The sequence below is a fragment of the Mauremys mutica genome, chromosome 1 (assembly GCF_020497125.1).
Source record: "Mauremys mutica isolate MM-2020 ecotype Southern chromosome 1, ASM2049712v1, whole genome shotgun sequence".
Lineage (NCBI taxonomy): Eukaryota > Metazoa > Chordata > Testudines > Geoemydidae > Mauremys > Mauremys mutica.
Window position 1 is genome coordinate 269,344,166 of NC_059072.1, and position 65,064 is coordinate 269,409,229.

General features: G+C 46.9%; 1 protein-coding gene across 2 annotated transcripts; it reads left to right on the forward strand.

The window, feature by feature from the left end:
• The first annotated feature begins 556 nt into the window (after positions 1–556).
• On the forward strand, positions 557–35,549 carry DCT (dopachrome tautomerase). 2 transcript variants are annotated; one of them, XM_044979816.1, is made up of 8 exons: positions 557–869; positions 12,555–12,854; positions 19,077–19,177; positions 19,884–20,050; positions 23,703–23,882; positions 23,999–24,134; positions 32,772–32,973; positions 34,158–35,549. In XM_044979816.1, the coding sequence occupies exons 1-8, from the start codon at positions 557–559 to the stop codon at positions 34,337–34,339; spliced, it is 1,581 nt and encodes a 526-aa protein (XP_044835751.1). In that variant the 3' UTR covers positions 34,340–35,549. The 2 variants fall into 2 exon arrangements, with proteins under 2 accessions (XP_044835751.1, XP_044835760.1); XM_044979825.1 differs by lacking the exons at positions 557–869; positions 12,555–12,854; positions 19,077–19,177; positions 19,884–20,050 and adding an exon at positions 22,343–22,582.
• The last annotated feature ends 29,515 nt before the right edge of the window (positions 35,550–65,064 follow it).

Here is a 65,064-nt window from a genome sequence, read left to right on the forward strand (position 1 = left end):
CTAATATGTTTAAAAGGCTTTGATTTAAAAAGCAATGGACAAACAAAAAAGCCCTGTATCCCCAACCACCCCAGTCACAATCTGAGGTCAGCAGTTTGGCAAAGCACGTGAGACAGACAAGACATAGAGAAGTAAATCCAAGAATGTGCCTCCTTCACAGAGTTCCAAAGCCTCTAAGGACTTCCCCCCGCCCCACTCTCAGCCTCTTTTCACCCTTAAAGTCATGTGCTAAACACGAGGATTTAGGCAGTGCTAATCCTCCTAATGAGGGCTTCTCCCACCCTTTATATAAATACTTCAAATCTTGGCAAGCACCACAGAGCAAAGGCCTTTTGAACCACATTCATGGCAGTTAGAATTAAGGATTAAACAAACACCCCAAATGCCAACATCATAAGCAGCGAGGGAAATTATCTCAGTCAGTCAGTCAGAGCCCAGTCTGCTGAGAATCTGGGAAAAAGTGCAGTCCTCCTCTTGTCCAGAGGCTGTCCATGAAACACCCTCACTTCTGTCATTGATTGCTGGAAGCCAAAGCCAGAGCATGGTCCCTGCAGCAATGACCTCCAAGCTGCAGTGGGTGAGATGGCTCTGCTCTGCTCTCCTGGGCTACCTGAGCTGCTGCTGCGCTCCGCAGGCTGAGGCGCAGTTCCCCCGTGTCTGCATGACAGTAGAGATGCTGCTGGCCAAGCGCTGCTGCCCAGCCTTGGGGCAAGAGCCAGGCAATGTGTGTGGCTCCCAGCAGGGCAGGGGATCGTGCAGGGAGGTGCAGGTGGACGCCAGGCCATGGAGCGGCCCATACACCCTCCGCAACGTGGATGACCGGGAACGATGGCCCCTGAAGTTCTTCAGTCAGAGCTGCCAGTGCACAGGTGAGAGGAGGAGGAAAGGGATGGACTAACTCTGCTCCAGAGAAGAGCAAATCCCTGATTCTGAAAAGGGATCAGGAAGGGTGATCCCTCCCAGCTGCACTACAAATATGGCCAAGCTGTACTCTACCAGTGAGAGAGGAACATGAGCTGGCCTAGACACCAAACAGGGTTAGAGCATGGCTCCCTCTCATGCTTGAATTTAGTTTTTTCCCTCTGTACTCACAGGTCAGGAACTCCCCGCCATTATTACATGGTTTGGCCATAAGGCTGTTCCATCTCCTCTCTCCCCATATTTAAATCTGTTTTGTTAGGTAGGATAGACAGGGTTTGTGACTGTAGAAATGTGTATGGATGAAGCTGTACACCTGTATCAGCACAGGTTGAGTTGGGATTAATTACTGCCAGAGTAATATTTTGCCCTGTCTGCCCTGAAAATGTCATGGATGTCAGGGATCCCAACTGGTAAACTTAGTCCTGCTTTGCAGTGCTGACAGGACCTAATGTTAAGAATTGTGCTAAAGCCAACAGGACTTAGTTGTGCTTTAATAATAGTGCTAAAATCTGGACACATGCCGGGATTTAGTACAATGCTTACAAGATAACTGAGTCCCGTCAGCATTGCAAAATAGAACAGTGGTTTAACTTTGTGGAGAGAAAAACTGCACTGTAGCAGCCTCCAATGCAGTCGAATTTGCAGTGCAGACAGAACCTTAGATAAGCAGTCCCATTGACTTCAAGTCCTGAGTATGCTATATGAACATCAAGCCCTCAATATCCTATAGCACACTGACTTCAACGGAACGATTCACCTGACTAACGACTGCAGAATTAAGCCTTAATCCTGCAAACACATATGCATGTGCCTAACCAACTGTATGTGCATGCATAAGCTTTTAGAAGACTGGGGCATTTGATGATGAACTCTTATCTTTTTTCCATGCTATTATATAGAACTATGTGTAAAAGATAATGTTAACAGAACACTATTAAGGTTGAAAAGTCAGACACTCGAAAGTTAGGAAAATGCCAGAATTAAGTTTGCCTGTGCAAACTTAATTTGACCCCTCTTGTGTGTATGCTTTATGATATAGTCTTTAATTACATGATCACATACTAATTTTTCCACAGGACCCCTGCATCATTCAGTGCACAGGATAGACAGTGCTCACTGAATGAGCAGATAGTCAATATGTTGGTATATCTTTGTTGTTCAATGTGTGGTCTTAGACCTTATTTACTATACATCATTCAAACCCGTCACTGAAGACAGAATTATTACTTTCCTCATGGGCCTGTCTATGGCACTCATCACTGTAGTATCTGAGTGCTTCAGAAACATTAATTAAAGTTTCTCCCTAACACCCCTGTGAGGTGTGGGGGTGGTATTATCCCTGTTTTACAGATGGGCAACTGAGGCCCAGATCCAAAAAGGTACTTAGACACCTATGTCTGACTTTTAGGCTTTGCCGTGATCCACAAAACCCTTGCTCATTTGTCGACTAAATTTCTACTGTTGAAGTTCCTTAGGTGCCTAAGTTTGTGCCGCTGAGCACATGCACTGCTGCCTCACTTGTATGTGGATGCCTATTTCCCACCTAAGCCGTAGTGAAGTCCACAAACTGGGGGAAGATAAGCAGAGGAGCGTGTATCTCACCTGTGGGGCTCAATGTGGTAGGTATGCTCAGAGGCTGCCTATTTGACTGTGTTCCATTCAAAATCCAGCCAGTGGAGGGGGTGCCCCCCGTAACTTTTAGCTCACTGGTTAGACTGTTTGCCCAGGATGTGTGAGACCCAGGTTCAATTCCCCCTGTGGCTGATGAGGAGAAAAGTTTTGAAGAGGGGTAACCCACCTCTCAGGAGAGTACTTTAACCACTAAACTATGGGAGATTCTGATGTTTGGGTCTCTCATTATCTCCTGGTGAAGTTGTTCCACTGTAGAAAAATGATTAACAAGTTATTGGAGCAGGGAGATTGGCCCTAGGTCTCCCTCCTCTTAGGTGAGTACCCTGACCACCAGGCTACAGAGTCATTCCTTCTCTGGCTCCTTTGTTGAGCCAGGCCAGAGAGATTTAGGTTAAAAGTATCCACTAAGTCTGGGTGCCCAGGTTGAGATAATTGAGACCTGATTATTCAGAGTATTTGCATTATGTAGCACTTTATATTTTCAAAGCATAGCTCCCACTGACTTCAGTTGGAGCTGCCAGTGCTCTGTGCTCCTGCAAATCACACATCCAGAAAATAGAACACACAGTTAGTTACCACCTGTGAACTGTCTGGTTTCTGACTTGCCCAGCATTATCCAGGAACTCTGTGACAGAGACAGAGATAGACTCCAGTTCTCCAGGACAGCATTCAACTGCCTTAGCCATGAACCTGTCCTTTCTCTTTTTTTGGTTCCCTGCCTCATTCACTGCACACCTTCCACAACAAATGAGACAGAGGTCCTACAAACAACAGCCTCCTTAACTACACAACCCTGCTCCTTCCCCAGAGCCGGTCCATCCTGAACACTGAATCAGGCAGGGGTACTATGGAAAAAATAGTGTGTGATCATGTTTATAAAGTCTGTATCATAATATACATGCACAGGCAACCTTAACTCTGGCATTTCCTAACTTTTCTAGGTATTTAAAAAAAAAACCCAGCAATTCCATCATGTGGAAACCCACATGGGCCACCAGCAGGAGTAGAACCTTTAGATCCACTGCTCAGCCTCTGCTATTTGAGCTAGCAGAGTAATTTATAGCAGTTGTAGCACGTCATCCTCTATGAGGGCAGCACTAGTGGTGATGAGAAGCTCACTAGGCCAGTGGGTTTCACAGATATTTGCTGACAGCAGAGGAATGGTGAGACTCTGGAATCTTGGGTTCCACTCTAGGCTGTATAGGAGAGTGTTCTTTAGTGGGCACAGACACTTCCACCTGTTCCCCCCAAGCTTGACTCCTGCTGCCCAGTCTCCTTGCCCAGCTAGTCCCAGTTCTTCCCTCATAGCTCCTCATCCAACCTCTCTCTCGCTCTCCACTCCAAACTGGTTCCCAGTCTCAGTCACGCTCTGGACTTCTCATCCATTCTCACTGTTCACCCCACTTCTTGCTTGAGTCTCTTTGTCCAAGTTCACCCACTACACCATAACTCTTTCACAAATCTGTCTTGTCTCCTCTCTGCGCAACCCCATTCATATTGGAGAATTGATCTGAAACTCACAAGATGAAATTCCATAAAGACAAGTGCAAAGTACTACATTGAGAAAGAAAAAATCAAATGCACAACTACAAAATGTGTGTGACCTGCTAGGTGGTAGTACTGGTGGAAAGGATCTGGAGTTATAGTGGATCACAAATGGAACATGAACCCAACAATATGATGCAGTTACAAAAAACGCTACTATCATTCTGGGGTGTATTAACAGGAGTGTTGCATGTAAGACATGGGAGATAATTGTCCTGCTCTACTTGGACTGATGAGGCCTCAGCTTGAGTACAGTATCCAGTTCTGGCTGTCACACTTTAGGAAAGGCACATCCATGACATAAAGGCCATTCCCCTGCCAAATTTCAGGTCCCTGCTCCAAAGCATGGGGGTGCTAGAGCTATCCAAAAAAAAAAGGATGGCAGAATTTTTTAACATGAGAAATACAACATTTTTCCCTAGCCTACCCTCATTCTCATTCAAGGCTGAAGCATTTTGTCTGAATATTTTTAAAAAAAAATCATCCTGAGGCAAACATCTGGCATGGAAAATTTGAGTCCAAACAGTTGAAATTTCACAAAGTTATAAGCAACTGAAAACAGGGTCTTGTAATGGGAAGTGTTGAGCAAACTTAATAATTGGTGGCGCTACCAGCCCTGTCTAAAATAATAGAAGGCTTATCAGTATAAATCAGTTTTTGTCTCTTGGTCTTTGGCTAGACTGATAATATTAATCCAAGTATCGGGGGCAGCTGTGTTAGTCTGTATCCACAAAAACAACAAGGAGTCTGGTGGCACCTTAAAGACTAACAGATTTATTTGGGCATAAGCTTTTGTGGGTAAAAAACCTCACTTCTTCAGATGCATATTAATCCAGCATTTCATATTTTCAAAACACTTTACAATAATAATAAATTACATTACTATCTCTCTTTTTATTTTGAGAGAGCCCCAGAAGCTTAGCAAACTAAATGTTGGTGTCATAGATAGTCATCTGGATCGTGATTCAGGCAAGCACTTGGGCATGTGTTTGAGTTTAAGCAAGTGCTTAAATACTTTTCTGTACAGGCAGGCTTTCCTGGATCAGGGCCCTGGTGCACAGCATGCTTAATTATATTCAATGTGGGGGATGCACATGGGGAAATGTGAGAGATTGTCTGTGTGTGTGTATGTGTGTGTGTGTGAGAGAGAGAGAGAGAGAGAGAGAATTCTGGCCAAGAATAGCTTTACCAATCTGACTCTTACTGCAAATACCATGGGACTTTAAATGTGCTTGTAGAAAAGAGAGGATCTTGTTTTCTAAGATCTCATGCAAATTATATAATGATTTATCTGCTCTGGTTAGGAGCTTTGTCTTATATAAGCAATTACCGTATTTTTCCGTGTATAAGACTATACTTTTTCCTAAAATCCTTAGACTAAAAATTGAGGGTAGTCTTATACACGGAAGTAAGCCCCCTGTTCCCTGCCTTCTGACCCCCCCAACCCCTATCCACCCCCCACCCCTGAACTCCCCTGCCCTCTCTCCAACACCCCCTCCCTGCCCCCTTACCGCGCTGCCTGCACGTGGCTGGATCCGGCGAAGCGGGACCGGGGAAGCGGGGCCCGGCGGCCGTGGACGGGGACCGGAGCCGGGCAGCCAAAGAAGCGGGGACGGGTAAGCGGGGCCAGGCGCCCAGGGAAGCGGGACCGGGTAAGCGGGGTGGGCGGCCGGCAAAGCGGGGCCGGGTAAGCGGGGCCGGGCGGCCGGCAAAGCGGGGACGGGTAAGCGGGGCCGGGCGGCCGGCAAAGCGGGGACGGGTAAGCGGGGCCGGGCGGCCGGCAAAGCGGGGACGGGTAAGCGGGGCCGGGCGGCCGGCAAAGCGGGGCCGGGCGGCCGGTGAAGCGGGACCGGGGACGCGGGGAGCCGGGCGGCCGGGGACGCGGGGAGCCGGGCGGCTGGGGAACCGCAGGGTTGGGGATGCGGGGCTGGGGAGCCGGGGAGCGGGCGGCTGGGGACACGGGGAGCCGGGGACGCAGGGAGCCGGGCGGCTAGGGACACAGGGAGCCGGGCGGCTAGGGACGCAGGGAGCCGGGCGGCTGGGGAACCGGGCGGCTGGGGACCGGGCGGGGAGCCGGGCGGCCAGGGACGCGGGGAGCCGGGCGGCCGGGGATGCGGGGAGCCGGGCGGCCGGGGACGCGGGGCCAGGGCAGGAGTCGCGCGGCCGGGGAGGGATGCGGCAGGAGCCGGGCAGGGCCGCCGCCGGAGACCAGCCGGGGCGCATGGCCCTCCTCGGCCCCTCTACCCCTACCTCCGCGTTCTCTTCCTGTGCCTGAGCGGCAAAGTCGGGGGGGGGGGGGACAGCTGAACCGCGGCTGGAGCGGCAAAGAAAACAAAACAAAACAAAAAACCTGAATTTGGGGTTAGAAAAGTTGGGGGCGTCTTATACATGGGGGCGTCTTATATACGGAAAAATACGGGATATCCCCCTGAAAAAAAACTCCCGATTGTTCACACTTGCTGTTTGGTCACCCTAGCTGTGATAGAATATCTAAGTTGACTGAAACCTTTAATTCTAAAGAATTTAAGTATTCAAAACCTGATGCTTTAAAGTTTAAGGAATCAAGTCCCCAGTCCTACTCATATGCTTAACATTACTTGTATGAGAAGCCCCATTGAAGTCAAATCCAGTTGATGTTGGACTACTTATGGAAGTAGGGTTACCAGATAGCAGCTGTGAAAAAACGGAACACGAGGGGTTTGGGGTGGTGGTGGTAATAGGTGCCTATATAAGAAAAAGTCCCCAAAAATGGGACTGTCCCTTTAAAAACGGGACTTGTGGTCACCCTATATGGAAGTAAAGTTAAGCATTGAGTAAGTGTTTGCAGGTTTGCGTCCTAAGCTAGCTGACTTGAACTTGGCATCGTTTAATCCTTTGTTCTTTCTTTGGAGCAGTCATTTTCCTCACATCTTTACATCCAGCTTTTCTCTTTGCCTTCATTACTGCACTATTTTTCCTCTTTTATCTTAGGTTCCTTTATACTCCTCCTCTTTACAGTTTCCATTCTGTAAATACAGCAGTGATCAAACACAAAAACAGGAGCAACATTTGTTACTCAAGAGATGACTTTAAGAGAAGTCGTCTGGACTCTATTTAGATTCAACCAGTTTGATACTGAATGCAGCGGCTCTTCCAAGGGAATGTTAAAAGGTCTGTGCTGACTCAGGAGTCGGATTGGTTTTAATAGTTTCCACATAGTGATTGTTGGTTGCTGTGTGCATGCTTTTCTTTCATTCTGCAAATTGGTCCAGTTGCTGAGTGTCGAAGTTTGAAAATTTTTGGCGGGCAACATTTTGTGTTGTCTTCATTAAGTCTCTTAGGCAGCTAGGGTGTAACTCCACTTGCTATGTATGTATGATTGTATTGGGCTAGAATATGCCCGTTAGGCACAGCACATCATTAGTGGCAATTTGTAAGCAACACTGAAGAAGGATTCTCTAAGAAGCCGTGGCCAAGATTTTCAATGTCCATAAAAAGGTCTTGTCTTTAATACACGCTAGAGGGGTGTAAATTGTAGAGCTCTCTAAAGTATTGTGCTCTAACTGCTCTGTGTAGACCCTGCTTCTGACACAGTAAAAGAATCCTAGTATGCAGTAATGTAGTACTGTTTCAAACGGAACTACAGCAATATGCACTAGATACCTTTTAGAGTGCATCTGCAAGATCTACGCTGGGCAATTAGAGTGCAGCACGTTAGACCACTGTGCAGTTTACTCCCTCTGGTGTGCTTTTCTTCACAGTGTAGACAAGCCCTTATGTATCCAGATAAATTGCTTGATTTTACTAATTGCTGAGTACCGAATGGCTCCCACTGTGTTCACTTTTGGAAATTTGGCCACATCTTTTAGTTGCCTATTGGGGAGTTGAACTCTTTTGAAAGTACACTCTACCTCAATATAATGCTGACCTCGGGAGCCAAAAAATCTTACCGCATTATAGGTGAAACCGTGTTATATCGATCTTGCTTTGACCCCTGGAGCACTGCTTTACCGTGTTGTATCCGAGTTTGTGTTATATTGGGTTGTGTTATTTGGGGGTAGGGGTGTATAACAGTTTTGAGTGCTGAGCACTTTTGAGAAACACTAGTCATTGGTTTTGAGAGGCCCAGGATAAGTAATCTAATAGTCTTCTGAAGTGTGATTGAATTTTTTTGTTGAATGCACTTTACTTAATCATATTTTTCTTTCCTCGTTTTAATTCTAAGCATATATAATGCTCTAGTTCTACTTTGTTTAATGTGATACTAAACTGTGATCAGTGAAACCCAATGCCTTTCCCCCTTCTTTCCAAAGAGAATTGTGGTCAAAGAACCTATTGAAAAGCTGCTTTCACAATCTTGCTTTCTGTAAAGGATTGACTTAATATGCTGGTAGATGCAAAAATATCAACTCTTTAAAATGGATGTCAAGTACATTTTGGCATAAGTCTAACTGAAAGATAACATACAAACATTAGTTATTTTCAGATGTAAACTTTGAATCAGTTGCATACTTTTTCCAGTTAATTTAAGTGCACCTACTGTACCTAACTTTCACCTCAGCTTTTGCAAATTCTTAAAATGGAAAGGAGTGATTGCAATTCTTGAGACAGTTCCTCCACCAGAGCGGGGAAAGAAGCTCATTCCTATTTGAATAGGCTGTGTGTTTTGAGTGTGTTAGACAAAGCACTTTGCAAGCATGATTTATGAATGGACGTGTTAGTATGTAGCCCCTGTAAATGGCAATTGACACTAATTACACTTACACTTCAATTCAAATTAGAAGGGTTTTGTATTTGGGCTAGATTCTGATCTCAGCTACACAAGTGTAAAGCTGAAGTAATTGACAGCAGAATCTGGTATATGATTGTTTACCTGCTACAAGGAATTATTGGTAAGCGATCACAGCAATTTCTGGCACAGATCTTGATAGTGATTGGATAAGGAAGTACTTCAGAATCACTGAAAAGCTATAAGGAGTTATCAGCATTCATTTCTCTTGCCTCTTTTTTAGTTTTCTAAGTTAAATTTCTGTATTTTGAATAGTATCAGAGGGGTAGCCGTGTTAGTCTGGATCTGTAAAAGCAGCAAAGAGTCCTGTGGCACCTTATAGACCAGGGGTCAGCAACCTATGGCACGCGTGCCAAAGACGGCACGCGAGCCAATTTTTAATGGCACGCTGGAGCCTGCCGGGACTCCAGCATGCCATTAAAAATCCTGCCCAGCCCGGACTGCTCTCCTCTGCCCTCTGCTCCCCACGCGGGGGCAGGGAGCAGAAGCATAGCCGTGCGCACAGGGGGGGCAAATGGCCCCACTCTCCCGGCGTGGCAAGCCGCGGGGTCGGGTGCTCCCGGGCCGGAGCACCAGGCCGAGCGCAGCAAGCTGCCGGCCCCTCCCCCGCATTCTCCCCTCCCCTCCCCTGGAGCCCTGTCGCCGCATACGCAGTGCTCTGGGGGTCGCGGCTGTGCGCTCCCGTGGGGCAGCGTTTGGCTCCGTGGGGAGGGAAAGATGCTCCCCGCTCAACCGGAGCTCGGCCGCCGCGCGCACAGCGCTTTTAGAGGCGGGGCTGTGTGCTCCCGTGGGGCAGTGTGTCTGGCTCTGCGTGGCGCCTCATGGTAAGGGGTCCAGGGCCGGGGGGGGGTTGGATAAGGGGTGGGGGCAGTCAGGGGATGGGGAGCAGGGTGGGTTGGATGGGGGGGTGGGATCTCAGGGTGGTGGTGGTTAGGGGCGGGGTCTCTGGAGGGGGCAGTCAGGGAGCAGGGGGGGTTGGATGGGCCATGGGAGTCCCGGAGTCTGTCAGGGGGCGGGGGTGGATAGGAGTCGGGCAGTCAGGGGACCGGGAGCAAGGAAGGTCCTGGGGGGGGAGCAGTTGGGGGGGGTCTCTGGAGGGGGTGGTCAGGGGACAAGGAGCTGGGGGCGGTTGTATGAGTTGGGAGTTCTGGGGGTCCTGTTTAGGAGGCAGGGGTGTGGAGAGGGGTTGGGGCAGGCAGGGAGCGGGGTGCGGGGTTGGATGGGTAAGGAGTTCTGGGGGTCCTGTCAGGGGGCGGGGAGTGGTTGGATGGGCATGGGAGTCCCGGGGGTCTGGCTGGGGGCGGGGGTGTGGATAAGGGTCGGGGCAGTCAGGGGACAGGTAGGGGGTAGGGTCCAGTAAGGGGACAAGGAACAGGGAGGCTTAGATAGGGGGTGAGGTCCTGGGGGGCAGTCGGGGGCAGGGGTCCCAGGAGGGGGTAGTCAGGGGACAAGGAGCAGGGGGGTTGGGAGTTCTTAGGGGGGCAGTCACCCAGCCCTGAGCCCTGACCCCCCCCACAGCCCTTTGCCCTGAGCCCCGCACCCCCGCACACCCCCCAGACCCCTGCCCTGAGCCCTGTACCTCCCTCATACACACCCAGCCCTCTACTTGACTCCTTCATCCCCCCCCACAACCCTAGCCCTGACTCTGGCACACCCACCCATACCCAGCCCCCCCCCCACTGCCCTGACACCTGCACGCCCCCACATCCCCAGATCCCCCACACCCCATGCACCCGCCACATCCCCATCCCCACCCGGAGCACCAAACGGGAGCTCCTGCACCACTCGCATCAAATGGGAGCTGCCCAGGTAAGTGCCCCACACCTGAACCTCCTGCCCCAACCCTGATCCCCCTCTCTCATTTTAGCTCCTGGCCCAATCCTTCACCCCCAGCCCTGTGCTCAGTGCACTCCCACCCTCAGCTCAGTGCAGAAAGAGGAAGAGAATGGCCAGAACCAGGGAGAAAATAGGTACCCACTGTATGTGGGGAGGGCCGGGACCCCAGACCAGCAGCGGGCTGAGCGGATCCGGCAGCCGGGATCCCAGCTGGCAGGAGCAGGTGGATGGAACCCCTGAGTGGCAGTGGGCTGAGCCGCTCAGTCCACTGCTGGTCTGGGGTCCCAGCAGCCGGCCCTGCACAGCCTGCTGCTGGTCTGGGGTTCTGGCTGTCGGATCCTTGCCAGCCGGGGTCCCGGCCGCAGGCCTCGTTCAGCTCTCTGCTGGCCTAAGTGAACAGAACCCCAGACCAGCAGCAGGCTGAGCAGGCCGGCGGCGTAAGATCAACATTTTAATTTCATTTTAAATGAAGCTTCTTAAACATTTTGAAAACCTTGTTTATTTTGCAATACAACACTAGTTTAGTTATATAATATATAGACTTATAGAGAGAGACCTTCTAAAAAACATTAAAATGTGTTACCGGCACGCGAGACCTTAAATTAGAGTGAATAAATGAAGACTTGCCACACCACTTCTGAAAGGTTGCTGACCCCTGTTATAGACTAACAGACATATAGGAGCATGAGCTTTTGTGGGTAAATACCCACTTCATCGGATGCATGTCACATATTTGTATTCACCCACGAAAGCTCATGCTCCTATATGCCTGTTAGTCTATAAGGTGCCACAGGACTCTTTGCTGTATTTTGAATGTGTGCTGAACTTCTACCCCCGAGTACAATATGGTAAAGTTCTATCCAGGGCTCAAATTAATCACATTATTTTACCATTACAGTTTTCAAAGAAAAGTGGATGGGTTAGTTCATTTGGTGGAAAGAATAATTTTGACATTAACCTGTGGAAGTACAATTGATAATCAGGCTGGGAAAACAGACCAAGATTTAAATCACATTATTTAAGTAATTCTAAAACTATCTAATAAAAGCTTAGTAATTTATAGGATTGCCCAGTGGCAATCCTAAAAGCCTTTATGAAGTGGTTGTAGAATAAATTTGCACTTTGTTGTTATAAGGTTATTTGGCTCTAGATTATGTGGCAGTGCTAAAACTGAGCCATATGGGATTATTGTGCTTCCCTATACCATGTATTCCAGAGCTCTTCATAATACTGTAAAAACCTGAATAGACAGCACAGAAAGTACTTGTCAACAGAGGGATGCCTGCCTGCTTTAGAAATAAGGCAATGGGGTGAGAAAAGACCTTTACACATAGTACAATACAGTTTTTCATACTTTTACATAGTATCAGTGTGCCACCAGCAGCAGCCATGCGGTTTGTTATTTTAAAAATACTTTTAAAGAGCAGGAGTCTTTGTCAGACATCCTGTCTTTGGGCTTGGTCCTGTATGTTGCTGAGTACTTTGGGCCCAGTCTAGCAAAGCACTTTATTATCTGCTTAACCTAGGCAGGTGAGTAGTCCCATACTTTGCTGGATCAGAGCCAGAGTTCTTAGGACCTTTCAGGATCAAGCCCTTTATCTGGCACTTTATCTTGATAACCAGCCTTCTATGAATCTTGGCCCTGCTGCGTTTCTGGGAAATGAGCCATCATTTTAGTTAAGCAATTGACAAAGCTGCCAGTATTCTCAGCTGCTGAACCTTTCCAGAATAGAAATCTCTAGGGAAAAGACAAACTAGCAAACTCAATTCCTTTGCATTTCAGTCTCAATTTCTTTTGTGTATTGATTAATATAGACACATTTTCTTAACCCCAAACTCTCTCTTAACATAGGAAACTTTGCTGGCTATAATTGTGGTGACTGCAAGTTTGGCTGGACTGGCCCCAGCTGCGATGAAAGAAAGCCACTTCTTGTCCGGAAAAATGTCCATGCCTTGACTGCAGCGGAGAGAGAGCAGTTCTTAGATGCTTTAGACCGTGCAAAGAATACCACTCATCCAGACTATGTGATTACTACACAGCACTGGCTGAGTCTCCTTGGGCCCAATGGAACTGAACCACAAGTTACAAACTGCAGTATTTATAACTACTTTGTGTGGCTTCATTACTACTCAGTCAGGGACACCCTATTAGGTTGGTACTTTTCTTTACTAAGGCATTTGGAATGTAAAGAAGGTGGTAAAAATGCAATCATTGAACAAAGGTAAGTAAGTTGAAAAGTGATCAAGTCATGCTGAAAGGAAGGATGGTCCAGTGGTTAGGGTGCTAGGGCTTATCTACACTGGCAAGTTTTGTCACAAAAAACTAGCTTTTGGCGACAAAACAGCGAAAGCGTACACACTGCAAGGTCACTTTTTTCAGGGAAAAAAACAACCTCCTAGTTTTGGTGACAAAAAACTTCCACCCCTGCGAGAGGCTTTTGTCTTTCCCCCTCCCTTTATTGTTGACAAATAGCCAGGGCTTGTTTTTTTAAATTTTATTGGCCTCCAGAAAGTATCCCACAATTCCCATGCTGCCGCTCTGGTCAGCGGTTTGAACTCTGCTGCCCTGCAGCCAAACCGCCCCTCCCTCTTGCAAGCCCTGGGAATTTTAAATCTCATTTCTTGGTTGCTGGCTTCCCAGAGGAGCTTCCCAGGTGGCCTCCCAGGTGAGTATGGCGGGCTATCACACCAAACGTGCTTCTGCTTGGACCACCGCTGAGTCGTTGGATCTGATCAGTATATGGGGAGAGGAGTCTGTTCAGTCGCAGCTGCGAGTGACCCGTAGGGATTGGGACACATATGGGCAAATTTCTCGAGGCTTGTGCGAAAAGGGCTATGACACGCAACAGTGCAGAGCAAAGATAAAGGAGCTGAGGCAGGTGTACCATAAGGTGTGGGAGGCGAACCATCAATCCAGTGGCGCACCTAAGACCTGCCGATTCTATAAGGAGCTGAATGCTATCCTCAGTGGTGACCCCGCCTCCATCGCCGATTGCCCCGTGGATACTTCACATGCAGCAGAAAGAAGGGGGAACATGGAGGCTGAAATTGTGGATGAAGAAGTTGAGCTAGAAGAAGATATGGTGCTCCCAGTGGGGTCGCCCGGTGGGGCAGGCAGCCAGGAACTTTTCTCCACTCCAGAAGTGCTCAATGAGGAGCAGGAAGCAGATGCGACTCTGGGTAAGTTGCTGTGGCTTGTGTAGAGAATCAAAAAGTGGAAGGCAGGTAGTGTTTTCTGTGAGCTAGACATTGCCCTGTGTAGCTAATCTGCATGGCCAAGCAGGGTGTCGATGGACATCGAGACCTGCAGGGAATCCTCCAGAGAGAGGCTCTGGAAAGTTTCCAAGAGGTACTTGTTAATCCTCTGCCGCAGATTCCAAGGGATTGCAGCCTTGTTAGTTCCCCCATTGTAGGAAACTGTACCGTGCCATTTAGCAATCACTGGAGCTGGGACCAAAGCGGCACATAGCTGAGCTGCATATAGACCGGGGTGGAAGCCGCAACCATTTGGCAGCTGAGACCTGGTTTCTCTGGTCACCCGCAGCAGCGAGATGTAAGCCAGCAAGTTGGCCACCTATGAAAAAGTGTGGGATAATTTTAGAATGAGTTCCCTGCAAAGCTGCCCTGCAAGCCATGACTTTTTGTCAATACAGACAACCGCCTTCCCCCCACTCCCGAAACTCACCATTATTGGGGTGCTCGCGGAGCTGTGTACCTGCTTAGAATCTCAGAGAGAAAGTGATTTCTACTAGCAAAATGCCCTTTTTACTAAAATGTTTCAATCGTTTGCTGGAATGTAACAATCCCTCTTCTGTTCAGCACAGACCTTGAAGAACACATCATGCACCCCCGCGGACTGGCTGCGGCAGATAAGAAAAAAACCTCAGTACAGCAAAGAAGACATGTTCTGCAAGGTGCTGCAGCACGATGAGAGACAGACCAGGGAATGGAAAGAGTGCTGGGAAGCCAAAAGGCAGGACAGAAAAGAGAGTGCTGCTTTTGCTAGGCAAGCGACAGAGCGGATGATAAAAGTTATGGAGGATCAGACAGAGATGCTCAAGTCCTTGATACAGCTGCAGACTGAGCAGATCCGAGTTTGAGCGCCACCACAGCAGATGCACAATTCTTTGCCAACCCCACCCCCCTCTATGCCCACACGTTCCTTTTCATTTCACAGTACTCCTGAGTTTCCCTATCACTCCACCCCCTCTCACAGCTTGCACAATGATAGCTGGAGCTACACACAGTTGTGAGGTTTTACCCTTTTTAACAATAAATAAAGGCTAAGGTATTTGATGGCATAGCATTTTTATTTTGTTTTCTACAAAAGTGTATAGCAATCAATTCACTCTCAGGAACAGGCTTCTAAAGCATTGTGTGGCACGGATCTTGGGCCCCAAAATTGTACGTGGAAGCAACAGAGAAGCAACTCCAAAGCAGACGTGTTACTGCCCCTCATTGTTAAAGTGGTTTCTCAAAGCCTCTCTGATGTTAATAGCAGCCCTCTGGGCTCCTCTGACAGCCCTAGCATCTGGCTGTTCAAACTGTGGAGCCAAGCGCTATGCCTCAGGGCTCCAGATCTGAGCAAAATTTCACCCTTAGATTCACACAGATTATGCAAAGTGCAGCACACGGCTATGATCATGGTAATATTATCCTCTGTAAGGTCTAGTCTGCCATTTAAACACCTCCAGCGAGCTTTCAAATGGCCAAAGGCCCATTCGACTACCATGCGGCACCTGCTTAGCCTGTTGTTAAAATGCTCCTTGCTGCTGTCCAGGTGCCCTGTGTAAGGTTTCATGAGCCAGGGCTGTACAGGGTAAGCCGGGTCTCCCAAGATTACTATGGGCATTTCCACATCCCCCACTGTGAACTTGTGACCTGGAAAGAGAGTCCCTGCCTGCAGCTTTCTGTACAGGCCACAGTACCTGAAGATGTGTGCATCATGCACCTTTTCAGATCAGCCTGCACTGATATCCATGAAACACCCCCGGTGATCCACAAGCGCCTCCAACACCATGGAGAAGTATCCCTTTCTATTGATGTGTTCAGAGGCAAGGTGGTCTGGTGCTAAAATTGGAATGTGGGTGCCATCCATCGCCCTACCACAGTTAGAGAAACCCATCTCTGCAAAGCCATCCACTATTTCATGCACATTACCCAGAGTCATGATCCTATGCAGCAGGATGCGATTTATTGCCCTGCACACTTGGAGTAATACAACCCCAACAGTGAACTTTCCTACTCCAAATTGATTTGCGACTGACCGGTAGCAGTCTGGATTCGCCAGCTTCCACACAGTGATTGCAACACACTTCTCTACCGGAAGGGCAGCTCTCAATCTGGTGTCCTTGCGCCACAGGTTGGGGGCCAGCACAGCACATAGCTCCATGAAGGTTGCTTTACGCATCCTAAAGTTCTGTACCCACTGGTCATCATCCCACACCTGCATGACAATGCGATCCCACCAATCAGTGCTTGTTTCCCTAGCCCAAAAGCGATGGTCTACCGTAAGCAGCTGCTTTGTGAATGCACAAAGCACTGCTAAGTTGCTGCCATCCTTACCATACTCGGGTACCTGTGATTCATCCTCTAACTTTGCGAGTAACTCTGAAAGTAACTGTGCTGCCATGCGCGATGTCCTCACGACAGCTAACAGCGCATGGGAGAGAAGTGCGGGATCCATCCTCTCTCACTGCAGATGCTGGCGTGCACTACAAAAGAATGACAGTTGGGAAAATGGCGCAAAAGGAAGCCAGAGACCTTTAGAGGGGTGGGACACAAAGCGGTGCATGACGGTACATTTTGCACATCCCAGGATGTACCGCTCTCCGTTTCCGCATTCCCACAACACCTAGCAGTGGATGGTGTCGCCAGGCACTGTGGGATACATACTGTAAGAGTCCGGTGCGGGGGCTCGGCCCTCTCAGGTGCGGCCGGGAGCCAGGCCGCCTCACTACACGGCAGCAATCAGCAGTCAGTCTCTGAAGGTCCAGGGGTTCCGCCCCTCAGGCAGGGGCTGAACAAAAGGCACACAGTCAATAAAGCCCAGCCCCTCAGTCAGGGCGGGCAGCAAACAGCAGTTCTAGGCTCAGGCCCTCAGGCAGGGGCTGAGCACACAGAGTCAGTAGATTAAGCCTAGGCCCGCAGTCAGGGTGGGCAGCAAATAGCAGTTCTGAGCTCAGACCTTACAGCAGGAGCTGAGCACACAGAGTCAATAAGGTACACCCAGGCCCTCAGTCAGGGCGGGGCAGCGAACAGCGCACCCAGAGTCAATAAGGTAAGCCCAGGCCCTCAGTCAGGGCGGGGCAGCGAACAGCAGTTCTAGTCTCAGGTCCTTACAGCAGGAGCTGAGCCCACAGAGTCAATAAGGTAAGCCCAGGCCCTCAGTCAGGGCGGGGCAGCACAACAGCAGTTCTAGGCTCAGATCCTTACAGCAGGAGCTGAGCAACACCAATAGTCAGTAAGCCCAAGCCCTAGGTCAGGGCGGGGCAACAACCAATAGTTCAAGGGGCTCAGGTCCTTGTCCCAGGAGCTGAGCAACAACAAAAGTTCAAGGGGCTCAGGTCCTTGTCCCAGGAGCTGAGCAACAACAAAAGTTCAGGGGCTCAGGTCCTTGTCCCAGGAGCTTAGCAACAATCAGGCAAGTGTAGGCTTCTGTGCCTGCGCGCTGGTGTGAGGGGGAGACTGCCACCTGTGAGTGGGGTGGCAGGGGGGACACAGGCCCACCCACTCCACTGTGTCCCAGCCCGGGGCCCTATTAGCGGCTATCACTGCTGCTGGTCAGTGTAGTCCTGACCGCAACACACTGACATGGGCACCTCGGTGCCTACAGCCTGACAGGGGTCGGCTACCCCCGGGCTACACTCCATCTCCCCCTCTATGGGTACCTGCTCGTCTCTGGGGTTGGGCGCGGGGTCCCACACCATGGGCTCCCCGACGTGCGGAGGGCTGGCTGGCTCGGGCTGCTCCTCAGGACTTGGGTCGGGGTAGCGCTCGAACGGCTCCTTGGGGTACCGGGCTCGGGGCAGGCTCGGCCAGTCCTCCTCAGGGTACCGGGCTCGGGGCAGGCTCGGCCAGTCCTCCTCCGGATACCTGGCTCGGGGAAGGCTCGGTCCAGCGGGAGCTCGGTCAGGAGCGTCTATCCTCTCCGGCCGCCGGGCAACAACTGAGCGTTGGGGCCGGGCCTTTATACTTCCTGTCCCGCCCCTTGACTTCCGGGGGGCGGGGACAGGCGGCGGTGGCTCCGCCCACTGAGGTGGCTGTTCTGGTTCCTCCCTCTCAGGTGCGGCCGGGAGCCAGGCCGCCTCACTACATGTACCCACAGTCCATTGCTCTCCCTGTTGACAAAGGTGCCCCAAATGTGGACATGATCTGTCGACACAGGGAGAAAATGTAGACACACTTTGGTGACTTTGCTTTTGTCAATTTTTCCTTGGCGACATTAGTTTCATCGAAAAAACTCGCCATTGTAGACAAGCCCCTAGTCTGATATCTGGATTCAAGTCCTTGCTCTGCCATAGATTTCCTCTGTGACCTTGTGTAAGTCGCTTAGTTCCAGATCCTCATAGGTATTTAGGCATCTAACTCCCATTGGCTTAATTAATTTCAGAGGGAGTTAGGCACCTAAACATTTTGGAGGCTCTAGGCCTGTGGTGGGCAACCTGCAGCCCAGGGGCTGCTTGTAGCCCATCAGGGTAATCCTCTGGTGGGCTGCCAGACAGTTTGTTTGCATTTGTACATGAGACAATAACTATGATTTATGACACAATGAAGATTAATGAAGGGATTCCTCTCAAATTATAGCTGGTCAAACATGGGAAAAATGTGCAAAATGTTGTCTAACTGCCTCCCTTTTTTGGAATGTGACATTTTGGTGAACATTTTAATCAATTTCAAAATTTAAAAAAATTCCCACCAACCCTTTAAAAATGTTTATATTTCTGATGGATACCATTCTAGCATGAACTCCATTTAATGGAGCTTTAAACTCATAAAGCCAGTAATGTTAAGTACTCTTTGGCCTGGTCTACACTAGGGTGGGGGGTCGAACTAAGGTACGCGACTTCAGCTACGCGAATAGCATAGCTGAAGTCGAACTACCTTAGTTCGAACGTCTTACCTGTCCAGACGCTGCGGGATCGAAGTCCGCGGCTCCCCCGTCGACTCTGCTACCGCCGTTCATGGTGGTGGAGTTCCGGAGTCGACGGGAGTGCGTTCGGAGTTCGAACTATCGCGTCTAGATTAGACGTGATAGTTCGAACTCCGAGAAGTCGAACGCTACCCGTCGACCTGGCCGTAAGTATGGACGTACCCTTTGTCTATTAAACATTAATTGGATGCTGTAGTTCTTACTGTGCCTTCCTTTTTGTAGGACCTGGTCGCCCATTCACGGCTATAGATTTCTCCCACCAAGGACCTGCCTTTGTTACTTGGCATAGGTACCATTTGCTGCTGCTGGAAAGAGATCTCCAGGTTAGCAACATGTTCTATCTTGGCACATTCAAAGATGCTTGGATGACTCTTACTATTGTGATTTTCCCATATTACATTGAATCTCTATTATGTCAACACAGAGTTCCCAGGCATAACTGAATGTCTGGGCTACATTCCCTAGACAATGAAATTTCAGGAATGGTCATTCACGAACTCTGTTTTAAAAGTTAATTTAGTGCTCAGGAGGTGCTGATTGGTTTGAAGACTCCGGTCTTCTATCCCCTGTCTCCACACCCCCTTTAAAAGAAAAGAACAGGTATTACAAAAGCAGGTGCAATATAATTTTTTTACATAGCCAGCATGCCTCAGAGTTCATCAGAAGGTGGTTCAGCCTCTACATTTATTCAGGTTATTTCTGTCGTCATGCTGGGCCACTCTGTGCCCTTGGTCTCTTTGCTGACTCCCAAGAATGTCAGAATCATGACTTTTTGGGCCATCAGCACTTCCAGTAGGAATCAGAACAAGGAACCACTTAACATACGAGGCCATCAGATGGTACAGTGTTTAGTTGAGGTACTGATTTGAATCAGTGACCTAATAGTCTGAAGGAAATTGAAACGGTATTCTGAAAAAACTGCAGCGTGGTTTCAAATATTAAAATATAGATGAGCCAGGTATGAGTAACCTCTCTCTCTTTCTCTTTTTAAAGAATGATTTCTTGCTAATAAGTTTCTTTTCATTATAGAGACTGATTGGCAATGAATCCTTTGCATTGCCCTATTGGAATTTTGCCACAGGTAGAAATGAGTGCGATGTGTGTACAGATCAGCTTTTTGGAGCATCAAGACCAGAAGATCCAAGCCTAATAAGTCAGAATTCAAGGTTCTCACGCTGGGCAATAGTGTGCAATAGGTAATAGAATGTGTAGGGGAAACCAGCATTCTAACTAACGCTTTTTTTCATTAGCCACTAACAGCATGAACTGCTCTTTCAGCTTGCACGAACTGCAAGAAAAAGAACCTAGATTTCCTTGAAAAATTGTGAAACTTAGTGGATGGGCTAAAGGTGGGTGTCATTCAAGATTTTCTCAGATATAGTCTGCATTTTTATACTGTTTTTTTTTAATTTGATACAGGACTTTACTTAAAGACAGTAATGTTAAGACTGGCTAAGGTGTTAGAAGTGTTTGCCATACTAGAGACTAATTATTTAGAGGAGCAATACTAGTATGTTAGCTCACTTTGCCAACCAAGAACTCTTGAAAATTCTGTCAATAGGAATTTTTCTGTGTATTTAATAGTGAGCTCATATTAGACTGAAAAATCTGTGCCTCTTCAATTGGACAGGAAAATACCAGACATGAGATTCTAGCCCTATTGCAATCAGTGGGAATTTTTGCATTAACTTCAATGCGGCCAGGATGTCACCTCAGATTTAGAAATAGTTTTTAAAAATGAGATTGAACTTTTTTTTGCAAAATAAGGCTGTGATCTTGCAAATGACTATAGTTAGGCATTTCCTATTTGGAGTCAATGGGGCTTTGTGTGAGTGCAGGGACTCGACTGTGGATTCACATGCAGGATTGGGACCTTAAGATGTATAAGTGGACATTGAGTAAGACAGCAAAATATAATACCCGTGTAGCACTTTTCATCCAAGCTTGGAGCAGCATGAAGGCCTTGGGAGCTGCTCAGCACAGGGGTGAGAGATTCTCCCTAAAAGTGCGGTTGCCACGAGGCCCCACCCTGTCTGTGGCCCTACCCCGTCCCCCTTCTCTGGTCCATGAAGCCCTGCCCCATGGCCAAGTTGGAAGCTGGAGCTAGACTGGGGAGCCCGGGCCCCTCCCCCTGCCCACAACTGCCCGCATGGCTCTTACTCGACTCTGGCTTCTGGCCTGGCCAGGAGGCAGGGCCTTGGAGGCTGAAGAGTCACCTGGACAACTGTGAGGAGCTGTGTACCCTCCATCTGCCCTAGGCAGCAGGCTTGGGGTGGGGCGGGGACATGGGCCAGGGACTGATCTCAGGCCCCCCCTCCCAGGCAGGTGGACGATCCACAGCTCCCCACAGCTGCCTGGGCTCCCTGGACCACTCTTATCCAGGCCGGGCTTCAGCTTCCGGCCTGGCCAGGGAGCGGGGCTTTAGGGGGAAGAGGAGGGGCAGGGAGCCAGGCCCATGGCAAAAAGTGGAAGGGCTATGGTCCCTTGGCACGCCCTGTTCCGACACCCTGGGTTCAGCATTTTTAGAAATCAGGCCACTTATATGAGTACCTAAATATCTACTCTGAAGCCTAACTTTAGGCACTGATTTTTTGAAAATCTTGGCCTTTTCATACAGCTGCTGCCTCATCTTGTCAGTAACATGAAGAATGGTATGGGGTTTTTCCTTGAATACTGAAATTTCTAAACTCTTCCTTCACCAGTGTTACAGGAGAACAATTTTTACTCTTTTATTTCAGTAGTCTGTGAATATGCATTTTAATTTAAAATTAAATAGAATCTTCTGGATTCTTTGCAACTGTCATATGAGACTTGTGCTTCACTTCACATCTCCCATGGGGCACGGGTCACTTGCAGGTTTAAACTAGTGTAAATGGTGAATTCTCTGTAACTTGAAGTCTTTAAACCATGATTTTAGGACTTCAGTAACTCAACCAGAGGTTAGGGGTCTATTGCAGGTTCTGTGGCCTGCAATGTGGAGGAGATCAGACTAGATGATCACAATGGTCCCTTCTGACCCTAAAGTCTCTTCACCTCTTCTATCCCTGGTGTTACAGGACTCCTCACACTAATTGATATATAAACAACACGTGATGCTAGCGGATAACAGCATGCCTGATAAAATAGGATGCAATGCTGTTCATATTCCATCTCTCTCCCCCTAAAAAGGGTGAAGTCTGGAACACCGAATAAATGTTTACCTATCAGCCAGTTCCTGCATTTCCACAGCCCACCACCATCCTTACTGCATTGCTCTGGGCCAAGGGTGCCAAGTGAGACCGTGTCTACTTTAAGGAAATTTGTGCCAGTGTAAAGATGTAGTTACACTGGTGCAACCCCCTGATGTTTACATGCTGCACCCGTGCAAAGCAGAGCTTATATCAGTGCATTACCAGCATCAGCATAACCCTCACTTTGCACAGTGCAGTACTTCTGCATTAGGGGTTTGCACTAGTGTAACTACAGTCTACACAGTTAGGCTGCCGTGATAGTTCAGCCCAAATGATAAAATTTGCAGACGTATCTTAGCAACTGAAAATCAACCATAATGGAAGCCCTGCTGTAACTTCAACTGCCATATAGCAGGTGGAAGACAGAGCTTCCTCAGGGCAAGTCTGTGAACTCTGCAAGAGGGGAGAGCCTTGTAAGCTCATCTACTGGAACTTAAAAATGCTGGATTTTCCTTTTAACTTCTTGGGAAGACAACAAGAAAATCAAAATACAAAAACGTATGTGCACTTAATGGTAAAGCTATACACTGAAACCTCAAATGACAGGAAATGAGAAAGCTAAGGTTGAATGTGTGACCATAATACTGCCCTTTAATAACATGATCATACATGTGTCAAAGAATACAATATCATAGACCGTCCTCTAAATCTTAACCACATCCATGTGGCAGCTGGTAATATAGTTCTCATTTCTTATGTATATAGACAATTCTTTTGTCATATATTAGCAAAAGACCCAATCCTGCATCTGACTTCATGTGGACAGACACCTGCCCCTGCCTGGAGTACAGTGCAGTTTTATATTAAGTGTTTGGGGCTTTGTGAAGGTGCAGGTATCAACACACATGGAATCCCGTTGCATTTGAAATGAATGGGAGTTTTGCCATTGACTTCAATGGGAGAAGAATATTCCCATATCCAATGGCCTGTTGATGGGGCCACCAGCTGGGGTACAGTGTGGAAGAAACAAGCACAAATACTGTCCCAAGCTTGGGCTGAACAGTGAACAAAGAAAGAAGTGGTGCATAATTTCCTTCCCAACTCAAAGTGCTGGGCAGCAGCAGTAAAGACTCTGGCTTATGCTACAATAACTCTCTCCGTCCCTGCCAAATAGCAGGTGGGGAAGTGTAGGAGGGGCTGCTATGACATGGGCCAGCAGTAATTGTTTTTGGTTGGGCAGCTATGCTACATGTCAGCTAAGGAAGCATAATTGCTAGTAAATTAGTGGAACCACTGACATTTAATTAGCCACATTATCCTGTTGAAAGATGTGGCACCCACTTGCTAACATCCATATCAATCTCCTTCATGAGATTTTTAAAGGCGGAAATGTGAAAGTTGGAGCCAGTTCAAAGATGATTCATTTACAAGCAGACTTACGATTCCAGCTCAGATTAGCGGTATGGCCATTTGCTTTTCTGGTACAAAACTTCTCTAGCCATCTGAGGTTCTGATCCTGCAAACACTTGCATGTGTGTTTAACATCAGGGTCGTGAGCTGTCCCAGAGGTTTTCATGGGGGACTGAGTGTACAGCGTCTATTGACTCTGTCAGAGTGAACCCCCTCCCCTCCAACATCCTATTCTAATTGTTCCATGCAACTTTGATTTTAATCTAAGCTTGGATGATTACAACCGTCTGGTTACACTGTGTAATGGGACTAATGAAGGGATTCTACGGAGGAACCCACCAGGGAAGTCTGGCAAGCAGCTGTCAACCATGGAAGATATCCAGAACTGCCTGTCACTTCAAGAGTTTGATAATCCTCCTTTTTTCCGGAATTCTAATTTCAGCTTCAGGTTTGTGCCTCAACTCCTATAACTTGCTCAGCCCAACGATAGCCTTTTATACATACATTTGGAAGTAGTGCTGGTCAATAAGAGGTTACTTAACTCTTGTCTTATCACACACACAGGAATGCCCTGGAAGGGTTTGGTAAACCAGATGGAACTTTTGTCTCCCCGGTGGTGAGCCTGCATAACTTGGTTCACGCTTTCCTGAATGGAACCAGCGCTTCCCCTCATGCTGCAGCCAATGATCCAATTTTTGTGGTATGTCATTTTCCTAATGTAATTGCAACTGAATATACCTCTGCTGTGTTAATTTAGATGGACTATATGGGCCAATGGTGTTCAAATAACCCAGTCACTGTCCAACATTAAACAGTCTTAAACAAGGCCTGGGGTTTGGCATACAGAGATCCCAATATACTTTGGCCCATGGCAAATAAACCATTAAAATCCTTCTAACCTTTTATTAAAGATACAGAAAAGAAGGAAAACAGTGATAGCCTTTGAAATGTTAAGTATTAAGTAAACCTCTAATTTTAAAAGCAGCAAAGAGTCCTGTGGCACCTTATAGACTAACAGACGTATTGGAGCATGAGCTTTCGTGGGTGAATACCCACTTGGTCGGATGCATGTCATCCAATGAAGTGGGTATTCACCCACAAAAGCTCATGCTCCAACACGTCAGTTAGTCTATAAGGTGCCACAAGACTCTTTGCTGCTTTTACAGATCCAGACTAACACGGCTATCCCTCTGATACTCTAATTTTAACAATGTCCCTTGTTCCTTTGCACTGTTAGCTGGAGTGAGTTTTCAGAAGGAAACCCCACCCGTGCCTGTTAGATGTTATCAAAGACGGTAATAATGGTCTTTTTGGGGAAAAGAGAAGAAGTTAGTTGAAATGGGCTAGAGATGTTGTGTTGCTGCTGTTGCTAAAGTCTGATCCAGTTTCATCCCAGATGGTTTTGGGATTCAGCTGGAGCCATAGAGGTGGTAGTGTCATCTGGATCCCCCTCTCTGGCCTGGACATCTCTGAGGATTAGGAGGATGAAGGCTAAGTGCCCCAGAGATGGTGGGGGTGGCAGCCATGATGATGAAGCTTTGCTCCAATAGCCAATTTTTCTCCCTAAAGTCTATTTCTTTAAGGACCTATCAAGAGAATGGTGGGTAGAATAGCTCATCCCCTCATTACTATGTCCACCAATTAGGTCTAATTTATGACACACCAATGTTGGTTCATTGATTTTTGGTCCCACACTTTACCTGTTTGCCAAGCATGATCTTAACACCACCCTTGATTAGATCAGTAGGTCATTTTGTTTTGACTAATCCAGTCTTTCTGTCACACTTTTGCATCTTGTCCCATCAACATTTATTGTTACAGGTTATGGTGCCATCTTATGAACTTATACTCACTTTTTACAGCTGAACTCACAATTAGGGTAAATTTGAAGGCCCAATTGTCACAACACCTCTAAGGCAGTTTTCTCACCAAGAATTTGGAGGATAGAAGTGAAGGCTAAAAATGACTACTTCAAATACAAAATAAAAGTTTCTCCTCTTGTATTTTATATTGCCACCTCTACTAGTAGTTAAATAAAGTGGGAAGAATTATCAAGACAGTTAGTGCAATCCAAAGTCATAGAATCATAGAAGTTTAGGGTTGGAAGAGACCTCAAGAGGTTATCTAGTCCAATCCCCTGCTCAAAGCAGGACTAACACAACTAAATCATCCCAGCCAGGGCTTTGTCAAGCCAGGCCTTAAAAACCTCTAAGGATGGAGATTCTACCACCTCCCTAGGTAACCCATTCCAGTGCTTCACCACACTCCTAGTGAAATAGTGTTTCCTAATATCCAACCTAGACCTCCCACACTGCAACTTGAGACCATTGCTTCTTGTTCTGTCATCTGCCACCACTGAGAACAGCCAAGCTCCATCCTCTTCGGAAAACCCCTTCAGGTAGTTGAAGGCTGCTATCAAATTCCCCCTCACTCTTCTCTTCTGCAGACTAAATAACCCCAGTTCCCTCAGCCTCTCCTTGTGAGTCATGTGCCCCAACCCCCTAATCATTTTTGTTGTCCTCTGCTGGACTCTCTCCAATTTGCCTACATCCTTTCTGTAGTGGGGGGACCAAAACTGGACACAATATTCCAGGTGTGGCCTCACCAGTGCCGAATAGAGGGGAATAATCACTTCCCTTGACCTGCTGACAGTGCTCCTACTAATACAGCCCAATATGCCTTTGGCCTTCTTGGCAACAAGGGCACACTGCTGACTCATATCCAGCTTCTGTCCACTGTTATCCCCAGCTCCTTTTCTGCAGGTCTGCTAAGTCATCTTTTAGGGAAGAACAGCAGCCATTCAAAGTGGAAGAGCGACTGGTCTGACACAGCTTGAATTTTAATTTTACATTTAGCTCATCTTATTCCTGCCAATATCTCAGCAGAAGGAGATTTTGAGCGTAGGACTGTATATTTTAGGATATGAAGCCCAGATCCTCAGAGGTAGTTACACACCTAACTTTCACTGAAATCAGATTTAGCCTGGCTTTGTGTCAGTAGTTTATTTGTTTATTTAAAACTCAGCTCACTGGGATAGGCTGAGGAGCTACATCTCATTTTTGGAGTGTTCTGGGGGATAAGCAGCAAAGAATCCTGTGGCACCTTATAGACTAACAGACGTTTTGCAGCATGAGCTTTCGTGGGTGAATACCCACTTCTTCAGATGCAAGACCAAATCCAGGGGTGCTGTGGCATGGTGTAAATGGTCTGTTATCAGGTGGATGGAAAGGAGTTTAATTGGGTGTGGTATGTTGTACACAGTAAGGGGAGTGGAAGAGAATGGTTTATATACAAGAGTTAGACCCTGATCCTGCAATCTCAGGGTGACCTCAGAGGAGCCTCATGTGAGCAAAAGGACCTGGGGGATAAAAATCATATAATTTTACTGGTACTTCAGTACAACACAGAACTCTAAAAACGAAGCAGACAGCAGTGAGCAAATGTAATTTCAGTAGCGGAGCCTGTTACACATTTCGGTCTTCACACAGCTACTTGCCAAATTAACTGAAAAGCTTTTTAACATTACATGTTTCTAGAGCTGGCTGCCTTTGGTAGATGAAGTCATAATTATTGTGTGTAGGTATTAGCCCAAATGACCATGTAGTAGCTCTCCAATTTATTTCCTTCAGAGTTTTTATATCCCTCAGTGACATTCACGTCTTACTCCTAAGCCTCTTTTTGAAAACACATTTAGATTTTTAATGCACAAGGGTCAGCAGTGAGCTGTGATTGCTAGTTCAGATACCAGCTGAAATGAGATGCCTGCTGGGTAGCTGTGTTTTAAAATAAAAGAAACACAATTTTAAAAAATTGAAACAGGAAAAATCTTTATTTCATGATATCATTATTTTATACAGTGGCTTACTTTTCATCAGGTGGTTTGTGGCTCAAAGTTTTCTAGTGTGGATATTGAAGACAATAGTTACACCAGTAATGAATTTGGCCCCCTGTCTTGGTACTGGATAGTTGTCCGAAATGGACTTAGCTACAACTTTTTCTAGCAGGTGCTTTGTAGTACGAACAGCACAATTCTGGAAAACTCTGGACCAAATCCAGGGGTGCTGTGGCATGGTGTAAATGGTCTGTTATCAGGTGGATGGAAAGGAGTTTAATTGGGTGCGGTATGTTGTACACAGTAAGGGGAGTGGAAGAGAATGGTTTATATACAAGAGTTAGACCCTCATCCTGCAATCTCAGGGTGACCTCAGAGGAGCCTCATGTGAGCAAAAGGACCTGCCCTCTCCAATCCACTTGCGAGATCAGAATCTTAAATTCATGAGGAGAGGCAAAATGGAGGGGGAGAGGGGCTCCATCCTATTTTATATGGTATATGACTTAAATAGTGATGAGGGATATTTGTACAAAAATGGTGAACCTTATTATGGTATTTGGATGCTATCTGCACCCTTACGCTGCTTGTAACATTGTAAAGACTAAAGAGCAGCAAGGATATTCTTTTCAGCAGGGATTGTGCTCCTCTCTGTTTGGAAAGCACCGAGTACCTTTTGGGCCTTATCACAGGCCAAAAAATATTTTTCTTCAATGTTGTTTTTAAAATTGTCGCACCATCCCAACCCTCTGGCCACTTTTTTCAGATATTGAAAATATATAGGTGCCGATTCCCTGGGTACTCTGGGGCTGGAGCAGCGACTGCTCAGCACCCACTGTTAGTGCCATGGGTCAGAGCCTCCCCCTCCCACCCAGCCCTCCCGCCCACAGTGGATCAGCTGTTCTGCGGCATGGAGGAGGTGCTGGGGGGGAGGGGAAGAGCAGGGGCAGGAAGAGGCAGGGGAGGGAGCAGAAAGAGGTGGGCAGGGGCAAGGGCAGGAGCAGGGGGCTGGAAGAGGTGGGGTGGGGGCAGGGGTGGGGGATTGAAGGAAGGGGTGGAGTGGGGGCCAGGCCTGGGCGGAGTGGGGGTTGAGCTTCTCCTGGCGACTCAGTAAATTGGCGCCTGTGACAAAATCAATGAACTCCTTCCCACCCCATGTTGCTTAACCCAACCCACCACAGAAGCCTACGATAGTAGATGAGGCTTGCAGGTTCTTTTGGACCAACAAGAGGAATGAGTTCCAGAATCAAAGAGCTTATTGGAAAATGTGCTGCCATTCCCTGTCCTTCTAATCTAAACTGTGGCAGAGGGGATAGAGACTGCATCTCACCCATTTTGGTCCTAAACCACTTAGGGCTTTATAAACCAAACCCAACATCTTACACATCACTGGACAATGGCAAAGAAGCACTAGTGCAACATTCTCTCAGCATGAAGCACGGCTCAGCGAGTGGGGAATCGCATTCTGAACTAGTTTAAGGTTTTGAATGATAAAGGGTAACCCCATACAGATCACAGTACAATAGTTTAACCTTGAGAAGACACAAGCGTGGAAAACTGTAGCAAGGTCTTCAACTGTAAGAGAAGGTTACACTCTTCTCACCAGAGGCTCGATTCACACAGAAACTTAGGAGTGGTGACACTTAGGTGCCTAGAAAATCACTGGGATTCACAAAGCCTGAGTTTGGCATCGAGGCTCCCTATACAATGAATGGAGTTCACAACAGCCAGCATGCTAAGTGGCTCCTCACGTAAGCTAGCCACTGGGCGATGGGTGTGTGCGCTAAGCCCTGCCCTCTCTCAGAGATAGGTGCCCAAGTCTGGGGTGCAGGAAGGCAGCTCCCTCTGCTTAGCATTCTCAGCTGCAAATCCTCTCTTGGCATTAGGTGACTACACCATTTTAGCAAGAAGCAGGGGTGGGAGGAGGAGCAGGAGCTCCCTCATAACTTTCAACCCAGTGGTGAGGGTACTCACCTAGGATGTGGGACACCCCTCCCCCCAGTTAAAGTCTCCTCTCCATGTGAGGGGAGAAGGCATTTCAACAAGGATCTGTTACCTCACAGGTGAGTGCACTAGCCACTGGGCTGTGGGATATTCTGATGTGAGGCTCCCCAAGTCTCTCCTGTTGATGCTTTGGATAACTAATTTTAAAAAGTTACTACAGCAGGGGGCTGGAACCTGGGCCTCCCAGGTGAATGTGCTAATCACCAGCCTACGGAGTCATTCTCCCACTTGCTCTTTCTGTCCTAATGTTGAAGCTGTTCCACTGTGGATAAATAATGGAAGAATCACGGGGCCAGCAAGTGAGAGAGAGCGAGCAAGTGTGAGAAGGACTCTGTTGCCAATTGGCTATAACACTCACCTGGGAGACCCAGGATCCAGGCCCCCTGCTCCCATTGCTCTTTCATGATTTAGCCAAAGTAGAGCAGCTTCAAAAGGAGAAGGCTGAGGGAGATTCCCATCAGAATATCCCATCGCTCAGTAGTTACAGCACTACCTGAGAGGAGGCAGAGGCAAGGTCAAATCCCTGTTCCCCTCAGGCGAAGTGGGGACACCCCAGATTAATACCCTAACCACTGGGCTAAAAGTTAAGAGGGAAGGTGTCCTCCTCCACAGGGCCCTGGTCTAATAGGTGAGCTCTGAGCATGCTTACTTGCATGGGCTCTGCAGGCAAAATAGGTGGATGAATTAATCTGCCCCAGTTACTGCACCATCTGGGGCTTAGGCAGGCCTTCTCAGAGGTCCAGAGAGGCCCGGGCCACTTCCAGCTTTGAGGCCCCTAGCCACAAAAAAAATAAAAAATGACCACACATGAAAACAAAATAAGGCACCAAAAAAGAGTGAGACATAATTTGAATACTTTTTTATTTAACAAATGCTTTTCTGGTCCAATAGAGATGCACATAAAAACGAGTTGTCAAACTTATCAAATGCCAAACAATTAACAAGTGTCTAAATCTGAGGCCCCCTTTGAGCTTGAGGCCCAGGCCAAATGGCCTTCCTGCTCTCTCCCGATTGGCCCTGGGCTTAGGCATGTACTAGTGTGGGGTTGCAGTGCATGTGCTCAGAGCCAGAACCATGGTGTTTAAGGAACTTTAATTACAAAAATAGGGGTGCTTGCAGACTTTGGGGGCAGCCGAGTCAGGCCTTTGTGAATTCCAGTGAGGCCTAATTCTGGGACACCTAAGTCCTGTCTTGCATCTGAAGAAGTGGGTATTCACCCACGAAAGCTCATGCTGCAAAACGTCTGTTAGTCTATAAGGTGCCACAGGATTCTTTGCTGCTACCCCTCTGATACCTAAGTCCTTTTGTGAATCTAGTCCAAAGAGTCTTGCTACCGTTGCTATCTGAGCAGCCGGAACAGCCAAGGATGAAGTACTTCTCTATAGCTAGCTCGGCTTAAGGAACATGAGAATTGTCATTATGTTGAAAAGGACTGGATGTTGTAAACGTTTCTATAAACTTTGTTCTAAACCCCTCTTCCTCCCTGCTATACGTCCATTTTGAGAGTCTCTCTTTCTCTGGAGTGTATGGGCTCCCTCTGGTGGCAAACCAAAAACTTACTCTCTGAAGAAATACTTGCATTTGAAAGGCTGAGCTCAGCCCGTTTTAACCCAAAGTCATAAATTCCTAGGCCAAGCTTTGCAAAAGTGAGTGTCTAGATTTAAGGTTTTTTAGGCACCTAAATAAGTGGTCTGATTTTCAAATGTGCTGAGCACCCAGAGAGAAAATTAGTGAGGAGGGAAAACAGGAAAAGCGAATGGAAAACTATGTATTTCAAAAATTGCAGTGTAGAGAAAATAGCTCACATTAAACAATACTGGAAAACGCTTTTCTTCTCTGTAAGCTCCTAAATCTTTTGTACCATAGCTGAAGTGTTTTGAACTTGGCATTATCGATTTGACAGACCACTTTCCAGATCTTCTTCTTGCCCACATACAGAGATTACCTTAGCTCTTTTCCAGGTCATTGGGACCTTCTGTTTCCAGAGAATTTTTTTTAAAGTGCAGAACAATTTGTTTTTGTTTTTTTTTAAAGTGCAGAAGGTCATCGGGAGCTTCTGTTTCCAGAGAATTTTTTTTAAAGTGCAGAACAATTTGTTTTTGTGTCTTTGCTGCTTTGGAGTTCTGGGAGGGTTAGTAATGCTAATTGGAAGACTGTTTCCTGAAGACTAAAGCCAAAAGAGTGAGGACTCCTATGGCCAAATTCAGAAGCGAGTTTAAGTTGAGAAAGAGAATAAGTTGATGTAGTTGACACCCTCACTGGCCCCTAAAACGTGTATGTTACAGCCACTTAGATTTCATAGAGACTCTCCTAGACTTGGTTTTTAACTCATATCCATTTACCAAGGTGTAACTGGCACCCTCCACCCTTTACACATCGCCTCAGAATTTGGTCCACTTAGTATGAGTCTCCGCAAGCCTAGGAGTACGTCTACATTTGAGCTGAAAGGTGCGATTCCCAGCTTGTGGAGACGTATCCATGCTAGCGCTACTTGAGCTAGTGCCTAGAAGTAGCAGCGTGGCTGCCATAACACAGCTGGCAGCTCAGGGTATCTGCCTGACTATGTACGCAGGGGGCCGGGTGGGATTATACTTGGAGTGGCCAGGCTGAGCCGCCACCTGTGCCACTGCGGATACATTTTGAAATGCAGAGCTAGCTCGGATATGTCGGCATGAGCTGGGAATCACACCTTCCAGACGCACCCTAAGAAAGTCCAGTTTGGTGTAACGCAGACTTCCAGGGTCAGAGGGAACAGTGTAGCAAGAAACACACCTGAGTAGAATAAAACGGCCCCCATTCTACTTCAATTGACATCTTGGTAACACCTTTTACTGGCTCCATGGCATGTAAACTAGACCAACGTAGCTTCCCTGCCCTTACCAGTGAAAGGCTGATCCAATGGGCTGGAAAGTCTGGCCCTCATTTCTCTTAATTCTTTGTCTTAGATTAGGGCTCAATTTTAAACTGTTTTATGAGCCCATGTAGGGGAATATACATCCCCTACTCAATGCATGGGCTACTTGCATTGCAGGTTACATTATATGGTGCTAACAGTCGCCACCAGGTTGCTACTCTACAGCCAGCACAGGTGGGCAGGGAGTGGGCTGGCATGGTGAGGGAGCCAGCAGAACCAAGGCTCTGCTTTCTCAGTACACTGGTCAACACGGCTGACCCACCACCTTGGGAAAAGTTGGTGCACGAGGAGAAGGAATGGCCAAGCTTCCTTCCCCGGTGGGACTGAATTGTGACACTTGGTGAGTCATATCTTGGGCCTTGCTGGGCTCCCAAGGCAGTGCAGCGAAGTGAACGGCAGATGACAATCCAGCTTCTAGGGAGTTCAGCACTCTTCAGTGCGCCAGCGTCCGCATGCCTAATTTGTAATAGCTACTGCTATTTCCTACTTCCAAACTGATCCTGTCCTGGGATTTTTTTAAAAGCACAAAATGTTGGAAGCTGTTGGAACCAGAAAGGTGTTTATGTGTGTGTGTGTAATTGAATTGACAGGTCCTTCATTCTTTTACGGATGCCATCTTTGATGAGTGGATGAAACAATTTAACCCCTCTGCCAGTGCTTGGCCTCTGGAGCTGGCCCCTATTGGGCACAACAGGATGTTCAACATGGTCCCTTTCTTCCCTCCTGTGACCAACGCTCAACTCTTTCTAGCTGCAGAACAACTTGGCTACAGCTATGCCATTGACCTGCCAGGTAACTAACAGAAGTGCTAAAGAAATTGCAGAGTAAGAGACCGGGCCACTCAACTTTTCACATAAAGGTCTTCAGATAACTGAGTATTAAGAGCAACATTTTCATAAGCACCTAAGTCACATTTTTCAAAAAGGGCTTAGGGAACCAAGGTGCCCAAGTCTCACTGAAAGTCAGTGTAGGGAGAAGATGGCAGTAACTGACATCAGGAATACATAGGGTAAAATTGTCAGAAATGCATAAGTGACTTAGAAGCCTAAGTCCCCATTTTCAAAAGAGTCGTAGGCACTTAAGGAGCTTACTTTTGAAAATGAGACTTAGGGTACGGCTACACTGCAAAAAAATCAACCCTCCAAAAACAAGAGCAGCAAGTCTCAGAGCATGGGTCAGGCTCACACTGTAGGGGATAAAACTAGCAGGTATTCGGGCTTAGACTGGAGCCCAGATTCTGAAATGAAGGGAGCTGGGAGGGTCTTAGAGGCTGGACTCCAGCCTGAGCCCCAATATCTACACTGCTATTTTTCAGCCCCGCAGCAGAGCCCTACAAGGCCGAGTCAGGTGACTTGGGTTCTGCAACTTGCTGCTGCAGGTCTTTTTCTGCTGTATAGACGTACCCTTCGGCTTCTAAATCACTGAGATGCTTCTGAATATTTTACCCAAAATAATCTTCTGAAAGGGACAGTGAAAAGACCAAGTAAAGATGTTCTGCCATGTGGGGGGTGGGATGGACAGATTGATAAGAACATACTGTGTTCTAGCACTTCACACTAGTGAGTACTGATGAGATCATTCATTTTTCCTTATTTATCTCAGAGCTACCTAAATAAATAAAATCCTGACCTGAAACTTGCCAATTGTGCATCGCAAGGCTTTTTAACTCTGTGCTCCTGTCCCTCTTTCCATTGTCCCTCCTGTCTCATTCCCTTTATTTGTTACACTCCCTTCTTGTATCTAGTCTTCAATTAGATAAATGCTTGCAGCAAGGACTGTGTTTTATTGTATGTTTGCACATTGCCTACACAATGGGGCCCTGACCCTGACTGTGGCCTTTGGTTGCTACGGCAATACCAGTAATAATAGTCCTACTGTTGTTAAAGCAGAGTCTAGTATTTGCTCCTCCTCCTTTGTGAATTTACAAGCAAAATTATTTCCATTCTATAGCTCAGACGTTGTTTCTGTATTTACAGATTCACTTGAAGAAACACATGCTTGGGCTATTACGGTTGGATCCGCTATTGGAGGAGCACTGATAGCTCTAGTTGTACTAGTTATGTTGCTTGCGCTTTTTCAGCACAGAAGATACAAGAAAGGTTTTGAACCACTGCTGAATGCAAGATTCAGCAAAAAAAATTATACAGAGGAGGCCTAGTGCTGTAGCATTGTGTCATCAGATTTACCTGTAGGAAACTAACCTGATTAGTTGTTCAACTCTTAGCCAAGTGCTGAACTAACAACTTGACCCACATTCCTTTGCTAGACAGCTAGCTACATTGTTCTCACCTCAGTGGCCCTGTACTTTTCCTGTCATTTGGGTCATCAGTCTCATGTCTTCAGACATTTTGAAACAACATATGAGGTACATGTGCAGCCTAAGACAGGACAGAGTTTTCCTTTTGCCAAAGATTGATTGTAATTTGTGATGCCCAGGTTTGGGTCACGTCATCTGAGAATCCTGAAGCCCAAAAAAAGAAAAACAAGGACAAATGCAAATCTTTTTCCTAAACATGTTTCTAAACTAACAATACTGTGATAGGCAGAATTTCACTGACTATATATCTTTGGATAGTAGATTATATACAGGGATAAAACAATATTGCAAGTAAGTGATGTTGCTTTAAAAAAAGTACTCAAATATTCCACATACGATTCCTCAAATGCTCTTCTGGGGGTGTGGCTGGATGGAATATTGTAAGGAATATGTGGGGACAGTTTAAGCCACAGAATTGGCCCTTAATTTAAATTGCATAAGAAATAAAATAAACACCAGGAAACTCCCTAATTCAAATTCCCCATGTCAAAGTAAGTAATAAGCAGGAATTCATTTCTAACTAAACAGATGCACCAGGGCCCTGTGGCAGAGCCTGAATCCTGCCCCTGCCCTTCTGCACATGGAAACTTCTCAGACTATACTGAGAGGAAAGAGGTGAGTCGGGGGGTCAGACACAGCTGAAGCGGTTGAGGATTTCAGGAAATTGTCAGGAGATGGCAGTGTTGTGAGTACCAGAGAAGCAGAGATGAATGTGTGTTTGTGTATGGAGGGCAGAAATTAGATCATAGATATGTAGGACCCCATGTGGTCCTTTCCAAATGGCCTCACAAAACCTTTAAAGCCAATCCCAGCAGACAGAGGCGACACCTGGGGGTGAGGTGGGAATGCAGGATTCCTCCCCCACCCCAGATTTGCTGCTTAGCTTTTACTGAGCATGCTCACTAGGGTTGCCAACTTTCTAATTGCACAAAACTGAACACACCTTTCTCCATCCTGCCCCGTCCTTTCCCTGAGGCCCCACCCCTGCTCCACTCTACCTCCTCCCTGTCGCTCACTCTCCCCCATCCTCATTCACTTGCTCATTTTTACCAGGCTGGAGCAGGGAACTGGGGTGAGGGCTCTGACTGGGGGTGCGGGCTCTGGGATGGGACCAGACATGAGTGGTTCATGGTGTGGGAGGGGGTTCTGAGCTGGGACAGGGGGTTGGTGAGTGGGAGGGGGTTCGGGGTGCGTGCTCTGGGTGGTGCTTACCTCAGGTGGCTCCATGGAAGCGGCGACATGTCCCTCAGCTCCGAGGTGGAGGCAAAGCCAGGCAGCTCTGTGCAGTGCACACTGCTTCTGCCCACAGGCACCACCCCTCCAGCTCCGATTGGCCGTGGTTCCTGGCCAATGGACGCTGTGGAGCCGGCGCTCGGGGTGAGGGCAGTGCATGGAGCCACCCCTGCTGTGCCTCTGCCTAGGAACCAAGGGACATGTCATCACTTCCGAGGAGCTGAGGTAGGGAGCCTGCCTTAGCCCTGCTGCGCCGCCAACCGGACTTTTAACGGTCTGGTCAGCAGTGCTGACCGAAGCCACCGGGGTCCCTTTTCAGTCAAAAACTGGACATCTGGCAACCCTAATGCTCACATGGACTGAACATGCTCAGGTTTCAGAGTAGCAGCCATATTAGTTTGGATCCGCAAAAAGAACAGGATTTCTTTGTTAGTCTTTAAGATGCCACAAGTACTCCTGTTCTTTTTGAACATGCTCAGTTACACTGCTGAAGCTGACTGCCCTCACTCTGCCCCCCTGTCCCCCATTGGCAGACATAGGTCCTCTCTACGGACAGCAGTAGAGAGCAAAAATCATTTTCAGTCTTTTGCTCTAGCTACCTCTTACTCAGGGGTGAAAGTAATTTACAGGACTTACCAGTACTGCCGGAATCCTGAGGGGGGCGTGGCCTCATCCGGAAGAGGCGTGGCCTCATCCAGAAGAGGCGTGGCTTCTCAAGATTTAAAGGCCCTGGGGAACCAGCTGTGGCTGGAAGACCCAGAGCCTTTAAATCAACCAGGGGCTCCCAGCTGCAGAGGTGGCTGGGAGACCCCTGGGCCTCAGGGGCAAATTAAAGGGCCTGGGGCTCTGGCCGCCAGGGGGAACCCCGAGCTTTGCGGGGCTGGTGCAGGGATTTAAAGGGCCCAGAGCTCCTGCCACTGAGAGAAGCCCGGAGCCCTTTAAATCCTGGCCCCAGCCCAGCCACCAGAGCCGCGGCTGGGATTCAAAGGGCTCTGGGCTGCTGCAGCCGCAGGGAGCTCTAAGCCCTTTAAATCCCGGCCCCAGCCCAGCTGCCAGAGCCACAGCCAGGATTTAAAGGGCTCTGGGCTGCCCGCCGTGGCAGCCCAGAGCCCTTTCAATCCCCGCCGTGGAAGTCGATGCGGTCTGGTACGGCGTACTGGCTCTTGCCAGTATGCCATACCGGACTGTACCGGCTTACTTTCACCTCTGCTCTTACTCCAGCTGCTGCTCTTCCCTACCCCTGTCACTGGCACTTTATACATTCATTCACATTATGGAATAGCATGTTATTTTACAGCCTCAACAGCTAAATCCTCACACCAGAAAGAATTTAGCTCTAGAAAGTTCTCTGATAGGCTTCCTCTACTGAACAATCTCAGCTAGAGAAGGAGTCTGGTATTTCAAATTTCCCTCTAAATTTTGTAGTCTCTTGTCATTTCAACCTATACAGATTCTCCTACATTAATGACTTGAAAAAATGTTAGTCTGAGTATTGAACAAATTAGTCCTAAAACATTTTTCAAAGTGTGTGATGCAGAAATTAAGCCTCTCACCTGGAATGTCTGAAATGCTCTTTAGTTTTCCTAGCCTTTGGGTATGGGAGGAGGATTAAAACAGGATTTGGTGTTCCCCACTCTTCCCTCTTGCTTTCTTCACTAATCTGTAAGTAGCTTGGCTTAATATTGCATTTGTATCAGGGTTTTGCCATATGTTCTTGACATCACCTGTGTTCCCATAATTTATTAAGTCCTGGCTGGATCTTGTAGGCTTCAGTGGATAGTACGTTATAGTGTTGGAACTACTCACTGCTATTTACCTATGGTATCTTTTATGGTACAATTTACTGTGTTGATTTCTAGAAAAATTAAGCTCTGTTTTAACTATCTGAATAAACATTTAGCATATTAAAGGACGTAGCATTTTGACAGTGATAGTATAAATCTAACTGTAAAGCACACTAGTCTTGGAAGATATGTGCAAATCTTGTTATATACTTAGCTTTCTTTGCATACATATGGCCCTATTGTCATTTCTGCTAAGTGCAAAATTTATTCCTAAAATACTGACTTTGAGGATACGGGGATGATGTATATGATACATTAAATATATGTCATTACATGCAATGAGTCATATTTTAAAGTATATCAGCTTTGATTACATAAATAAAATATCCTAACTCAACATATATCATTCAGTCACATGATGCATTGTAAATGTGGGGGTTTTTGGCTCTCCAATAGCTCTTTGTGCTCTGACTTACTAGTACATTTTTCTTAATCAGTACATATAGTATTCCAACTTCCATTGAAAGTTCTAATGTGCTGGAGTGTCTGTAGTAAAAAATACAAAGTTGTTGGTAGATTGTTTATTACCTATCTCTTCATCATTTAATGTGAACTACAACTAGCTTCACAAACAGGGCAAAGAAAAACCAATGCTGCAATGAGAGTTGAGCCAAAGTAAATACGTGAACCATTCAGTTGTACTTTCATAGGTTAGACTTAGATTCCATTTCTCTGTAAAGAGCTCTTGCTGATTTGTTTTAAATTCCTGGCGTGCTGAGTGGAGTTTAAGTGTTGATGCTACAGTGTACAATCATCAGCACCAGCACAGGTCAGTGAGTAACATATTCTAGCTGCTGTGGACTCAAAAAAAGTAGTGAACATAAAACTCCAGCAACCAATTGACCTACCTTTACTGGAAACTAAATACCCATGAGTGTAGAACATTAAGGGCGACATTTTGTCCACTCCTGGGAAAGGATTTCTTCAGCCAGACCACTCTTTTCTCTTTCTTTCTTGCTGTCCAACCACTGGGGCTGAATTCTGGCTGGTGCAGTGCATAAACCTACAGCAAAAAAACCTACTATCAGGAATTCAGGTTGGAGTCTGGCGCCTCTGAAACATGGTGAAGAGACTATCTGCCCTATGACAGGAACTGTGGATGGTCATTCTGGGGCATGGCCTAAGTGCCAATGGGATGGTCAATGTGCTTTATGTACATACACGCCCCGATCTGGCAATGATCTATATACACAGCCTCTCAGCCAAATTATTCCTATTCTTAATGGGATTTAAGCCCAAACTGGGGAGGTTGATGCCATCACCCATTCTTCGGGTTTTCTGCTGTATGGGGAGCAACTTTAATTGCTGCTGAGTATTTCACAGAAGCCCTGACTTCGTAGGAGACTGCTAGAGGGAATGCACTCAGTGTGCTCCCTGCTACTTTCAATTCTTAGCTAAGGCCACCAGTTCTTGAGCTATGAGCTTGCTCCCCACAGGCTCCTCAGCCAGGGGAGGTGGCAGTCACTTTATAGCACCACCCTTGTTTCCCACCAGCAGCCTTTTTACTCCCACAGGCCTCTGTAAGTTCTAGACTGGCAGAATGCTGAGAATGTTGTCCCACGATGGAATGTGCTACCTCCTGCCACCTGTGCGAGATGGAGCGTAAGGTGCATGAGCAGCAATCTCACAGTGGTGGTGAGCTGGGGAGCTACTTTCAAATTAAAATGTCATTTTCTCTCCTGGACGCAGGCCACCCAGTTTACAAGATAGTGCCTTCCCACCATGCTAGCCTGGTGGGCTTTCTAATGGCACAAGCTGAAAAAAAAATGCCACAAGCATTCATTCCCATTCTGCTTTTCTTCTTAGCAACCTGCGGCTCGACTGAAGGGCAGTGATAGGATGCAGTCAGGAAAAGGGCTAAAAATTTGACACACTAGGAAAAGTTTTTAGAAGAGACCTTCACTAAGGGCAAGGGAGTAAATCCGGCAAATGTCTGTGCGCTTTCAGTCCTTGTCTGTCTGCTGAGAAAACCCACTGCGATGGTGTTTTTTGTGATCTGGACTCTAGTCTCTCAGGAGTGCAATTAATGCATAAGACTTAAGTTCTGCCCATTAAGTAATAAAAAAAAAACCCTTATGCCAAGCAATCCAGTTTCAATCCCTCTTTGCCTGTGTCCTTGGCATCATAGCTGCAGCTTTAAAGCAGTTCTTATTGTCACAGTTACTCATACTAATGGTGAAAGCATGGCATAATCTGCTGTACATAAAAGCACTACATGCCCTCTTGTGGCTTACTTGAAAACCACCTGGAGACATTGTAAAGTTCTCTGCCTCATTTTTCTTTAAAGTAGTTTCCCAGTATAGCAGCTGAGGAAGGATTGAAAGGCAGTGGCTCTCAACCTTTTCAGACTACCGTACCCCTTTCAGGCATCTGATTTGTCGTGCATATCCCCAAATTATACCTCACTTAAAATCAGACATAAAAATACAAAATCAGACATAAAAATACAAGTGTCACAGCACACTATTACTGAAAAATTGCTTACTTTCTCATTTTTACCATATAATTATCAAATAAATCAATCGGACTATAAATATTGTAGTTACATTTCAGTGTATAGTCTATAGAGCTGTATAAACAAGTTATTGCCTGTATGAATTTTTAGTTTGTACTTATTTCAGGCTACATAAAAAGCATGAGTGTTGCAAAACAAGGCAGTTATTTAGATGAGTTGATGTACCACCTGGAAGACCTCTGCATACCCCAGTTGAGAACCACTGTTGTAAGGAATAACATTGCATTTGGCTCAGGAACAGGGCTGTATTGGATTAAAAAATTTGACCAGACAAAATTTACATGAAGCTCTTTCAGGAACAAAGCACGATTCATATGCAAATAAAAAGTGATGCAGTGAGTCTGTAACCATTTTGATTTTCATGCATGGTTGAGAGGGTTTAGCTTGATGACTAGATCAAACTATAAAAAAAGAGAAGAACATTTTATGCCACAAAACCGAAATATTGGCAAATGTCTATAGGTTTTTCTAGTTAATGATGGCATAATTACCTTACAGCTCCAAGTGGCTAAATCCTTCTGTACGAAAGGTGATAGTGAAAATGGAAGCTCTAAAAGAATCTGTGAGAACTTGCCTGTAAATTAGACCCCGACCCACTAGTTGGATAGGAATGGTCAGGGTTCTGTTGGGACCTTCTGGGAAAGCAGCAGCAGCCATGGAACAGCTCCACTTCAGAATGTTAGTTATGACTTTGACTGGAGAAGTTGCAAAACAATTCTCAACCACCTGCTTTCGTTAACTTCTGCTGAATTTTCTTTGGGGCAGAGGTTTTCCAGCCACTACAGTCATGGAACCAAATGAGGAGGGACACGGACACACACACACACACACACACACACACACACACCCATTCTTCTCAGTTGACAGGTGATTGTTTAAATGGAAAAATGTGATTAAAATACATGCAATTATTTTTGAGTTATGCCGACTGAAAAATACCTTCCTTACTTTAAAAAAAAGGGGCTATGTTCTTATTATCCATTTATTTTACTGAGTGACACAGCATGCTGGCAATTTTCACAGACAGGCAACAGCCCTGCCCTGAAGAGCTAAGGCCTTGCAATGAGCTTCACACAGGTAGGCTGCTGGGCCTACGTGAAACTCATTGCAGAATCAGGGTGACAGAGCTCAATCTTGCAAACAGTTCCTCCTGTGAATACTATTACCAACATGCAGTCATGTTATGCCAATGGGAATTCCCAGGGAACCAGCAAACCTTTACTGGACAGCACACAATCAGAGAAGGAGAATGGTGAAAGCAATGGGCTCAAGTGGCGTTATTAAGCAGATATTTTTGTTAGTTTCATGACTGTATGTTGTGAGCACATACATCTAATTCAATAGGCTTTACAAAGACTTGCTATTTCTACAATGCTCTCAACCACGGTAATGCACAAGTAGAATTAATAAAAGACAAGAAAACAAACAACTAACTTATCCTTTCCTTTGAGTTTCCCAGAGCATCCTTCTTGTCTCTGCCAATGTCTTTTAGAACTGGGATTTGCAAACTTGTCATCCGGGGAGGGGGGGAGAGGAGGGGGCACATCTAAAGAGAGAAATGTTCTCACAGAGACTGCCCCCGCAATGCGCAAGCACACAGACTATTTCCCTCTCCCAGATGACTGTGTCATATTGCTGTGGCAGGTATACCAATTATTTACATAGAAAAGTCAGATGGGAAAACGATTTAGGCCTTTTTAGCTGCCTTTAATGCAGTACTCAGACAGCTACCAGAACAACTGGAAACCAGGAGAGCTGGAACCATCTGATCTGAAAGACCTCTGCACAACCTGGCTGAAGGGCAACCAGCCAGCCTCTAAGAGGCATCTAAGTTTGTAAGGGCACTGAAAGTGTTAAGATCAGCTTAGAATGTGTTTTGCTTTTATTTCATTTGACCAAATCTGACTTCTTGTGCTTTGATTTATAATCACTTAAAATCTATCTTCGTAGTTAATACATTTGTTTGTTTATTCTACCTGAAGCAGTTGATTTGAAGTGTGTCAGAGACTCTCCTTGGGATAAGTCTGGTACATATCAACTTCCTTGTTAAATTGACGAACTCATATAAGCTTGCAGTGTCCAGTGGGCATAACTGGACACTGCAAGATGGAGGTTCCTGGGGTTGTGTCTGGGACCAGAGATATTGGCTAGTGTCATTCGGTTGCACAATCCAAGAAGCGGCTGACCAAAAGTGTTCACTCACATAGCTGGGAGCAGCTTACATGCTAGAGGCTGTGCATGAACAGCCCAGGAGTGGGGGTTCTCACAACAGAGCAGGGTAAGGCTGGCTCCCAGAGTCAAGGATTGGAGCGACCTAGCAGATTACTGGTCCAGATAACACCAGGGGAACATCACAACCAGCTTTTCTGGAAACAAAAAAATGTGAGATTTTGAACAGAATGACAATTTATCCTTTCATTAAGACCAAATGTATCTTCTCTGCCCTATGGTGAAATGCAATCGCAGGAAGACAAACTTCACAATTCTGCAAATAAATATCCCCTTTTATGAATTTTTCCATTTTTAGAACTCATCATTTTTCAAATTAAACAATCTGAGATGGGGCATTTGCAGAAAGATAACATAACTCAAATGTTCAGTTGCACTGTCTCTTATCTGCTGGCAGAGAGGAACTGTCCCCTGGGGGGTGGGGCTGGACTGCAATAGTAGAGCAGAGAAAGAGAAATACATTTCTATTAAAAACCAGAAAAAGCTTCCTGGAAGAAAAAAAGATGTTTTTTTCCCACCCTTGCTCCTTCCCTGCCCTATTATAACAGGTCTGCAGATTGACTACATCCAGTTTAGATGTATGCCTCATACTATTATATTGGCAGGTGAAACTGACTAGCTTTCAGTCAACACCTTTATACTGTCTGCCTACTACTTCACTCCTTGGTGTTTCTGCCTCACTGGCCATCAATCATTTGACAGCAGCCTAGCTCCTATCGATATAATCCATTTCAGTGTAGCAGCTTACAAAAACATGCTCTCTGCTTCTCTTTAATATTACACAATTCATTTTACACAGAAGCAAAGTAGGGTCAGGTTGTACTGAGTATTATGAATGTGCATGTTATTGCATAAACAAAATAACTACTCAAAATCCTGACTGACAAATTGCTGTAAACTCACCTGGCAGTCAGGAAACAGCAAGCTTCTTTCCCTCTCCTCCTCCCCCCAGTCAATTCTGCAGAACAGAAATCTGTTCGTTTTTGTTGTGGCTGTCACCCAGATAAGGACATTTTAAATTGTTGGGTTCTTCTGGAACAGTTCAGTGCACTGTAATGTACATCAGCCAATTATTATTGTGTGGGGGAAACAAAGACATCACAGAAGTCAGAGAAGGAAAAGGCCTGTTAGAACTTTGAGTACATCTCCCTCACAAGGCAGAACTGTTTCAACAATACATTTTCTAGTGCTTTAGGCAGACTAGTTTGAAAAGTACCCCATGATTATGATTCTACAACTTCCCATGTAGACTAATCTACAGCTTTGTGCGTTTCACTGGCAGAAAATGTTTACTGTGAGTCAGCCCAAATGTCCCCTCTTTGTTCCATGCTGTTAATGCTGTTAGACCAGTGTTTCTCAAACAGGGGTCGCTGCTTGTGTAGGGAAAGCCCTTGGCGGGCCGGGCCAGTTTGTTTACCTGATCTGTCCACAGGTCCGGCCGATCGCGGCTCCCATTGGTCACGGTTCGCTGCTCCGGGCCAATGGGAGCTGCTGGAAGCGGCGGCCAGTAAGTCCCTTGGCCCGCGCCGCTTCCAGCAGCTCCCATTGGCCCAGAGCAGCGAACCGTGACCAGTGAGAGCTGCGATCGGCCGGACCTGTGGATGGGGCAGGTAAACAAACCGGCCTGGCCCGCCAGGAGCTTTCCCTACACAAGTGGCGACTCCAGTTTGAGAAACATTGTGTTAGACCTAAATAGACCCTCCCTTTACAAGCCCTTCTTCCTCGCTATAATATTTACAAATATCAAATATTTGAAGATTTTCTCCCTCTCAGTGAGTCCTTCACCAAGCTATTCAGAATTTACTCTCTTTATTTTTTCTTCATAAATCAGTCACTTCAGCCCTCAGGTCATTTTTGTTGCTGGTGCCTGAACTCTTTCCAATTCGTCAATAGCACTGTGGTAACATCATGTCCAGAACTGAAAAACGATACGCCCAGTGCCACCCACCGCCCTGCTTGATGTTGACCCAGACTGATTAGCACATTAAACTGGGTGGTCTAAAAGGGTTTGTATTTAACTGAAACCCATGTAGGCCAAGGTCCATTGTGCTTTAGTAGCAGCCGTGGGAACTACAAGTTGTGGACCCCAAACTGCTCCATGCTGGGAGATCTGCTTATTTCCTGCCAGGAAGTAGCCTCTCCTGAGGCCCAGCAGGAAGTTTCAGCACTGAAGGTGGGAGTCTGAGGCAGGCAGAGAGGAGGCTGCTGGACTGTAAACCTGGTCTATATTTCCTTACAGAATACAACTTTGTTCCTCGTGGTTTGGCCAGGGGCGTCTGCTCTGAGGTGAATCCGCACTGGTGCACAATGCAGAGCACACTGAGGAATCTCAAGCCCAGTCCCCCAGTATTGCATGAAAAATCACAAGGCAGCAGGGGTGCCATTTAGGGAGGATGGGGAGGCACCTGCCTCCCCCAAGTTTCGTACAGGAGGGTTGCTCACAGGACATGCACCAGTACCTGGTGGAGCTCTAAGCGGTAGTACCGCGCAGCCAGGTCCCCTTCTCCAGGAGTCGGGGTTCTCTGGCTATGGCTCTTGTGGTCAGTTTCCTCTGCTGCTCATCCACCCCACTCCCTTGTCTGCCTCCACCAGTCATCTGCCTCTGGGGCGGGGCAGGGAAGGAATCAGTCAGGATGGGAGGGGGGAGCACAGAGTCCCCAGTGGCGGGACCATACAGTACCCCGTTGGGGGTGTGTGCAAAGGACAGGGGAAACTGCCAGTGGTGGAAGGGGTGTGTTGGAGCCGGGGGAGAGGGCTGTGAGGGGAAAGGGGAGTCAATCTCCAGGAAAGGGAGAGGTGAGGGCATAGGGCTGTGCCCTGATGGAGGGGGCAGTGAGTGTGGGAAGAGCTGCTGAGGGGGAACAGTCCCTGGGCGAGGATCCTGAGGGAGGGGGAGCTGAAGTAGGGTGGGGGGCTAGGAGCAGGTAAGTGGATCTTGGGCCCCATTTTTCCCTCACAGAAGCAGGGAGCCCCCTCACCTCTGCCTGCAAATTGACCAGGGACAGACCTTTCTGGTCCAGAGTCATCATGTCCACTAGCAGTTGCAGATTTAAGGGGAGGTATGTGTCCGTGCTGTGCTGCAAACTCTGCCAGCAGGCGCTGAGCTCACAGGGGATGAGGGCTGTGCTGCCGGCCAACACAGAGAGTTACCTGTACTCCACCGACATCCCACTTCAGTGACTTGCCACAAGATGTCAGAACGTGTTTGTATTAGAGCTGGAAATGTATTGCAGCTCTGATCCCCATGCCGCTACACTACCCTCAAGACTGCACATGTGCCTAGCTAATATCTTAGATGTTTAGTAATGAGATTGTTCAATGGCATATCTTGGATGTACAGCCTGACAAAAATAAATGTTTTTCTTTAAAGTCCAGTTGTGGTCAGAAAAGTAGCTCTGTAAAAATGTCACCACAATCAAATACGCTTTCTTTCTCTGTTTCAAGTCAGATCTGTTTATTTTATGTATACAAATATGTTTTTATTCTTAATGGTGCAGGAACCAACATCAGTCAAGGAAAGCAAGCTGTATTCTTTTTGGCCTCATACATCAACAGAATTGTTGAATTCATTACTGGTGAAGATGAAAGAAGCAGAAAGAACCCAATTTGGCATTCAGGGTTAAGCAAGGGCAGGACTTAAAAAATCTTTCTTGTACATTGATAATATTTAATCTGGAGTCAGAGGATGAGTAATGTGTGTTTCTGATATCTGTGTTAAAGCTCCAAAACTGATACCTCAAGGCTTGGGATTGGGAATATTTTGCTGTATTATCTCCTGATTGTTCTAAATTTACATATAAACGTAAAATATGGCTTCAATTGGTGTCTGTATATTTTTCTCTCTTTATATAGGTATTACATACATTGCGCCTAGCAGCTAATTTCTAAGTTATTATCTGTCAAAATATAAGAGTTTTCAGGGGCTTAAGTAGCTCTTGGAATCATGGCTAAAGTCGACTCCCCCCAAAAGTCTGAAATGGCGCCCTAAGGTAGATGTTTTCTACCTTGAACAACTTCATTCTTAGGATTGCCAGTTTTGGTTGGATATATTCCTGAAGGTTTCATCACATGACATAATTGTTAATTAAAGATTCATCTCTTATTCCTGGAGGGCTGGCAACTACCAGGCTGGTGAACAAGATTGGGGGTGGTTACGCCTCAGAGTGATGTTATTGCCTTTTAAGAAGCTTTTGTGACAGTTAATATTAGTCATGGTAGCAAAGTCATTAGCAATAGTGCAGGGGCTGCCTGCTGCGTCACAAAGTGTGTGATAGGAACATTTGTGAACAGTCCCTCTGCTCAGTCCTGTAATGATGTGCTGGACAGCATGCACCTTCAGCATATCCTTTGCACGTGAGGATTCAAAAATCTGGTTTGAAAACAGCTTCTCTAGGCAGTTTATGGCAGCCAAATTCATAGCCAGATCGTGTCTAGACTTGTAACTACCTTACACTGGGCATTGGCGGCTGCTGAGAGTGCCTAAATGATGTGTTTGACTTTCTGGGCTGGGAAGCCAGTATTGCTGCTATTGGTAGTTGTAATACTTACAAAAAAGAACAGTCGTACTGAGCCATTACACACATTGAATCTATTTCCCCATGTTACGTATCCTCACACTTTCTTGTCAAGCTGTCTTAAATGGGTCATCTTGATTATCTCTACAAAGGTTTTTTTTCCTCCTGCTGACAATAGCTCATCTTAATTAATTAGCCTCTTAGAGTTGGTAGGGGAACTCCCACCTTTTCATGTTCTCTGTATGTGTATATATATCGCCTCACTATATATTCCATTCTATGCATCCGATGAAGTGGGCTGTAGCCCACAAAAGCTTATGCTCAAATAAATTTGTTAGTCTCTAAGGCCTGGTCTACACTAGGACTTTAATTCGAATTTAGCAGCGTTAATTCGAATTAACCACGCACCCGTCCACACCAGGAAGCCATTTAATTTGACCTAGAGGGCTCTTTAGTTCGAATTCGGTACTCCACCCCGACGAGGGGAGTAGCGCTAAATTCGACATGGCTATGTCGAATTAGGCTAGGTGTGGATGCAAATCGAACTTAGTAGCTCCGGGAGCTATCCCACAGTGCACTACTGTGTTGACGCTCTGGACAGCAGTCCGAGCTCAGATGTTCTGATCAGCCATACAGGAAAAGCCCCGGGAAAATTTGAATTCCTTTTCCTGTCTGGCCATTTTGAATCTCAGTTCCTGGTTGGACATCGGGGCGAGCTCAGCAGCACCGGCAGCGATGTAGAGCTCTCCAGCAGAGGAGTCCATGCAATCTCAGAGTAGAAAGAGGGCCCCAGCATGGACTGACCGGGAAGTCTTGGATCTGATCGCTGTGTGGGGCGATGAGTCTGTGCTTTTGGAGCTGCACTCCAAAAAACGGAATGCAAAGACCTACGAGAAGGTCTCCAAAGCCATGGCACTCAGAGGATACAGCCGGGATGCAACACAGTGCCGCGTGAAAATCAAGGACCTGAGACAAGGCTACCAAAAAATCAAAGCGGCAAACGGACGCTCCGGAGCCCAGCCCCAGACATGCCGCTTCTACGAGGCACTGCATGCCATTCTCGGTGGGTCTGCCACCACTGCCCCATCAGTGACCGTGGACTCTGAGGATGGGATAGTGTCGATGGGCAGTTTCTTGGCGATGTTCGCCGATGGGGAAGATGAGGAAGGGTTTGTAGAGGACGAGGCAGGCGACAGCGCTTACAATACTGCTTTCCCCGACAGCCAGGATCTCTTCATCACCCTCACAGAGATTCCCCTACCAACCCTCCCCGGCCGTTAACCCGGACTCTGAATCAGGGGAAGGATCAGTCGGTAAGTGCTATAAACATGTAAACATTTATTTTTTTAAAAACAGGAATGAAAACTATATGAAAAGAAGGTCAATGCATATAGGGATCGAACAGAAATCCTCTTGGGAGAGTTCCACGAAGCTCTTGGAGAGGTGATCGAAAAGCCTCCGCAGGAGGTTCCTGGGGAGAGGTGCCTTATTGGGTGCTCCGTGGAAGCACACTCTTCCGCGCCAGGGCATCCTGAGGTATAGTGGGAGCATTGCCTCGACCAGCATGGCAGCATAGGGCCCTGGTCTGTGCAGGGATTCATGCAGCATGCGCTCTCTGTTTCTCCTGGTGACCTGCCTCAGGGTGATCTCGCTCGGCGACTGCTGCATCTAATTAGGGGAATTACTTTAATGTTACTATTGTGAATGCTTGACTTTTCCTTTACATAACAATGACCGTCGTTTAACAGCCACGTGTTGGAGGCTGCAGAGGAAAAGCATACAGGGATCTTTCCCGGGGGCAGCCACGAGGGGCTGGAACAGGGTCAGACTTTATGCTTTCCAGATTGCCTGCAGCAGGAGGGCCCTGCTATCCATTAACTGTTAAGCAGCCTAAAGTTTACGGCTTACCAGGCCTGGCTGCTACACGGATTCTGCTGTCCTGCCCCGCTTGTCCGATCTCCAGTGCAAGACCCCAGGCAATGAAAGCGAATGCCGAAAATTCGAACTTGTCCTGAGAGCACATGAGATTAGGTGCCCTGTATGGTCTTGTTCACAGAAACTGAGTAGACTGTGTTCAGTGTTTGCAAACATGTATCTTTGCAAGGAAATCACTTCCTTTTTCCCATCACACAGCTGCGGCTCTTTCCCGAACTGCCCCGGCATCCCCCTCACAGAGGCTGGCGCAGATTAGGCGGCGAAAGAAAAAGACGCGGGACGAGATGTTCGCTGAACTGATGGCCTGTTCCAGAGCCGAGGCGGCCCAGCAGAGCCAGTGGAGGGAGACCATCTCTCAGCAGCAGCGCTCTCACAGCGAACGGGAGGACAGGTGGCGGCAGGAAGACCAGCAGGCGACTCAAACGCTGCTTGGCCTAATGAGGGAGCAAACGGACACGCTCCGGCGCCTTGTGGATGTTCTGCAGGACCGCAGGCAGGAGCAGAGAGCCCCCCTGAACTGTATCTGCAACCGCCCTCCCCCGCCACAAAGTCCTGTCCCCCCCTCACCCAAAATCACAAGAAGGAGGGGCGCTAGGGGCCGTGAAAACTGTCACTCCACCCCAGCAGAGCGCTCATGTACCAAACAGCTCTCATTCCCTAAAGTATGAGAATTGCTTGCCTTCCTGGCTCACCCGATCCCAAATCCCAGTTTCATCCCCCAACTGTGTAGTTGAGTATTAAAAATAGTTTGCTGTTCATTACTGTTTCCGTCATGTTTCTTTGCAGAAGACTTTGTGTGAAGGGGGGGGAGGGGTTTGTTAATTGCATAGGACAGCCACCATTAACAGGGTACAGACATGGGGGCAGGATCAACAGCAGGTCACACACAGAGTGCAGTCACTAGGCACCCGGGTCACTCTGCGAGGTGTCTGCTGCCCCAGGTCAGTCTGGGAGGTGTATGTTGCCCCAGGGTCCGAGCGCCTGGCATCCACAAATGGCAAGGCAGGCTGCCCTTACCATGCCCTTCCACCCTAGCCATGAACCTCTCCGATGCCCTGAGCCCCAGCCAGAGCCATCATCCCCCCACACCTACTCACCCTTCCCACACACCCCTCACCCCTTCCTGCAAACCCACCCCTTCCTGCACACCCTCCTGTAACCGTCCTCCCCCCAGAGACTGCTGTAGGAGCAGGAGCCTGTCAGTCCTCGAGTGTAGAAGCGGTCTGTACATCACTGCACACCGTACCCACCACAGTCTGCGTCCCTGTTTGAACCCTTGAACGCGAATTCGTTAGTAAAGAAAACTTTGTTAATTAAAAATGTTCCAATAACTTTATTTTTAAACGTCTGTTGGAAGGGGGGAAACCTGGTGAACGGGGTATGTAACCGCTGAAAAAAGTGAATAGTAACTGAAACAGGGGCAGGTTCAGCTTCTCTGTAAAGAGACTGGACAGTCATAGGTTACCCTGCTCTCTGAGGAACCTAGCTTTCAAAGCCTCCCGGATGCACAGCGCTTCCCGCTGGGCTCTTCTAATCGCACGGGTGTCTGGCTGAGCGCAGGGCCGCCCAGAGGGGGGGGCAAAGGGGGCAATTTGCCCTGGGCCCCGGGCTCCGCAGGGGCCCCCAAGAGAAGAGCGGAGGCTCCCGCCTCCGCCCCTCTCCTGGAGCCTCAGCGCATCAAGCGCCGAGTCTCCGGCCGAGCCCCTGAGCCCCACCCCGCTCAGAGCCGCGTGGTGAGGAGGCGGGGCTGGGAGCTCCAACGGGGCCTGAGCCCCGCCCCGCTCAGAGCAGCGTGGGGAGGGGGCGGGGCAGCTGCCTCCGCTCGGCGTGGAGCTCACAGCCCCGCCCCCTCACCATGCGGCTCTGAGCGGGACGGAGCTCAGGCCCCGCCGGAGACGCGCTCGGGTAAGAGGCTGAGGGGGGGGAAGCGGGACCCGCCGCCGCCGCTGCCCGGTCTTCGGCGGTGGGGGGCCCCTTCTGTTCTGGGACCCGCCACCGAAGTGCCCCGAAGACCCGCGGCGGGGACCCCCCCCCGCCACCGAATTACCGCCGAAGACCGGGCTGTGCTTCGGCGGCGGGTCCCGCTTCGGCGGTAATTCGGCGGCGGGGGGCTCCCGCCGCGGGTCTTCGGGGCACTTTGGCGGCGGATCCCGGAACGGAAGGGCCCCCCGCCGCCGAAGACCCCGGGCCCCCGGAATCCTCTGGGCGGCCCTGGCTGAGCGTAATCAGCAGCCAGGCGATTTGCCTCAACCTCCCATCCCGCCATAAAGGTCTCCCCCTTGCTCTCACAGAGATTGTGGAGCACACAGCAAGCTGCAATAACAATGGGGATATTGGTTTCGCTGAGATCCGAGCGAGTCAGTAAGCTCCTCCATCTCCCCTTGAGACGTCCGAAAGCACACTCCACCACCATTCTGCACTTGCTCAGCCGGTAGTTGAAGAGCTCCTTGTCACTGTCCAGGGCGCCTGTATAGGGCTTCATGAGCCAGGGCATTAGCGGGTAGGCTGGGTCCCCGAGGATCACTGTAGGCATCTCCACATCCCCAACACTTACTTTGTGGTCCGGGAAGAAACTACCTTCCTGCAGGCGTCTAAACAGACCAGAGTTCCTGAAAACACGCGCGTCATGAACCTTGCCCGGCCACCTGACGTAGATGTTGGTAAAACGTCCCCTATGGTCCACCAGTGCTTGCAGCACCATTGAAAAGTAGCCCTTTCAGTTAATATACTGGCTGGCCTGGTGGGCCGGTCCCAGGATAGGGATGTGAGTGCCATCTATAGCCCCACCGCAGTTTGGGAATCCCATTGTGGCGAAGCCATCTATGACGACCTGGACGTTTCCCAGGGTCACTACCTTTGAGAGCAGTAGGTCAACGATTGCGTGGGCTACTTGCATCACAGCAACCCCCACGGTAGATTTTCCCATGCCAAAGTGGTTCGCTACTGACCGGTAGCTGTCTGGCGTGGCAAGTTTCCAGAGGGCTATGGCCACTCGCTTCTGCACAGTCAGGGCTGCTCGCATCCGGGTGTCCTGGCGCTTCAGGGCAGGGGCCAGCAAGTCACACAGTTCAAGGAAAGTGCCCTTACGCATCCTGAAGTTTCGCAGCCACTGTGATTCATCCCAGACCTGCAGCACTATGCAGTCCCACCAGTCCGTGCTTGTTTCCCGGGCCCAGAATCGCCGTCCCATAGCATGAACGTGACCCATTGCCACCATGATCTCCGTGGCACGGGATCCCGTGCTTTGTGAGAGGTCTGTGCCACTCTGACACTTCATGTCCTCACTGCGCTGCCGGAGCCTCCTCGCCCGATTTCTCAGCAGCTGACTGTGGAAGAGGTGGACGATAAGGTGCGAGGAGTTGACAACGGCCATAAGTGCAGCGATGATCGCAGCGGGCTCCATGCTCGCAGTGCTGTGGCGTCCGCGCTGTCTCTGACCAGAAAAGTGCGGTAACAGATTTCCCACCGGCGCTTTCAGGGAGAGAGGGCGGGAGTGACGGTTGAATGACGACAGTTACCCAAAACCACCCTCGACACATTTTTCCCCCAGCAGGCATTGGGGGCTCTACCCAGCATTCCAATGGGAAGCGGGGACTGCGGGAACTGTGGGATAGCTGCCCAGAATGCACCGCTTCCAATGTCGACGCTTGCCCCGTTAGTGTGGACTCACAAAGTCGAATTAGTGTCCTTAGTGTGGATACACAAATTCGAATTCATAAGGTCGAATCCACAAATTCGACCTAAGTTAAATCGAACTACTCTTGTAGTGTAGACATACCCTAAGGTGCCACAAGTACTCCTGTTCTTTTTACGGATACAGACTAACACGGCTGCGACTCTGAAACCTGTAATACTTACAGTCACATCCAGAGCATTTTATAGTATCTGCAAAGAACGTTTTCAAACAGTAATGAATGCATTAATTACTTCTTACAACCTCGCTGCCAGAGAGGGGAGTGTGATTTGATCTTGTTGATGCCATTCTACAGAGTTGTTCTTTGTGTGATCCACATTAAAACAAGACCCCTATAGGCTTCTGTAGTAATAGTGTTTTGGGTCTTGGGTGGAGCGCTAATGACTAACAGTCAGAGGGATGCTTGTGAATGCTATGTCAAATAAGGATGGACAAGGAAACACAGGTCTCTTACTCCCTTGGCCAAAGGCTGGATATGATAATTGTGGCTAGTAGCAAAAAAATAGCGTTGTGAAGGCAGAAAAAATAAAAATGAGTCTTTCTTGAAAGGCAGTAGCTGTTATTATGTTAGAGTCAAATGCAGTAACTGAAATGGGTCAAAAAAATAAAAGACCAGAATTTTGGATTATGATAGAGTCTGCTTAATGGCCACATTCCCACATTCCTTAAAGAATCAAGCCCTAACTTATAATTAAAATTCTACTGTTGTTCTACTGTATATACCCAGATAAAAGCTGATGACCCATGTATAGTAGACTTATGAACAAACTACCATACACTTGCCAAGACAGGTATTTAATAAAAGGCACAAAAGACAAACTAAAATATCAACATAAAATGAGTCCTCAAATTCTTTGATTCAGAATGTAACTGGAAATCTAGTTTTTTGATGGTATCATTATAAAAGTGTCGTCTTAGTTGCAGTCACAGGCAGCTGTCTTCATTATTTTCAGTGGCAGCAGTCCCTTGTAATAATCCCTTAAATAAGTGGAACCTGCAAACTCTGACTGAAATTTTAGACCTGATATCTTGGTTTATGTCAATATAGATTGTATATTTTGGAATGGGGGCATGGGGCATCAGGGCACCTCCATAGTTCTTCATTTCCCTAACATACTTTAGAGTAACATACCTTACTCATGAATATAACTCATCCATCGCAGCGGATACTGTAGAAAGAGACAAAGAGTCCTGTGGCACCTTATAGACTAACAGATGTATTGGAGCATAAGCTTTCGTGGGTGAATACCCACTTCATCGGATGTAGAAAGAGATCATAAAGGATTTGGAAGATTCGTCTTACCTCATCACTCTTCCAGTGGCTGTGAATCATGGGCTTGGTAGACTGTAGAGAACACCTTTCTTATTCAGCTAAGAAGAAACCACAAGACACAAGCCACATACTTACTTTAGATATTTATTGTAGTCCATCAGAGGGTACTGAAAGCCCTGTTTTCAACCCACCAGAATACATTTCCTTCATGGAGTGAAATGAAGGTGATAAGATGAAGAATGAGGAGAGCTGATGAACATGGACAGCTTTGTATTAAATAGAAACGAATAGGACAATTGTAATGTCAGAGCAGTTACAGTTTTATTCTTTTTATGGTAAAGCAATCTAACAAAACCATACCATAAAAATAGCTAGAATGAATAAGGCATGTCAAAGTCTTCACTGAGATGTCAAGTATATATACATACAGTACTGAATATATTAGCAACAGTGTAAAAGATTGCCCCACACTTTATTACTGTTGTTATTAGGAGCTAATAAAATAAGCATCATATATGTAGTTCTGCAAATGGACACTGAGGAAATAAGCACAGAACTTGCTAGCATCAACTCACTGGGCCCACTTCTCCCCACCTTGGAGTCAACCGCAACATTCACATGGGCTTCAATGGAAGCAGGACTGGAAGCCCATTCAGCTTCGCTAACAAAGATAGAAAAGGAAAGTGCATATTTCTTTGTGAACCCACCATTTAACTGAAACTTCCACTGAGAGGTGGTGTCACAGGTTTTCTGAACCTCCACCACTTGGCAACCCCAGACTGGGAGCCCATTGTCTCCATTTCGGTAAATCATTTGGCCATGGATTGTAGCATTGTTTTCTAAAATGATCATCATGGCTGAAGGAGCTCACGGAGGGAGTTGCCCAATGGGGTCCCAGTCAGCTGGTGGGGAATGGTTTTCCCTTGGTCTATGTCATCCTCATACCCCTAAAACCATCTCTGATCAGAGACTACTTCAATATTTGGAACTTTTCATAATAGCAATAAGGACTTTTCAGCTGAGTTCCTGATACCTCTGGATTTAGAGGTACTTAACCATGTTTCCCACCTTTTAATGCTTTAGAGGTCTGATTATCTCAAGATAACATCACCCTCCGCTGCACCTTATTACTTAAGTGAGAAAAGTCCCACCATTTCTCCTAATCAGATTCAGGCCAACTGGAAAAAAAAATCTTTTAAAACATGTGCTAAAGTGTTTTTGTGGCAATACACTGCTAGAGAGTGTTTAGTATCTGTTCTGAAATGTGCCCTCTGGGGTCTTATCACCAGAATTAAAATATATTACTTAATGTTGTCTTCACAAAAGATAGGCCTCTGATAGTGGTCAGGTGACTATTGACTTGGCTCTCCAACAAGTCATTACAGTTGGCTATCCTTTAAAATATGCACACACGTAAGCAGTAGAGTAAGACTATGGCAGAAATAATTTTGCCTTACACTGTTGTCAATGAAAACACATATCCATGAATATATGTATAGTATGAAGCAGGACGATCTGTCCAGTAACAAGGTACGATCTGTCTGACAAGCATTATACTGGCAAAGTTGCAGGCAAAAGGCAGGGCAAATCAAATTATTCTTTGGGAACATTAGTTATTGGCTCCATCTGTTGCTGAATTTTTGAATTGGACCTTAACTCTCAAACTGTGCTTTAAGCACTTCAAGGGGCTTTCCCAAAGGCAACAAAATAAAGTATTGGTTTTGCAAATAAAATGTGTAGCCTCTTCCAAATGCCTTTGTCTAACAACATGACATTGCACCAGGCTTGGCTGCCTTGCCTGGAAAGCAAGATCGAATAGTACATGCCTATATTTTAGGAAGATGCCCAGTTACAGACATGAGTTTGTGTTAACAAGTTGTTAATGTCAAGGTGCATGAAAAAAGCAGGCTCAGCAAGATAAATATAATGAATGTAAATACACCTCCTCCCCCCTCCCAAAAGATCCCTGCAGTCAAACTCTTACTAATGGACAGGAGCACAGCATTTCAGGGTCTAGCTGCTTTGTGAGTCCCAAATATACTGGCTTGAACATGTTTGACATGACAAATCATGAGACAAACAGGCTTGAGAAGCACAACATTAATAATACGCCTTGAGGGAAGAAATGATTCTTACATTACTGAACACAGCCTTGTGAAACCCTTATAAACTTTCCTGTGCTGGACTTAGTAAAAACTCACAGGTAAATGGAAAAATAATGGGCCAAACAGTGCCCATCTGAGGATATCTGGAAAATGTCAAGTGCTTCCCTTCCTTGTATTTGCTGAGGATTCTGAATTCATTTTTACTAGTCAAACCTCCCTGGAGCAGAATGTTAGGTAAGGGGAAAAACTGTGATTAAGAAAATCTGGTAGCTGCAGAGGTAATTTATTGTGTAGCTTTTCTGTAATGTAGTTCAGGCTCTTGGATAATGGATAGGGAGAGTATGATTATAAAGCTGTAATTCAGTTGAGGGGTCAGATGCTATCATAAGCAGCGAGAGCAAACCTCATGTGGATTATGCATGCTATCATCAGAATCCCAAAACAGAATGAGAGCTTTGATCATCAATATCTCACTCTATTCACTTTCTGGGAACATATTTTCTAAAAATAGATCATTTGAACAATTGTTCCAGCATGAAAATGGAGATTTTTTTTGGAGGGGTTGGTGAACTTTTACATTTTTTTGTTCAAATTGAGAGCAAGAAATGACAAACTTTATAATGGCAAAGCACAAAGATGTACAAGAATGGGATGATTGCTAGGTGGTTGTTTCCTTTTTTCTTTTCTTTGTGTGTGTGCGGGGGCGGGGGGGCAGCATACTTAACAGCACTGCAGCTACTATTAATATCTGCAGTCTTATTATTTTCCACAATTATTCTACAGTTGCTGTGAGAACTCTGTCAGAGACCCAAGCTCTAAACACCTATAAACATCAAATTCCAGTCCAAGCTTCTATTGACCTATTAGGTCTCTGTCAGGAAAGTGGTGGCAAAATAAAATCCTTTCAGTGACCCTTTTCTAGTGCAGACTGGGTTTTGTGTGTGTGTATGTAAATAGGAATGTGCCCTCTCCTCAGGAATAAGAAATGGAGAACATAACAGGCACAAAGAACACTTACTTGCTGGAAAAGGAGGAGCTACAGCAAGCATCAGTCAGATGCAGAATGGACATATTAAGGCTACAGCTGTTGGTTCTGACTAATTTAAAAGGCCAGCTGCACAAAGGCATGTTGGAAACAGAGGATAACCCCACTGAGGGGGCTCCATAGGAAGCAATCTGTTACAAAGGAATAATTGTTACTACGAGTCACCTCTACAAAACTAGTGAAAATCAGATATGTTCAATTTCTGTGACTATGAAATTTCTAGTGGCTATAAACCCGACTGACTGGCTAGCTAATGGATATTTTCCTGTAGCTGAAGCAGTAGAGACCGTTTTTTTGACAAATGAGCAGAATTTACTTGTAACAAACAAATTAAAACGTAACTGTGTCGTTATCTGAGTGCCAGTGCTCTCACTCTCCGGGTGCTACATTAATCCCCCTCTTTAGCATCTCTGCCTCTTATTGATTGGCCCCTTTGTCACATTAGCACCTCGTTAAGGCAGCCACCTGTAGGGACTGTGCTTCAGCCCACTGCACTGCAGCCCTTGACCTACCTCTTGGCAGCTGCCATTTCAGGACAGCTGGTCTTGAGAGACGTTCTTCATGCCACGTGGTGAGTGTTGGTGGCCAGGAATTCATTATGTAGTTAGCCAGTAAAAAAGAAAAGTTCACAGCTGCATGAGTCTGGATGTACTGGCTGATGGGTGAGTGTCTAAGGATAGCAGGGACCTGACCCTGCCTTGCACCTTGTGTAATCATTTACATCTGGGCGAACCAGGGTCAATTTGTCAGCACTTTACACTCAGCATACAAAGGGGTATGTCCCAGATCCACAAAGGTACTTAGGCACCCAAACCCCAGATTTGGGTGCTCAAATCTGGGGTTTAGATGCTTAAGTCCTAGTTTGGCTCCACTCTGAGCCACAGAACCTTCATTAAACCTTGTAGGCACCTGAACCCACTCGGTGTCTACGTTTTCGAGGTAAAAGTTCTCTAAGTGCCTCTGTTTCAGCCTCTGGGCATGTGCACCGCTGCAGCCCTCTCATCTAAGTCCCAGAGTGAGTCACAAACTGGAGGAAGATAGATGCTTGGCCACCTAAGCTGTGAGGGGGTCCCAATCTGGTAGGCAGTCTCTGAGCATACCTATCAACTCAGGCCCTATCTGAAATCTGGTGATAGTAGTGCCCACCTTATAACTCTTAGCCCAGTGGTCAGAGCATTCTCCCAGCACATGGGAGATCCAGACTCAGTTCCCCCTCAGGAGTGTACCCCTCCATTGAGCTATGGGATAGCCTGATATGGGACTCCCTCATTCTCTGTTGAAGCTGTTCCATTATGGATAACTAATGACAGAGTGATTGGTGCAGGGAGACTGGGCCCCCTGGCTTCTTCCGCCTGCTGGATGGGTGCACTAACCACTGCCCTACTGAGTCGTTCTCTCCGTCTCATGCTCTCTCCTTGGCTCAATGGCTGTTTAAGTACTTAGCCACAGTGGAAAAGCTTCAACAGGAAAGACAAGGATTCTCCCACACTGGAATATCCCATTGCTCAGTGGTTAGTGCACTGTCCTGAGAGGTTGGAACTCCCTGATCAAATCCTTTCTTCCCCATCTTTGGCAAAAAATGTGGGTTTCCCATATCCCGGGGCAGCGCTCTAACCACTAGACTAAAAATGATAAGGTGGGGCATGGCACCTCCTCTGCCTGTTTTGTGTAGAGGTATCTAACTCATTCCTATAAGAAGTGCCTAAGGTGCCAGATTCCAGGTGGGGAGGTTACCCTTTGTTGATCGCTAAGCAGAGACAGGCACCTCCCTGAACCTATCTCCATGAGGGGGAGGGGCTTAGGGCACATCCCTCTCATCAGCATCTCCCCCTGGGTAGCTTAGGTGGCTCCTCACCTCACATGCTGGTTTTTGTGGATTTCAGTCTAAAGTGCCTATCTCTTCCCCTCTCCTTGTAAGTTAGGCATTGTGATGCTCAGTGTTGCAATACCTACATCTCTTTGTCGATGTGGGCCTGGCTGCTGAGCACTATTGAATAGTTAGTCCTGCCATGAGTGCAGGGGACTGGACTAGATGACCTCTCGAGGTCCCTTCCAGTCCTATGATTCTATCTGGCTGCCTCATTTAAGTGCCTAATGACCCATAGAGTAATGTATCCGTATAACATAACGCTCACACAGTTGATATAAATATAAAAGGACAGACACTCAGGATGAAACCCTAAAAACAGCCCCAAAGAGAAAACCAAAACATATCACACAGTTTTGACTGCAAACTTCTGCTGATGTTGTGGCATTTTGAGCTAACTCTGGTTTCAGCAAATTGGAAAATTCTCTGCTGTTGGTTTTGCTGGATGACTAGAACAACAGGACAGTCCAAAACACAAGGCAAGAGAAAGAAACAATATTTTGCCACAGTGGAACCACTGATGCAGAGTGTTTTCTGACAGCTATAGTACTACACCCAGCTGTCTGAGTTTGGAAAATAAGGGGTGAAGGTGGAGGTGGAATAGATCCTGTCAAGAAGAAAAAGATGTGAACAGGATTTTAACTGTTATTATCTCTTCTGGCTGCAGCATGTTGCTAAATTAAACATTGATGCAGAGCTCTCCAGAGGCTATTTAGAAGGAAGATAGAAAGTCACCTCTGTGCTGTTCTGTGAAGTGGATATGACCAGCATATGCACTAGTCTTCATTCTAGATGAGATGATGGGTTCAGGAAAATTGGCCATTCAAGCCAGACAAGATTAGGTGACACTGAGAAGCGAGTGAAACAAGGTGGAGAGAAATTGATAGCTGCCTTCTCTCTCTCTCTAATAGCCCGCAAACTGTGCTAAAGTGGGCACAAGAAATACACCATTTGTTGGGCAAAGCTTGTTTTTGTATTTCAGTTGACCTATATTGAACTACAGAGTGACAACGGGCAAATGCTGCTTAGCGTATTTCCTTAACAGACATTCATATAATTAGTCTTTAGTTTCCAAACACACATCTCCAGGGGTTTTCTCTGTAACTCACATTTATCTCAGTTACCTGGGGTGAGGTCAGTACTACCTTCAGCTACCAGTTTGAGCAACAGCTGGGAAGACGCAACACCTTCTCATCCACTGCATTAGGGTAGCAAGGACGTGTAAATAAGGTCCACTGTGGGCTTTAGAAGCCAGCTCACTGGACACACTTTGGAAATGAGTCATTCAAATAAACTTGTCAGAAATGATGGGCTGTGGGGCTTACATTATTTACGTTTCTTAGAACAGAGACTTGGGAATCACTTCATTCTGTTTCAGAGAGCAGAGCTACTGCCGGGGACAGAAAGATACAGGACCAGACAGTGTGCCTGCAAGGCCTAGCATCAGTCTAGCAAACTTCTCTGAGTTAGGAACCCTTCAACTTTTTGCATGTGGGGGAGCTGCCAGTTAGGCTGTACGACCAAGTGTGAAATGAAAGCTACCCGGCCAGGAGAAGCAAAGCAAAAGCTGGACAGTGGTGTTGTATCTGCCTTACTCCTCATGCAATCCTGTTGATTCTAACTCCTTTCCCTGTGTACATCACAAACTTGCTGCGTTTCATTCTGAAATCACTGCTTCTCCCAATTAGCCACCGACTATCCCTCCAGCCTCTTTGGAAGAACAGCATACGGATACACTACAAGGATTCCTGTCTCACATGATTTGAGTGGGAGTGCCAAGGTCAGGCAGAGACATAAGAGCAGCTCATGGGGTGACACCCGCACAGCTGTCTAAATGTCTGGCCTCTAAGGCCTAGTTTACACTACCGCTTAAGTAGATGTGACTTACATTGGTCAGGGGTATGAAAAAGACACTCCCCTGAGCGATGCAAGTTACATCGATTTAAATGCTGTCTACACTGGCACTATGCTGGCGGGAGACACTCTCCCGCCGACATAGCTTCCGCCTCTCGCAGAGGTGGAGAAAAGATGCCACCGGGAGAGCGCTCTCCCATTGGCATAGTGCATTGTCACCAGCAGGGGGGCTGGAACAATTTTTATAGTGGGGCTCCTGAGAGCCATTGAACCAAACTGTAAACCCTGTATTTCATGGAAACCACCTCAAGCCAGGTGTGCGGTAGCACCCCCAGCACCCGTAGTTCCGGTACCTATGGTCACCAGGCAAGCTACAGCGGCATAGCTGCATCGGTGCTGCTGGGCTGATGTAGTGCTGTAGTGTAGCCTTGCCCCAATTTTTGAGAAGTTACATTTCTTCTCTTCTCTGCTACTCCTTTCTCAGGTCAACTGCTTACTGACTTTTAGGGAGACTGGATTTGTCTTCCCTGGGAGTTTTGCCTAAGTAAGGTCCAAGGAAAGTCCGGTAGATTGCAGCTTAATGTATTTTAGCTGAAAGGAAAGAGAAAGAACTGTCCTTCCATTACCTCTTTCCCACTCAGTGATGAATGAAAACAGAAAAGAGCCAACTTCTGATCCCTTAGTAACAGAAAACCCCCTTCACCACTAGATGCTGCCTGCTTCCTGAAAGATGTAGCCTGACAGATTTACTAGGGCTGGAATAGGACTAAGGGAATGGAGAGAGAGGGAGCGAGAGAGAGAGCACTTCCAGTGCACTATGAGACAAAAATCGCTCATGCATCTGTGACTCAGCATAAAGCTCCGTGCACTCTGCAGCACGGTATGGGGAGGAGGTTGTCATAAATAAACAGATCAGGGTTAAGGTCTCTTTTCCCTGGAAAGGGTTAACAAGCTCAGTGACCTGAGAAACACCTGACCAGAGGACCAATCAAGGAACAGATTATTTTCAAATCTCTGTGGAGGGAAGCCTTTGTCTGTGTTCCTTTTTTTGCTGAGAGCTCTCTTTGGATCTAAGAGAGGACAGTCATGTCTCCAAGTTCTCCTGGAGTAGTTTCTACTATTCAATAGTGAGTATTAATTAGAAAGGCGAATTAGTCTTATAATTTGATTTCTACATTTGCAATTGTGTGTTTTGCTAAAGGAAATTCTTTATTCCTGTTTGCTGTTACTTTGCTTTTACTGAGAAAGAAAGGAGGGGGGATTCTCTCCAGAGATTGATAAGTTTAGACCCTGTATGGTTCTATCTTGGATTACAGAGACAAGTTACTTTCTTTTTATTCTTTAATAAATTCTTTTCTTTTCTATTAAGGACTTGTTTGGTCTTTCCTTGGGTGGATTCTCAGGGAAAGAGAAGGGGGAGGTATCCCTCTGTAGTTAGATCCCGGTATCTCTCCTAGGAAAAGGGAGCGGGGAGGAAGCAGGGGGAATGGTTTATTTCTCTTGGGTGTAAGAACTCCATGGATTTGGGGCTCTTGGAATCCCCTAGGATTTTGGGGAAGGACTGTGTCTCAATCCACATATCTGATTGAGTGGTGGCAGCTTACTAGACCTAAACTAGGATTTTAGTTTAGAGGGAAACCAAGTCAGGTCCCCACATTGGAGCCCAACAGTTCCAAGTGGGGGTAAGACCTATGACAGAGGTGACCAGCTCTCTGTGGAGAAAGAAGTAGTTCGGGACTATTTAGAAAAGCTGGACAAGCACAAGTCCATGGGGCCGGATGCGCTGCATCCGAGGGTGCTAAAGGAGTTGGCCGATGAGATTGCAGAGCCATTGGCCATTATCTTTGAAAAATCATGGCGATCGGGGGAGGTCCCAGATGACTGGAAAAAAGCTAATGTAGTGCCCATCTTTAAAAAAGGGAAGAAGGAAGATCCAGGGAACTACAGGCCAGTCAGTCTCACCTCAGTTCCTGGAAAAATCATGGAACAGGTCCTCAAGGAATCAATTCTGAACCACTTAAAGGAGGGGAAAGTGATCAGGAACAGTCAGCATGGATTCACCAAGGGCAAGTCATGCCTGACTAACCTAATTGCCTTCTATGATGAGATAACCGGCTCTGTGGATGAGGGGAAAGCAGTGGATGTGCTATTTCTGGACTTTAGCAAAGCTTTTGATACAGTCTCCCACAGTATTCTTGCCAGCAAGTTAAAGAAGTATGGGCTGGAAGAATGGATGGTAAGGTGGATAGAAAACTGGCTAGATGGTCGGGCTCAACGGGTAGTGATCAATGGTTCCATGTCTGGTTGGCAGCCGGTATCAAGTGGAGTGCCCCAAGGGTCGGTGCTGGGGCCGGTTTTGTTCAATATCTTCATTAACGATCTGGAGGATGGTGTGGACTGCACCCTTAGCAAGTTTGCAGATGACACTAAACTGGGAGGAGTGGTTGATACGCTGGAGGGTAGGGCTAGGATACAGAGGGACCTAGACACATTAGAGGATTGGGCCAAAAGAAATATGATGAGGTTCAACAAGGACAAGTGCAGAGTCCTGCACTTAGGACGGAAGAATCCCATGCACTGCTACAGGCTAGGGACTGAATGGCTGGAAAGCAGTTCTGCAGAAAAGGACCTAGGGGTTACGGTGACGAAAAGCTGAATATGAGTCAACAGTGTGCCCTTGTTGCCAAGAAGGCTAATGGAATTTTGGGTTGTATAAGTAGGGGCATTTCCAGCAGATCGAGGGATGTGATCATTCCCCTCTATTCAGCACTGGTGAGGCCTCATTTGGAGTACTGTGTCCAGTTTTGGGCCCCACACTACAAGAAGGATGTGGATAAATTGGAGAGAGTCCAGCGGAAGGCAACAAAAATGATTAGGGGGCTGGAGCACATGACTTATGAGGAGAGGCTGAGGGAACTGAGATTGTTTAGCCTGCAGAAGAGAAGAATGAGGGGGGATTTGATAGCTGCTTTCAACTACTTGAAAGGGGGTTCCAAAGAGGATGGATCTAGACTGTTCTCAGTGGTAGAAGATGACAGAACAAGGAGTAATGGTCTCAAGTTGCAGAGGGGGAGGTTTAGGTTGGACATTAGGAAAAACTTTTTCACTAGTAGGGTGGTGAAGCACTGGAATGGGTTACCTAGGGAGGTGGTGGAATCTCCTTCCTTAGAGGTTTTTAAGGTCAGGCTTGACAAAGCCCTGGCTGGGATGATTTAGTTGGGTTTGGTCCTGCTTTGAGCAGGGGGTTGGACTAGATGACCTCCTGAGGTCCCTTCCAACCCTGAGATTCTATGATTCTATGATTCTATGAAGCTGCGTGGTCGGATACAGGTTAAAATTAGAGCTGGTCAGAAAAATTCCACAAACGGTTTTTCATTGGAATTTGCCAGTGCAACAAAATAGACATGATTCATTGAACCAGTTTGGTTTAAACCCAGGCAGGGTTCCATGGGAAACTTGCCTGCTTTCCTGTCAGCCCACCTGGTTGGCTCCTCTGCAGCCTAACTGGCATGCTGAGGGGAGCCTGCCAGGCAGATTGCCTCAGAGTCAGGGACCCAGGTTTCCAGGGTCTGTGGCTGGGAGGTAGGCTGCCAGGCAGATTGCCCTGGAGTCTGGGATCTGCTCCCTTTCGCAGAGAAGTTTAAAATGTTTGGTTTTGGTTCTGAATCAGAATGCAAGCAGACAGCAATGTTCTCTGCAAAATGGAATTACCTTTCTCGTTGAAATCTTGGCCTCATCGAAGTCAGTGGCAAAATTCTCATTGACTTCAGTGGGGCCAGGATTTCACCCATAAAATGTAGCTGACACAAATTAGTTCCTTATTTGAAATGTAAAAACAGAGTTGTAAACTACATGGTCCAGGGCAATTCATATTACCACTATCAAGTGATCATCAGATAACTATGCAAATAATCTGGGTCAATAAATAAGACCATAAAATTACAAGAGGCTGTTGAAAAAGTTTCCAGCAGGAATATCTCTAAATCTTCTCTCTTTCTTATGTCTAAAAGTTTTGTTTTTAACTACAGCTTCATGAATGCACTAGATTAGGAGCGCAGGCCTGCTTTCTTGTTTCTCCATTTGGTTTCCTGTGCTATAGAAAAGATGAGAAAGCGGTTAATAGCAAATGTCATTTGTCTTTTGCTTTGTACTGCATGTTACCACCAATTCTAGATCTTTGTGTATGCCATTTGCTGATTCAACAAGGGTGGATAATTGCACATTAATGTGATCATCACAGTGAGTGTGTCTGTGTAGAATGGAAATGTTACTCCATTCAGTGCACTGTTTGTCTTTAGTTAGTAGGATGTATGCATCGTGCGCTCTCTCTCTGACAATGTATTCACAACACTCTGCATCTAATCCTCAGCATTTTAATGTTCTGTCTCCCTTTGAAACTGTGTCAGTTTGAGGATTTCACAATGCCACTTGATACTGTACTCTCCTTGGCTCTCTTCC

What these genes read in the sequence shown, in the direction of transcription:
- DCT (XM_044979816.1), top strand. Translation starts at nt 557, where the DNA reads ATGACCTCCAAGCTGCAGTGGGTGAGATGGCTCTGCTCTGCTCTCCTG. An exon ending in AATTCTAATTTCAGCTTCAG is followed by an intron (nt 23,883 to 23,998) that starts GTTTGTGCCTCA and finishes TCACACACACAG; the next exon opens with GAATGCCCTGGAAGGGTTTG. An exon ending in CCAATGATCCAATTTTTGTG is followed by an intron (nt 24,135 to 32,771) that starts GTATGTCATTTT and finishes TTGAATTGACAG; the next exon opens with GTCCTTCATTCTTTTACGGA.